The 62,085-nt window shown below is 39.9% G+C and overlaps 3 protein-coding genes and 1 pseudogene across 3 annotated transcripts; 2 read left to right on the top strand and 2 right to left on the bottom strand.

Moving 5' to 3' along the window:
- The first annotated feature begins 27,365 nt into the window (after positions 1-27,365).
- LOC149398332 (receptor-like protein 6) lies at positions 27,366-30,277 on the top strand. The gene has a single exon (XM_089615415.1). It carries the CDS (start codon positions 27,381-27,383, stop codon positions 30,072-30,074), a length of 2,694 nt encoding a protein of 897 aa, XP_089471541.1. The 5' UTR covers positions 27,366-27,380; the 3' UTR covers positions 30,075-30,277.
- Positions 30,278-37,971: 7,694 nt separating this feature from the next.
- Positions 37,972-40,575, bottom strand: LOC149398331 (receptor-like protein 7). Its single transcript, XM_089614557.1, has one exon. It carries the CDS (start codon positions 40,573-40,575, stop codon positions 38,071-38,073), a length of 2,505 nt encoding a protein of 834 aa, XP_089470683.1. The 3' UTR covers positions 37,972-38,070.
- Positions 40,576-44,799: 4,224 nt separating this feature from the next.
- LOC149398330 (uncharacterized) lies at positions 44,800-45,773 on the top strand (annotated as a pseudogene).
- Positions 45,774-54,514: 8,741 nt separating this feature from the next.
- On the bottom strand, positions 54,515-58,252 carry LOC149398329 (disease resistance protein RPM1-like). Its single transcript, XM_089614556.1, has 2 exons — positions 55,271-58,252; positions 54,515-54,563 (listed from the first exon to the last, which is right to left on the bottom strand). Exon 1 carries the CDS (start codon positions 58,250-58,252, stop codon positions 55,286-55,288), a length of 2,967 nt encoding a protein of 988 aa, XP_089470682.1. The 3' UTR covers positions 54,515-54,563; positions 55,271-55,285.
- Between the last annotated feature and the right edge of the window lie 3,833 nt (positions 58,253-62,085).

The raw sequence follows: 62,085 nt of genomic DNA, 5'->3' as shown, positions 1-62,085 counted from the left end.
GTATATAACTACAAATTAAACTATATGATAATTCTGTTTGAAGAAAAATACTATATGATGATTTTTGATAATTTGAGATATAAAAATATAACAAGTTTTTATTTTTTGAAGAAATAAATATAACAAGTTAATTAGTACACGGTAATCGTAAGATCTGAAGCTGTGGAGTAATTTATCCGTAGGAGAGAATTGTTCCCTGTTTACATTGGTAATATTACCATTATTATGAAAGTTTATACAAAAGAGTCATTTAAAATAGGGGCGGCTAGGTATCTAGCCCAAATTGACCCCCTCTATTAAAATTATAGCCTAACTATCACAAAATTTAAGTAAGTAGCCCAATCCACTACCAAACAATTTAATATTCCTATATTACCATTAGTTCAAATAATATAGCGCAAAACACAATTCCCTCATTCGAAACAAACCTCTCCGCCAAACGAATTTCTTTTACCCTCATTCGCGAACACGAAACCGACGATCTCTCCACTTCCGAAGCCGACGAAGAAAAAATGGTGAGTATCTCAACCTTCAATCTCTGGTAATTTCAAATCCTTCAATCTCTCCACTTCCGGCGCCGACGAAGTAAATTGGTTAGTTAATATTATTAACAATTCTTTGCGATCTCATAAAACACCCAAACTGAAACCCTAGACCTCATCCCCGCTCAATTTTGTGTTAGATTAACCATTAAATTGTAAGTAAATATTATTAACTGAACCCTAGACGTCATCTACGAACGATTTTGGGTTAGATTATTCATAAAAATGATAAGTAAATATTATTTACAAATCGCCGTTCGATAGTAAATAATATTTACAAATCGCCGTTCGATAGTAAATAATATTTACAAATCGCCGTTCGATAGTAAATAATATTTACCATTTGAAAAAACCAACATCTTGAAGCGAGAAAGTCAATGTCGTTTATAGTGTGAAAGTCAAGCGAGAAAGTCAATGTATAACTAAATCTATGAGACCTTAGGTAGTAGCTGAGCCGGTACGGACGGCGTGACGGAATGCAAGAACCGCTGGAGATTGCTCATCGGTGCCGCCGATTCCAGCGAGCCGGCGAGGTCAGAGACTAGCTTAGCGGCGGAGGAAGAGGATTGCTGTTGCCGCTGCTGGTGGCTCGAAGACGCGACGCTCTGAGCCCGCCGGAGTTGGTCGGCGGCGCAGCGAGCTTTGGCCGGACTGTAGAACCGATCTTCGCTGCGTCCCAGCTGCAATCCCGTTCCCAACATATCATCTGGAAAAAAAATTGCACCACAAACCCTAACTTGTTACTTAAAAAATCCTAAATCAGCATAGTTTGAAGATTCTCTCGCCGTCCTTTTCCATGGACGCTGCGGCGATCGTCACCGTCATGGCCGGCGTTCGAGTGCCGTAAATGCCACCTCTTCTGCAAAATCGGAGAAGAGTCTTGGAGAAGCTGGTTCGATGGTCAAATGAGAGGGTATGAGCTTAAAGAACGAAGCCTGGTGATGCGAATCTTGAAGCTCACGGCGAGGATGGAGAAATCGATCCTCCACTAGGCTCAACCCAAACTAAAACCCACAAAATTGATCGTCACTTCCGAACTCTATTCCAAGAAATGGGACAAGGTTCTCTGGACGCAATCAACATTGCAGATTTAAGGGTATTTTAGGCATATTAATTTTTTTTGGCTAATTGCTTAATATAACTCAAACCTTGGCTATTATTTTTATATCCCTTCTATTAAGCGGCTAGAAACCGACGAATCTCTTTAAAATAACTAAAATCGTAAGTTTTCACCAAAATAGCAAAATTCATGTGGTCAAATTTGTTTTTGACAATGTCATTAGAAAAATTAAAAATTTTGACGCTGAACAAAAATAATTTATTGTTTTTAAAAATTTTAATTATTGCATAAAAATTTATTGAAACCTAATACTTACAAATTTTTATAAGGGCTTTCTAGATATATAATTGTATGAAAACTCAAATTTTGTCATATAATCAATATTTGGTAAATTTTAAATAAATAGTAATGAGATTTTATTAACAAAACAAAAAAACGTTAATAGTTGTAAATAATCGTTAATAATTACAAATAAATCATCAGACTCTTAAGGGCATAAATAAAATGCTAAAAATGTCCAAACAATGTCAGATAATCATAATGACTATTTATTTAAAATTTATAAAAAGTTGGCTATTTAGTAGATCTCCAAAATTTGGTGGTTTAATTACTTATAATTTTTTATATATAAATATTAGTTCTTTTACTAATTAAAAACATCTTGAAGATTTAGCAAATTTATTAATTTTAATTGATTACACCCTAACTTTTATATAATGTTTGAGAACAAACCACAATAAGCGTCCAAGTCAGCAACATCTCAGCGTGTACTCGCATGCACATTGACTGAGCTGGACAAGTCAGATTTTACGCTTTCATTTGTTTATGTTTATTCATAAGATCAGATTACAAAGTAGTTTGACTATTTCTAGGGCTTGTTCGTAAAGGAATCAGTGGGACCAATAAAATTAAATGTCTGGCTTATTCATTTGTCTTGCCTTGTGAAATTAGTCGGATTAAGTCCATTTCCAATAAGTGAGAGATGCATTAAAGAGAGGATAGTATCTATTTAATTATTCAATTTGACTTAATTTGATTTTCTTGGTTATTTTTAGAACAGTTTTAATTAAAGACTCTTAGAGATTGTACAATTTTCGTGATTTTAGATCGCGATATTTTGCCTGATCCAATTTCATTGGCATATTTTCAATTTTGTTCAAGATTGTACACGCAAAATCTTATGAGAATATTTTTTTTACGCATTTATGATTATGAATACGATAATTCGGCTTTTAAACTTGGGAACTAGTGAATTTTTCAAGCATTCATACAGAATGTATTATTGGAAGTGTTCGACTAGTGTGCCTAAAAACAGTGTGTGTGCGCGCGCATGCTTCGAGCCAATATTCGAGTACCAAGACGTTACGACGCTGAAGTAACTGATGTCATACTTAGGGGTGGCAATTTGGTCCGGACACGAAACACGAAACGGTTACGACACGATTTAAAGCGGATTTGGATCTCAATAAATGGATCGGTTCTTAATTGGATCGAACACGCTAACACGATTAAATAATGGTTTAAAACGACACGATTACGATAACACGATAAAAAGCCGAATAACACGATTATTAAATGGTCGACACGAAACACGATTACGACCCGCACGAATATGATCCAATTAACACGATTACGAGTAATAGCACGATTACGATCCATTTAAACACGATTAATATTATATATGTAAAATTATAAATTTATAATTATAAATATAAAATTATAATTATAAACATAAAATTGATATCAGAAAATATGATGTAATAAAATAAAGTATATTCGTATAAATATCAATTCACGTATGATAACATATAGTCAATAGTATACCAATTGACTTAACCGGAGCAATAAGAATCACAATTCATATCGAACAATCACAATTACATAGTATCATAATAAAGTATTAAATTCAATTTTATTTTATTTCAATTTTCTTTCAATTCATATCAAACAATCACGATTCGGAATCAAAATAACAATAGTTTCATAATAATGTATCATATTCAATTTTATTGAATATCAATTCAATTCATATTGAAAAATCATAATTAAAATTGACAATCACAATAACTATTATATCATAATAACGTATCATATTCAATTTTATTTTATTTCAATTCAATTCATATCGAATAATTTCAATTCACAATCACTATCATCTTATAATAACGTATCATATTCAGTTTTATTGGATTTCAATTCAATTCATATTGAAAAATCATAATTTAAAATTGACAATCACAATAACTATAGTCTCATAATAACGTATCATATTTAATTTTGTTTTATTTCAATTCATATCGAACAATTACAATTCACAATCACAATAACTATCATCTCATTATAACGTATCATATTCAATTTATTTTAATTCAATTCAATTCACAATCACAATAACTATTGTATCATAATAACGTATCATATTCAATTTTATTTGATTTTAATTCAATTCAATAACTATCATCTCATAATAACTTATCATATTCAATTTTTTTTATTTCAATTCATATTGAAAAATTACAATTTAAAATTGACAGTCACAATAACTATAGTCTCATAATAACGTATCATATTCAAATTTTATTTTATTTCCATTCATATTGAACCATCACGATTCACAATTAACAATGACAATAACTATCATCTCAAAATAACGTACTATATTCAATTTTATTTTATTTTAATTCAATTCAATTCACAATCACAATAACTATCATCTCACAATAACGTATCATATTCAATTGATTTCAATTTAACTAAACACACAATCACAATAAATATAGTCTCAGAATAACGTATCATATTCAATATTATTTGATTTCAATTTAATTCAATTCATATCGAACAATCACAATTTCAATTTGACTATTATAATAATTATACTATCATAATAACGTATCGTATTCAATTTTATTTGTATCGTATTCAATTTTATTTGTATCGTATTGAATTTTATTTGATTTTAATTATAGTAAAATGACTTATTTCCTCCATTTGTTTTCAAATTCAATATCTAATTTTTATCCAAATAAAACATTCATATAATTATAACTTTCTATTATTATTTCATGAAACTATAAATAATTAGACTAATATTTAGATTTGATATCTCTTCATAACATTCCATCCATGTTCTCCAAAAAATATTATTTCATGAAACTATAAATAATTAGACTAATATTTAGATTTGATATCCCTCCATAACATTTCATCCATATTCTCCATAAAAATTTCAGTTTAATATTTTGTTTACTACCCTTCATTATTTTCCCTTTTTTTTGATATTTTGCAAATTTTTTTGGGTGAAAAAATAAAGAAAATAATAAAGGAAAAACAAAAGTATTAGTTAGCCGCGTGACTCAGTGTCGATGTATCGGAAGTTAGTGCAAAAAGAAAGATGACAATTATGATCTTATGACTATTATGTTTTTCATAATTATATCGTAATTAATTGAGTCCGAATGTCTAAACACGGTTAATAAACGATTAAATACCCATTTAACACGACTATTAAATGGTTTAATTTAAACGGTTATGGATCTGTAAAAAAAATAAACGTTCGGATTTGGATCTAGATTTCAAACACGATTAATAAATGGTCGGATTTGGTTCTAACAATTATTTATGTAAACACGATTAACACGACACGATTACGACACGAACACGAAATTGCCATCCCTAGTCATACTCCCAGGAAAAGCACGGTGTGTGTGCGCACGTGCGCCAACTTATTTGTAAGTGATCGATCGAGATTGAGTTTGTAATTCCTGATTATTGCTCAAGTTCATTGAAATTGTAAGAAACAAGCACTTGAGTGAGTGTTTGAGTGGAAGTGAATGTCAAATTCAAGAAGAGAATGAGTTAGAATTCACAAGTAGTAGTAAAAAATAATTTTGAACTGGTGTTTATTTATATAAGACTATTGTGTACTATGGACTACTTATTGATTATTGAATTTTCTTTTCACTGGGCAATAACCCTCCAATCGTATGTGACATAACACCAAATTGAGTTAACAATGGCTTGTGTTATTTATCATTACACTTTGTTTAATTGTCTATCTATTACATCAAAACTCTATTACATCAAAAACTTCGTGTCACACTCATTGTTCCAACAGGTTACATATTCTCTATATGTGGAGTGAGATTAGTCATGCACCAATCTTAGTGTTGTAACGTCGGTGTTTTCTTTATTTTATATCGCTAGTACGAAAAACGGCTTGCACGACAGTTTTAATATGTCGTACAAGTTGTATGACAAAATTTTTTTCCTGTCATGCAAGCTAGTTTGGACGACTATGAACTGTCGTACAAGACTCTTGCTTAAAAATAAAAAAAAAAAAAAAAAAAAATTGGCAACAGCGACTACGTTAGAGTCCCTGTTGCCCTTTAGTAGAATATAATATTTTATTTTTATTATTATCCAAAAATAACTAAACAAATGACAGAACAGAATAACATACTAAACAAAAACCGAATTTGGCTTCAAATCACTTTGCACTATCGATAAAGAAATGAGACTAACTAAAGTTTGACAAATCAATACCAATTACTCAAATGAAAAAAAAAAACCAATTCAAATCAACAAATTAAAATCAATCAAATTCTCTGCGACCTGCTGTAGTCCACAAACTCAAATTCTCTGCGGCCGTGATCAGCGCTTTCTTCGGCGATCGATACTGGAAAATGTTAGCAATATTATATTAATATTGACGTAAATAAAAGACAGTTTAAATGGAAGAAAAATTACACGTAAAATCAAATACAAATAAACCGGTTAAACCTTAGAAACCGGAAAAACAAATCGGGGAAAATAGTCGAGGCCCGTTGGACGGTCTCTTTGAAGCTTTTTATCGCCCTCCCACGAATGCTGGACTATTTGAGCGAAAGCCTCCCAGGATACAACGACTACAGAGGCAAGCTTAGCACCAATAGGCTTGACTCTCGGTGAATTAGAACCTGTGCGAAAACTATCACCACGACAAAGAGAAGAAAAATATTTTTATGGGAAAGAGGGAGCTCGGGAACAGTGGGGAAAATGGATTTTGTTTCTTCTGAATGAGAGCTGAAGCCTCTTTATATAGGCCAAGGCTATGGTTTGAACTTCACAAACATCCAGCCATTTAACACACCCCGTTTTGAATTCAAAATCATGCGAACAGTCCAACGTTTTCAGCCTTAATGACATTATTACACAGCCATAATGCGCACATATTCAAATGCGCGGTTACAAGTTTTAAATCCAAAATAAAACTTTCAGAAGTGAAATTCGTAGTAAAAAGAAAGCCCGAGACCGAGACAATTCCCGAAACCCGAAACCGGCCCGGCTCGGCGGCGCGTGTGTGCGCGCGCGCGAGGGGTTAAGAGATAACCCACCCACACTCTCCTCTCTTGCACTTGCTTGACCACTAAAGAAAGAGGATAGTATTTAAACACTACCACAACAAACATCCCCAATCAATGTGGGACTCTTGGTTTTCACTTCCACAACACAACAACAATTGTGTTTCTTTAGCCTACTTTGAGCATCAATTTCTCATTCATCTTAGGTCCGATTTTGGCAAACAAATATTCAATTTTATAGCCCTCGTTACGAGGAATCCGTATCACTTGGAATTATTCAATTCCGATGAGTGGAACCCACTCAAATTGTTGCCACAAAATCAGCCATACACATGTAAATAAATACTCTTTATTTATTTAATTTCCAACAATCCCCCACATGAATGAAATTGAGACGACAATTATAAAGACACGACTCGATGTGGTGATAGATTCTACAGTCAATACCAGTATAGGATAGGTAGGCAGAGCCTTTGGACCTTCCCTCGGAAAGATATGCCATCTTTACTGACTACTTAGTAGACACGTTGTCCTTGAACTGTTAGTCGTTTTGTATAAACGATAAACATATCCCCCACTGATATCTCCCTGACACAGGTTCAGTTATCATGGTTATGTTCATTTTGGCCCTGAACATTCGCCTGGTTCTGTAAGAGTTTCTAAAGAATTAAGCTCAATTAATTCTCCTTCGAAGCGGCCCCACTTCTCTCTCACATAGGTGATTCTTTTATCAAGAATAATCCCGCATTACTCATTCGGAATCTCAACAATTCGATTTCACAGAATCATTAAAAGCTCTAAGCTTAACCTCGTACGGGAGCTGTCACTGTTTTAATATAGGAACAGGACTAGGGGTTTTCCCCCACAGTGACCTCACATAGCCATTGACAATTAGGTTGTCCCTTTGAACCAAGATCTTGGGATCTCCAGTCATCATGGTTGGGTTTCCTTTGTCTTGGCTTTATTTTCCATGGGCTTTAGCCCCATTCCTTTGGATGTCTTCTCTACTTGGTCCCTATTTAACCATTTGGTTAGCGGATCCGCAATATTCTCTTTGGACCTAACATAGTCAATAATAATGACTTCAGATGATAGAAGTTGTCTAATGGTATTATGTCGTCGACGGATATGTCTAGACTTACCATTATACATCACATTATGTGCCCTACCAATAGCAGATTGGTTATCACAATATACACATATTGCAGGCATAAGTTTTGTCCAATTAGGAATATCCTCCACAAAGTTCCTTAGCCATTCAGCTTCTTCTCCACATTTATCCAATGCAACAAACTCAGATTCCATCGTGGATCTCGTTATCACAGTTTGTTTGGAGGATTTCCAAGATATGGCTGCACCTCTCAGAGTGAATACATATCCACTCGTGGCTTTCGAATCTTGAATATCAGATATCCAACTCGCATCAGTGTACCCTTCAATAACTTCAGGATATCTCGTGTAGTGTAGACCATAATCACGAGTGAATCGTAGATACCTCATTACTCTTACGATTGCTTTCCAGTGTTCAGCACTTGGATTACTCGTATATCGAGCTAGTCTACTCACGGTGTAGGCTAAATCCGGTCTCGTGCAACTCATCAAGTACATGAGACTACCTATCACTCTAGCATATTCAATTTGAGAGATGGTTTCACCTTTATTCTTAGAAAAGTGTTGACTAATGTCTATGGGAGTTCTCGAGACTCCAAAATCGTCCTTTCCAAACTTGTCTAGAATTTTATCAACGTAGTGTGTTTGATCCAGTACAATCCCATTGGGTGTTCGGGTAATCTTGATCCCCAGAATTACATCAGCAATTCCCAGATCTTTCATATCGAACCTTGAGTTCAATATATCTTTGGTGGATTGGACCATACGATCATTACTCCCCACTATGAGCATGTCATCTACATATAAACACAGAATCACATATCCATGTTCAGTGGTTTTAATGTACACACATTTGTCACACTCGTTGATCTTAAATCCATTTGACATCATAACATTGTCGAATTTCTCATGCCATTGCTTTGGGGCTTGTTTAAGGCCATAAAGCGACTTGACTAGTTTACAGAATTTCTTTTCTTGTCCAGGTGCAATACAACCCTCAGGCTGATTCATATAGATCTCTTCTTCGAGATCTCCATTAAGAAAGGCTGTTTTTACATCCATTTGATGAATTTCAAGATTGCGTAATGCAGCAACTGCAATTATCAATCTAATAGAAATTATTCTCGTCACGGGAGAATAAGTATCAAAGTAATCAACACCCTCTTGTTGTTTATACCCTTTGATTACCAGTCGTGCCTTATATTTATCAATTGAGCCATCGACTTTCATCTTCGTCGTAAAGATCCACTTAGATCCAAGTGTTTTACTTCCAGGAGGAAGATCAACCAACTCCCATGTGTGGTTTTGCATGATAGAGTCTATTTCACTTCTTATGGCTTCTTTCCATAAGTGACCCTCAACAGAGTTCACCGTCTCTTTATAATTTAGAGGTAGAGCCTCCAACATATAGGTGAAAAAAACAGAACCAAAAGATTTTTCTACCCTTGCTCGCTTGCTTCGTCTAAGTCCCTCAGACTCTATCTCTTCTTCGGACTCTTCATCATTATCTTGAGTTATTTCCTCAATATCCTCAAGAAATTGGTTTGATGAACTCGGTTCAACTTCCTTAGACTTAAAAGGAAATACATGTTCAAAGAACGAAATATTTTTAGATTCCATAATCGAATCATTGTGTATATCGGGGTTTTTCGAGTCATACACAAGGAATCTATATGCATTACTATGGTGTGAGTACCCAATGAAGATACAATCTATAGTTTTTGGTCCTATCTTCATTTTCTTTGGAGCGGGAGCCATTACTTTGGCCAAGCACCCCCACATTCGCAAGTATTTATAGGAAGGTCTCTTTCCTATAAATAGCTCAGACGGAGACTTATCCTCCTTTTTCCGGGGTATCTTGTTCAGAAGGTAATTTGCAGACAAGATCGCTTCCCCCCACATTTCTTGGGGTAACCCAGAACTTAACAACATCGCATTCATCATCTCCTTGAGAGTGCGATTCTTACGTTCGGCCACGCCGTTTGATTGAGGAGAATAAGGTGGAGTTACTTCGTGAATAATTCCATGTAGTGCACAAAAAGCACCAAATGGTTCAACATATTCACCTCCTTGATCACTTCGTACTTTCTTAATCTTCATATTAAGTTGATTCTCAACTTCCAATTTGTATATGGCAAATTTCTCAATTGCTTCATCTTTGCTTTTAAGCAAATATACGTAACAATATTTTGTACAATCGTCAATAAAAGTCACAAAATATTTATTACCACCTCTCGTGGGCATGAACTTTAAATCACATAAATCGGTATGGATTAAGTCGAGAGATTCATTACTTCTTTCAACACTATGAAAGGATGTTCTTGTCAATTTTGCTTCAACACAAATTTCACATTTATGATTTGAGTCAATATTAAACTTTGGAATACACTCCAAATTAATCAATTTTCTCAGTGTGTCATAATTTACATGACCTAGTCTACCATGCCATAAATTAGACGACTCAATCATATAAGCGGAAGAAGAAGTTTTATTCATTTCTTTTGCCTTGATGGCCATTACATTCATTTTGACCATGCCATTCTTGACATAGCCCTTGCCCACATACATACCATTTTTAGACAATACAAGTTTTTGAGACTCTAAAACCATCCTAAATCCATGGTTATCCAGCACAGTCCCAGAGATAAGATTCTTCCGCATATCGGGCACGTAGAGAACTTTGGTGAGCTTCATCTCCTTCCCAGAGATCATCTTCAAGAAGACTTCACCTTCCCCCTTGACTTCAGAGGTAGCAGAGTTGCCCATGAACAACTTTTCTCCTTTTCCTAGCAGCTCAAGGGTGGAGAAGGAGTTCTTGTCAGCGCAGATGTGGCGGGTTGCTCCAGTGTCCAGCCACCACTCCTTCGGGTTCAAGTCAATCATGTTGACCTCGGAGACCACAGCGACAAGGAGGTCATTATCATCCTCCACGACATTGGCCTCCTTCTTCTTCTTTGGCTTTCTATAATCGGCAGCTCGGTGACCAACTTTGTCGCAATTGTAGCATTTACCAACAATCTTTTGTTGGTACTTCTTCTTGAACGTCCCTCCCTTGACTCCAAGCTTGTGGGCGTGCTTCTTCCCCTTCGAGTTCTCGCCATGTTCGACGACATTGGCTCGCTCGGAGACGGTTCTCAGTCTTTTATCGGAGCCACAGTTGTCTTCCTCGATTCGGAGGCGAACAACCAAGTCTTCAAGACTCATCTCCTTTCGCTTGTGCGTGAGGTAGTTCTTGAACTCCTTCCACCCCGGTGGTAATTTCTCTATCACGGAGGCAACTTGGAAAGACTCGCTAATGGTCATTCCCTCGGCTTGAACCTCATGGAAAATGAGTTGAAGCTCTTGGACTTGACTCACAACGGTCTTCGTGTCCACCATTTTGTACTGAGGAAGCGACCCACAATGTACTTCTTAGAGCCCGCATCCTCGGTTTTGTACTTTCGATCCAACGAATCCCAAAACTCTTTAGACGAGGCTTTTGAGCTATACACGTTGTATAAAGAGTCGGCGAGACAATTTAACACGTGGTTTCGACATAGGTAGTCGGATTCGTTCCACCCCACATAGGCCCGAAGCACTTGTGGGTCGGCTTCACCCTCTCGAGGAGTGGCCGGAGGATCTTCGGTCAAAAACCGAGCAAGTCCTATGGTCGTCAAGAAAAAGACCATCTTTTGTTGCCATCGTTTGAAGTTGAGCCCGTCAAACTTCCCCGGTCTCTCGGCCGGCATCACCGTGGGAGGTCCTCGAGCCACACCCATGTTTGGAGCATCTAGGCCCAAACCCGTCATCGGTTGAACGAGACCCGCGGGTCCGTTCCCGGTCGTAGCCTCCATCGAGCCTTGTCCCAGAGCCATGGAGATTTGGCCAACGTTGATCACGTTCGTCGGGGAGTTCATGTTAGTCATATTACTACAAAAGAAATCCACAAATTAGTAATCTTTAAAACAAATCCAGGAACAAAATTAATGGAAAAATAAAATATTTTTCCTTCCTTGCCACCTGTCTTAAAACAATAAAAAAGCTTCAAGATTGTTAGCAATATTATATTAATATTGACGTAAATAAAAGACAGTTTGCATGGAAGAAAAAATTACACGTAAAACCAAATACAAATAAACCGGCTAAACCTTAGAAACCGGAAAAACAAATCGGAGAAAATAGTCGAGGCCCGTTGGACGGTCTCCTTGAAGCTTTTTATCGCCCTCTCACGGATGCTGGACTATTTGAACTAAAGCCTCCCAGGATACAACGACTACAGAGGCAAGCTTAGCACCAATAGGCTTGACTCTCGACGAACTAGAACCTGTGCGAAAACTATCACCACGACAAACAGAAGAAAAATATTTTTCTGGGAAAGAGGGAGCTCGGGAATAGTGGGGAAAATGGATTTTGTTTCTTCTGAATGAGAGCTGAAGCCTCTTTATATAGGCCAAGGCTATGGTTTGAAACCATGCGAACAGTCCAACATTTTCAGCCTTAATGACATTATTACACAGCCATAATGCGCACATATTCAAATGCGCGGAATCCGTATTGGCAAACAAATATTCAATTTTATAGCCCTCGTTACGAGGAATCCGTATCACTTGAAATTATTCAATTCCGATGAGTGGAACCCACTCAAATTGTTGCCACAAAATCAGCCATACACATGTAAATAAATACTTTTTATTTATTTAATTTCCAACAGAAAACAACCTCAAGTACAGTAGTAGAAAAAAATGTGGATAGTACTCACCATTAGTTGCAGCAACATCTTAGAGATGTTTTTCGGATTTCAAGACAATATCTTAGTAGCAACGAAGTATGAAAGCTAATTTTGGTGGCGGCCAAAAGCTAATTCTGCATCATGATAAATCAAAATATGAATTTTAACTCAAAAGTGATGTTAAAACATGTACAACTAATGACATCGCAAGGTTATTATTAAAATATAGATGTTAAAGAGGCACTTTACAATTAATGAAAATCTAGATCTTGTCATGCAATGCCGTGTGACCAAACGTAAATAAGGACTGATAAAAACAATAAAAGACACTCAAAATTTGAGAAAGAAAGCCATACAAGAGGCGCAATTGAAACAGCCTGGGCAAGATATGACGTAGCACAGATGTTGTCCTTACACTTAAGAGGATACAAAAAATAACAAACACTGAGAAGGGAAAACAAGATTATGTGTAAATTAAAATACCTTTAAGTTTGTTTGAGGCAATCTAGATCGAGCACTATCAGAAGTTTATTATCCTCCAAAGCACACGCAACATCCTAGGAACTCTCTCATCAATTGCTTGCAATTCAACACTCTGCATCACAACATTTTATTACTCATTAAGCTCATAAAAAAATATCTGTTAGATGAAACGAGAACAATTTTGAACTCTAAACAGTTTCCCAACTACATTACAAAGTCTGCAGCTCAAAACTCTTTCTACCAATTTCATATCTTCAAGAGATACATTATCGAGCCCACAACACCATATCCAGATTAATTTATTGGCTATCTTTGTAGTCACAACCTAGACATGATGAAACAAAGAACCTGAAAAGACATGAAATCCGAAACACAGCTATATTAGACATGTTGACACAGCTACTTGCTCTCTAATTGTACCACCAGCCTTAGCTAAGACATTCTTTTATGGCTTTGTCGCCGTCCTTATGAAAATTCAGGAGTTCTTCCTCTGTCCCGCTAAATAGCATCGGTCTGAAGCGTGCAAGAATCTGATAAATGTTATGACAAAGTTTGAAACATATTAAACTAAGGCTAAAAAAAATAATAACACGTATATGTAGTAATACTGTACTTATAAGCACCAGTGACAATCTCACTTCAGAGTAATCTCAAAAGAGTATAAGCTTTCACTCCAACATTGAAGTAACAAGCACAATAGATCATAAAAAAAATGTACTGATGATAAGTTAATCATAACATAATAACATTATAGATTAATAAATAAAGGGGAATTTCAAGAGATAATGCACTAGACAACTACAAGAAACTTATAGTAAGGAATATAAAGCAAATAATATAAATATGATATAAGCGAGAAATGCATACTGAGAATTTCTAGTAGATTTTGGGTGGCTACTTCTGAAAGAAGTTCCTTCGCATGTTCCTTCTTGAAAAGTAGATGAGAAATTGTCCCATTTGCCACCTGTTGTTACAAGAAGTTGGCCCTTTGATTCAGGCTTGCTAATTGTCTCTCGTGGTGGTTCTAACATCTCAAAGAACATCTCTTGGTTAAAGTTATCAGCTCGCGGTGAGGTCTCGCTGACAGCTTTATTTTTGCGCTCGCTGGATGCGTGCCATCTGTCTCTGTCTTGGATCAGAGGACATTCGTTTTGATTGTCTCGTATATAAGACAATGCGAAACCCTAGGTAGGGTTACACACTTTCACGCCGAAAAACCTGAGTGTGCCAAAAAGGTTTTTGTGTATTCTCCATTGTGTGAGTTTTGTTTTTCTGGGCGAAGAATAACACACTAATACACTGAGTGATTGTAAGGGTGAAAAGCGAGGGGAGCTCAAGTCTAGGGGGAGCCTAGACTAGCATCAAGCTACGGTTCACTGGGAGTTAGGAATAGTGAAAGGTTATCATTCATTGTATTCCGATTAAACTCTTTTTCCGTTAGTGAAGTTGAACTTTTCACCGGGATACTCATCCCTCCAGATTAGGCTTTTAAGGCCGAACTGGGTTACCATTCTATGTGTTCGTTTACTATTATCGTGTGGTGTCTTTACAGGTGTTACTACTTTCTGATACAACACCTTAGAAATAGTTCATACAGTAGATCTGGACTTTCAAGTGGTATCAGAGCAGGCACCCAAAGTTACTGGGTGAGATTCGTTAGATCTAGCTGTTGTTGACCGAGATGGACACGTTCAGAGAATGAGGTTCTATCTCACGAGCACCACTTCTTGATGGGCAGAATTATGCGTACTGGAAAGCCAAGATGGGTGCGTTCATTAGGTCTATTGATCACAAAACATGGAAGTCTGTTGTCACAGGTTGGGAAGCACCAAAAAAGCTGCTGAGTGATGGTATCACCAGTGTGAAAAAGTCAGAAGTCGAGTGAAGTCCCACAGAAGATGAAGCAGCCATGTACAACTCAAAAGCTCTCAATGTCATTTACAATGGTGTTGACAGGAATGTCTTCAGACTGATCAACACATGTGAAAGCGCTAAAGAGGCTTGGGACATCCTGGAAACTACTTATGAGGGCACTGACAAGGTCAAGAGCTCTCGTCTCCAGCTTGTTACTACCAAGTTTGAGAACATGAAGATGTATGAGGAAGAGACAATCAGTGAGTTCTATGTAAGAATTAGAGACTTGTCCAATGAGTCTCATGCTCTCGGAGAACCCATGTCAGACGCTAAGCTGGTGAAGAAAATCTTGAGGTCTCTTCCAGAGAGATTCAAGATCAAGGTGACTATGATTGATGAAGTGCATGATACATCGGAAATGAAAGTTGATGAACTCATTGGGTCTCTTCTCACTTATGAAATGTCTTTCGCTGACTCATCAGAGAAGAAGCACAGGGGTTTAGCTCTCAAGACCACGTCAGCTGAGCCTGAATCTCCAAAAATGGAAGGATCCTCAGAATCCTACGATGAATCCCTTGCCCTGATGGTCAAAAACTATGGGAAGCTGATGAAGAGGTTTGAGAGGAGATCTCCAAACACACCAAGTCAGTCTAATCCCTCTCACAACCGAGAAAAGACTCCTCAGAACTACAAGCCAGGGAGTTTCAACAAGAAAGGGAGAGAGGATAGAAGCAACCCGTTTGGATCTAAAGCCAAAGGAATTCAGTGCAGAGAGTGTGAGGGTTTTGGTCATATCCAAGCTGAATGCCCAAATTACTTGAGACGCCAACAGAAGAACTTCAATACTACTCTCAGTGATGATGAGAGTGTTTCCGGGAGTGATGGTGGAGAAGAAGGAGGAAACAATTTCTTGGCGTTCATGACGAGGAACACTGAATCTAGTGAGGTCACCTCGGAGGAGAATAAAGGGAATGCCCTGGCTCCTTCTGAGGGTTCTAATGAGTTCAAGTCTGCTAGCAGTGAAGAACTAAGCGATGAATTTCTACTCCATGCGTACGAAGTTATCATGTCTCAGACTGAGGTATCGAACTGCTCTTGGAGTCTTAGAGAAGAGGCAGAAGAGGAACTCAGTGATGAAGTACTCTTAGAGGCTTACAAGACTCTCTTTGTAAAATGGGCAGATGAGTCTAATGCCTTCCTCAATCAAAAGGCTAAAATAGAAGAACTTGAGTTGATGCAATCTAGTCTTCTGGAAGAAATCGCTGAGATGAAAAAGGACTCTCCTGAGGAGATGAAGATCAGGATTGAATCTCTTCTAGAAGAGAAATCTCATCTGCTTGAGATCATTGGAAGTCTAAAGAAGGAAATCGCAAGACTGAATGGCGAGCTTGCTAGCATGACCAAATCTGTTCAAATGTTGAACTCAGGGACCTCAAGTCTGAATGAGATACTCAAGATTGGTCAATCCTCCTCCAACCACAGAGGACTTGGGTATTGTTCTGGGTCTCTTCCCTCTAAGAAGACTGTGTTTATCCCTGCTTCCCAGCAAAAACCTCGTTCAACAGAAAAGGTGTCACACACACCTCCTGCAACATCTGATCAAATTTTTCCAAAGCATCACACAAGACCAGACTGGAAATGTCACTTCTGTGGAAAAAGGGGACATATTCGTCCATTATGCTTCTCTCTGTATGGAAGATTTCTTGAGAGGAATAATACTGGTCAAAAGGTTCTGGGTGCTCAAAGAAGATTTCCCAAGAAAAAGGTTGATCTGAGAGAAAGGTCTCATCATGTGTGGAGAATCAAGCAGGATCTAAGGGCACAGGTCGCCTATACTTCCTTGAAAGCAACAGCGAGAGAGGACTGGTATTTCGATAGTGGCTGCTCAAGACACATGACTGGAGAAGGCTCTTTCCTCAACAATGTTAAGGGATGTTCCAAGGGACATGTCACATTTGGAGGAGGGTCTACTGGTACTGTTGTAGGGAAAGGGAAGTTGAATGTATCTGGTTTGCCGGTTCTGGATAATATTCTTCTTGTCGATGGGCTCAAAGCCAATCTTATAAGCATCAGTCAACTATGTGATCAGGATCTCACTGTCACCTTCACTAAAAATGACTGCAAGGTAACACGTGAAGACAACTCAGTATTTATGAAGGGGTTGAGGTCTCCAGACGATTTCTATCTGTGGTCTGGACCTTCTATGACTTCTGCTTCATGTCTCCTGAGCCAAACAGATGCGACTGATTTATGGCACAAGAGGCTTGGTCACTTGAATCTGAGAAGCCTGGGTAATTTGGTCTCCAAGGAGGCTGTTCGAGGTCTACCTTATCTCAAGATCAAAGAAGGCAAGATCTGTGGGCAATGTCAAGTTGGGAAACAAGTCCGTGCCTCTCACAAAAAGGTTGATTATCTCACCACTTCTCGGGTGTTGGAACTCCTCCACATGGATCTTATGGGACCGATGCAAGTAGAAAGTCTTGGTGGTCGACGATATATCCTTGTGGTTGTTGATGACTACTCCAGGTACACCTGGGTTGATTTCCTATGGGAAAAGTCTGATTCTTTTGAAGCTTTTCAATCCTTGAGCTTGAGACTTCAACGTGAGAAAGAAAACTCTACAGGAAAAATTATGAAACTTCGGAGTGATCATGGTAAGGAGTTCGAGAATGGGAAGTTCCTTGATTTTTGCAGCTCCCAAGGGATCAATCATGAATTTTTTGCTCCAATCACCCCTCAGCAAAATGGGATTGTAGAACGCAAGAACAGGACTATTCAAGAAATGGCGCGTGTCATGCTCCATGCTAAGTCTCTCCCATATCGCTTTTGGGCAGAATGTCTTCATTCACCCCGGTATGTCCTGCACCAGCTATGAAATTTGGAGGGGGAGAAAGCCTAGTGTCAAATATTTCCATATCTTCGGCAGTACATGCTTTGTGCTTGCTGATAGGGAGCCTAGAAAGAAGTTGGATGCCAAGAGTGATGAAGCCATTTTCCTAGGGTATTCCTCTAGTGGTGCTGCGTTCAGAGTATTCAACAAGTGGACAAAATGTATCATGGAATCGAGGAATGTCATTGTGGATGATGAAGACAAGCCTTCAGAGGAAGATGAGACGAGAGTCTCATCTGAAATTCTCTCCAGTGTTCCTGAAGATGTCTCAAACACTGAAGAAGCTTCCGCTGTCAATGAAGAGAATTTTGCACTTGATTCAACGGCTATTGTCAAGAAAGTCTCTAGTAGGATAAAAAAGAATCATCCCTCCGATGCCATTATTGGAGAACTAAATGAAGGAGTCGTCACCAGGAGGAAAGAGCCAGTGAACTACAGAGAAATGATTAGTAATGCGTGCTTCACTTCCAGAATCGAGCCCAAAAATGTCACAGAAGCTGTTAGTGACGAGTTCTGGATGAATGCTATGCAAGAAGAATTGGTGCAGTTTGAAAGAAATGAAGTCTGGAAACTTGTTCCTCGACCTGAAGATGTCAATGTTATTGGCACCAAGTGGATCTTCAAGAATAAGTCAGATGCCCTTGGAAATGTCACCAGAAACAAAGCTAGACTGGTTGCTCAGGGCTACTCTCAGATTGAAGGTCTGGATTTTGAAGAAACGTTTGCCCATGTTGCTAGGCATGAAGCCATTCGACTACTTCTAGGGATCTCCTGTCTGAAGAAGTTCAAACTCTATCAAATGGATGTCAAAAGTGCCTTCTTGAATGGATTCCTAAACGAGGAAGTCTATGTGGAGCAATCAAAGGGTTTTGTCGATCCTAAATTTCCAAACCATGTGTACAAGCTGCATAAGGCCTTGTATGGATTGAAGCAGGCGCCTCGAGCCTGGCATGAGTGGCTGGCTGAATATCTGTCCAAAAAAGGGATACGTCAGGGGTGTTAAGGATCAAACTCTGTTCATTAGAAAGAGTGGATCGGAGATGATGTTTGCTCAGATCTATGTGGATGATATTGTCTTTGGAGGAATGTCCCAGAAGATGGTGGATCACTTTGTGGAACAGATGCAATCAGTGTTTGAGATGAATATGGTTGGAGAACTCTCCTTTTTCCTTGGTTTCCAGATTAAGCAATTTGAAGGAGGAATATTCCTGTCACAGAGCAAATATACTAAAGAGTTGGTCAAGAAATTCGGGCTAGAGTCAGGAAAACCAAAGAGAACCCCTGCTTCTACTACAGTCAAACTATCTAAAGATGATGATGGTGAGGCAGTTGACACCAAGCTGTATAGAAGCATGATCGGGAGTCTGCTATACTTAACTGCTAGCAGACCTGATATCTCGTTTTCAGTGGGAGTTTGTGCTAGATTTCAGTTTCAACCCACCACAACTCATCTTAGTTATGTCAAAAGGATCATCAAGTACATTCACGGTACTGCTGACTATGGTATCTTGTACTCTTTTGACACGAACTCGTGTCTGGTTGGTTTTTCTGATGCAGATTGGGGAGGCAATTCTGATGACCGAAAGAGCACCTCGGGTGGATGTTTCTTTCTCGGGAATAATCTGATTTCCTGGTTCAGCAAGAAACAAAATTGTTTATCCACTGCTGAAGCTGAGTACATTGATGCGGGGGCAGGTAGCACAGAGCTGGTTTATCTCAAATCTATGCTTGAAGAGTATGATGTTCCTCAAGATGTTGTCACCTTGTTCTGTGACAACACCAGTGCCATCAACATTGCAAAGAATTTTGTTCAGCACAGCAAGACTAAGCATATTGAGATTCGGCATCACTATATCAGAGATCTTGTGAATTACAAAATTTCTCTCTAGAGCATGTCAATACGGAGGATCAACTGGCTGATATCTTCACAAAACCTCTGGATATGGTGAAATTTGAGAAGCTCCGTTCTACTTTGGGAGTGTGCATACCTGACTTATAGCAATTATTGGGCTGGCGAAGTCATTTATGGGCTATGACTTTGGCACTCAGAAGGCCCAATTGGGAAAATGTTGTTCATAAGCTCTCTCAAAACGCAGCGTTTAGAGTACTTCGTTTGAATTACAACGTGAAGGTTTATTTCCCAAGAAGAAGCACGATTTTTCCAAGTGATATCATCAATTTCGCAGATATTTGCCTCTTATTGCATCTCTCTTTAATCCCTTCTCTTCAGTTCTTGAAAAACTCTGTTTTCTTCATAATCATGGTGTCCACGAGAAGAGGTACAGTGAAAGCCTCCAAGTCCACGGTGAAAGGAAAGGCCAAGGGTCTCTCTTCGTCCAAGACGGAGAGCATTCAAGTGAACAAGTACGGTGTAAGAATCAGAAAACCTCAACCCGTCAGAGTTGATGGTGAGGCCGGAGACTCTTCGTCTAGGGCTGAGGCTACTGACCTTCGTGGTCTTCTTCCTCATTTTCCTCAGGTATCAGTGACAGTTCTCCCTCACCCTGTTCCTTCCTCAGTTTCTAACCAAGAAAGCATGCATGTGGATGTTTCCTCTGAGCCTATCGGTTCTGAGAGGGAAACCATGAGCCCCACAGTAGAGGCCATGATGACTCTAAGAAATTCAGGAGAAGGAAATGTCGAGAACACCTCCACGTACAACTCTAGTTCTCCCAGATTCGCTGATAAATCTGATCCCCCTAATCCTCAAGCTCAGGAGACTGATAAAGTGGACAATCCCACACTGGCTGAGATGACCAGAGAACTTAAGGGTCAAGGTTCTAGGTCGGATGAGGACGTTGTAGGAGAGAACCGCAGAGAGCTGGTCTCCCGTGAAGACTTTGACCGAATCGTGGATGAGGGTCTTCAACCAGACTCAGATGTGGTTCCCCCAGGAGACATGCCCAGAAAGAAGACTAAGAGGACCTCCAAGAAGGTTGCTGAGAAGTCCTCCATTGCGGAGAAAGTCAATAAATCTGCTAGGAGGAAGAAGAGCAGAGTGGAGACCACTAAAGAGAATGCCATTAATCCTCAGGAAGAGATTGTGGTGGAGGATGTCAGAGACCATGTCACTAACATCGTCGAAGATGAAGAAGCTGCGGAGGAAGCAAGGTCTCGCGACAAGAAGAAGAAGTCGTCTAGACAGGATGTTCCTGATGTTCCAATCACAGGATTATCTTTTCACACCCTTCAGAATGCCAGCCGATGGAAGTACGTCATTCTTCGGAGTATTGCTCCTGAACATGTGCTCTCTGATGAAGCCATGGAATGCGCTGATGTCATTGAACTTCTCAAGAGCACCGGGCTTCTCTCCACAGTGACCTCAGTGGGCTCCTACCACGCTCAGCTTGTGAGGGAGTTCATTGTCAATCTTCCTGATCAAGTCGATGATGCCACTTCCCCTCATTTTCAAAAAGGTGGTGATCAGGAACAAAATCATTGACTTCTCTCCCAAGGTCATCCATGAGTTCATGGGTTCAAATGCTCCCACTTCTGAGGATCAAGTGCCTTCAAGAATTGAGCTGATTTCTGAACTCTCTGGAGGGAAAGACAAGAAAGGGTGGCCTGAGTGTTGTACCGTGCCTCTCTTCTCAGTTCTAAGTACTCTGTTCTTCACAAAATTGGAGTCAAGAACTGGATTCCTACTGCTCACTCCACAGGTGTTTCTCTCGCTCTAGCTCAATTTCTCTTCATGATTGGCACAGGTCGTTCGGTTGACGTTGGGAAACTCTTCTACTCCCAAATCATCAAGCATGCTGGCTCTGAAGCTATAAAGCTTCCCATCCCTTATCCTGCCATGATCACTGGGATCATTTTGCGTCAACAACCGGATATTCTGTCACCAGAAGAGATGAAAGCTTGCAGCTCGACTCCAGGGAAGATCTCCTTCAGCTACAAACTTTTTCAGAAGCATCATGTGGCAGACATCAAGAAGCCTCCCCAGTCCAGCCTACCTTACGCTCGCTTCAATGATGATGATGCTCCTGCTGTTCCTCCCATGTCAGCTGACGTCAGGAAACTGATGGCTCTTTCCCTTGTTGATGAGATCAAGCATCTGGAGACAGTGATTGCTACCTCTACTGAGCGCAAGATGGCCCTTGAAGATGCTCTAGCTTGTATACTCCCCAACTCCGCCTCCTCTACTACACCTCTCCCAAGTACCTAAACTTTTTATATTTTCAAGATTTTTTATGTGGCTTAGATACTTTTTAGTTGTTTGTCTTCCTTTTTGTCTTTGCTTGGCAAAAATGGGGAGTCAAAAAGTCACTTCTAAAACTTGGTTATTTGGTTATGGATATTTTTGTTGTCTCCTCTGTCAGTCACTGTGACAAGAGTGATTTCACAGTTGGATGTTCTGTTGTGCTGTGTGTGTGGCGAGAGTGCTTCTTGAAGGTTGGCATAGTGTTTCGTTTTTGGAGGAAGAGTTTTGCCTGCTAATGCGAAACCCTAGGTAGGGTTACACATTTTCACGCCGAAAAACCTGAGTGTGCCAAAAAGGTTTTTGTGTATTCTCCATTGTGTGAGTTTTGTTTTTCTGGGCGAAGAATAACACACTAATACACTAAGTGATTGTAGGTGAAAAGCGAGGGGAGCTCAAGTCTAGGGGGAGCCTAGACTAGCATCAAGCTACGGTTCACTGGGAGTTAGGAATAGTGAAAGGTTATCATTCATTGTATTCCGATTAAACTCGTTTTCCGTTAGTGAAGTTGCACTTTTCACCGGGATACTCATCCCTCCAGATTAGGCTTTTAAGGCCGAACTGGGTTACCATTCTGTGTGTTCGTTTACTATTATCGTGTGGTGTCTTTACAGATGTTACTACTTTCTGATACAACACCTTAGAAATAGTTCATACAGTAGATCTGGACTTTCACCACCAATTTCATAACATTTTCTCACTTTCCACATAAACACTAATTTAGCCCAAAATGCCACCGAAATTTCAACAATGTTGACATCTATGTCAACAATGTTGACATCTAATAGTGAATGGTAAAAATAGATGTCAACATTGTTGACATAGATGGTGGCATTTTGGGCCAAATTAGTCTTTTGGTGGAAAGTGGAAAAATGTTATGTAATTGGTGATAAATGGGGCAATTTCTCAAAGTAGATATGAAATCTTCATAGAAAAAGACTGCTAAGGAAATTGTATAACCGCTGCTTCTCTCAAAGAATCTTTAGTAAATCCTCCTGTATGTATACAAGCGTGCATAAGCTAAAAGATGAGAATACTAATCTGTTAACGACAACAAACATATGAAAAGCTATGTATGTGAGAATATAACTGGAGCTTGACATCCGAACTCCACTTTGAATTTGAAAAATGTTCGACTTGAGCTTATATTCAAAATATAAATCAGATTTCTGAACATAGCAAAGAAATAAATAAAACAAAAAAATTAAGTAAATAGCCAATTAAAATGTTTGGAATTGATATATAGACAATGTTTCGTAAATCTTAGGTAAATTGTCATAAAGATGATGTGGCATAATAAATGGAACTGATTATTTACGTAGGATTTACGTCTATAAATATATGAAAATTGCTATTTACCTAAGATTTACGTCTATAAATATATAAAAGTGGCTATTTACCTTAGATTTACGAAACGTTGACTATTTAGCAATGTCAAACTGTAAATGTGGCGATTAACCTAATGAACCCTAAATAAAAAGACCCAATTGGTTTAAAATTTGAAATCTAAAACTAATATATATTGTATTGATTTAAAATCAAGAACCTTAAATATCCGAAAAGCCCCAATTTAGAGCTCAAATACGAAACCAATCAACATAGACCGAAATCACCAAATTACAATACAAACTAGGATTCAATACAAGGGATTTCGATATTTCCTTACCTCAAAAAGAACGAAAAACCCTGTGAGGTCGAATCCTCTTCTTCCCTACAAATTTCACACCGAAAACCTCGAACAACAAGTTGAACCGAGAAGAAAGAGGGAAAAAGAATAAATGCTTAAACACTAGAAATTTCTCGTGACAAATTCGAGAAAGAAAGTGAAGAGGAATAATCGAGGCCGGGAAAGAGACACAAGTAGAGAGAAGAGAGGGGCAAACCTAGAAAATCGAGGTCGAAAGTGAAGAAGAAGCCGTGGTGGATTTTAGGGAAAATGAAAATGAAAAAGTCTGAAAAATAAAAGAAAGCTTTTATACTTTATCTTCTGATTGCACGATATTTTATATCGTACAAATCGAATCTAAATGCGGCGTGGCTCATTTATGCCGCGGCCAGGGCAGGACAGCTTGTACGACAGCCGTGTAGCTATCGTGTAATTTAAAGATTGTACGACAAAATTAATGATCTGTCGTGTAATCATCAAAATCTTGCACGACATCTTATTAACTGTCGAACAATGTTAAAATTTTATACTTTGGACGACAGATAGATTTTGAACCGCGCAAACCATAAAAAAATGTGTTCTAGCCGCAGCGAGAATAATTTTCGCCGGGATTCGGGGGGTTGGCACGACATTGTTTTAGAAATTGTCGTCCTCCGAACATAGTCGTGCAAGCCTATAGTTGTGGTTGTATCCGGCAACATTTTGCAAGATGTCTATGAAGATGTTGGAAAATGTTGGTGTGATCAAGTGAGATTCCATTCATTCTAGATTTTATGGTGGGTTTCTAGGTCTAGTAATTATAAGTTGTAATAAGCTATGATCAAATATATTTATAATATAATGTAGTCCAATTAGATGTAGACACATGTAGAACTATTAGGAAGTTTGTTAAAACAATTTGGGTCCGCTTGAAAATCGAAAAATATGAGAGAAAGTGAAATTTCGAAAGAAAAGAAAAATTATATAGAGAATGCACGAGAAAATCAAATTTTTTATTATGTTTGGAATTGGTGAAAACCAAATTTATCTCTTATGTTTTTCAATTCAAATAAAGCTAGAAAAACACAACAGATTTTGATTTTTCCCCCTCACATTATAGGGGTTCCAAACAGACCCTTAGTAGTCTATATACTCTGTAATATCTACTAGTACGGTTAATGAAAAAATTCTTTCAATTATTTTCCTTTCCAAGAGATTCTCTGTATTCGTTATCCAAGAATTGCTTAGATTTGTTCGCAGCGACTAGCAAATATATTTGTGAGCCAGATTATCTATATAGGTATAGATTTGTTTATTTTTGCATCCAAAAATACCCTACGACCGTCCGGTGAAATCGCGAATCTAGTTTTACTATGGTAAATTGGGCATTCAGAAGCGACAAAATTCACTTATAGATCCGCAACATTACATTAAAAATCATGTAGCCCAAAAGACCTTTCTCATACTTGAAGCTCGTTATTTATTCGTGCTTTAGTTTAATTTGTTTCTAGCCTAAATTTTATAACAAAATCATCATCTTAATTATTTTGAGTTCAATTTGTAAAATATGTTTGAGTAGGTCCCTAAGAATTAACTTTGTCTTTGTGGTTCAATAAACGTACATGCGCCTACCAAAAAAATTCCAACAACTATGAAGTTTATTAATCTTTATATTCATGAAATTTATATTCTCAAAATTATCTAGATCATATCTTATAAAATATGCTTGAATTAAACTTGCTATTTGGATAAGATCGCGATCTCCTGTTTTCAAATCCAACAAACTCCAGGCATAAACAATATGTATGCTAAAAATGTGCTTGATTAAGTTTATAAATGGAACAGATAAAGTAAAATACAAGTTTTTCCACATATGGGTTATAATATATTACAAAAGATTCCATTGTTTATAGGTACAAATCCCAAGTTGACGCCTTTCTATAAACAAATTCAAAGTTTCTTTTTGTTGATACAAATCTATACGACAAGATCAAACATTTTGATTGTTTTTGCGCATTAGGCTTCTGAAGTTATCAATTAATTAAGCAAACCGTAGGAGTGACCTTGTCAAGTTCTGTCTACATTAGTTTTCCAAGTCAAATTTAGTTGGATCAAGGCATGTGGGAATTCAATGATAGAGGACCAAGTCTCCGATATATACATACATACAAGACTATATTTGAAGTGTATGGGTGAATTTGGTGACTCGCCAATGAATATCATAGAAAAACGACACTTATATATGAAAATATTTTGGTGCCATTTGGACACCATAAATTAAGTGAGTACTATTATGACGCTTATTTGGAAGGAGGATGCGACTATTTAGTCATTTGTAAATTTGAGTTTGACAAAACAGCTCAATTTTCTAAAATTGAAATAAAATAGCTAAAATTTTAAAATTCCCAAAATTACCCTTGCATGAAATTCGCTCTGCTTCTTCTTCTTCTTCACATGGCAACAATCCATCGATTTTAGCTCCACCGAGACTGCCATGACGACCTCAGCTTCTCCCTCGGTTTTTCCAGCAAGTATCTTTGCCACTGCGACTTTCTTCCGTGCCTCGCCTCGTCGGACTGTGATGTTAAGCTCAAAGCTCTTTGCGATCTCAAAAACCGAATCATCGGTAACTGAACAAAGATGCTCGTGTTCATAAACCTCGGTCTCGTCTCCGCCGTCGCCGGAATCTTCATCATCGTGACTCTTCCGACCTTCTCATCGTTCGATGAAAGCTCCGTGCCTCATCTTCTTCTACGACGCGAAACCCTAATTTTTTCGCCAGAATCGCCGTGAGTGGGCTAGGACTTAGCGGTGTGTGGACTTAACGGTCTCTACATCGTCGTCGTCGATCTTTGTGCCCAATATCATCGTCGATCGTCATCACCATGCCACCATCATTGTCTTCGTTTTTTTTTTGTTCATCGAAGAGTGGATTATAAATTGTGAAAGCATGATTAAATTTTTGACACTTTGTTGTTTGCTCATTGAATATGATTAGACTTCAAACATTTATTGCCGGTTTAGGTGGGGGATTATATATTTTGAAGGCACGATTACAATTTTTGAACTTATTTGATATATATATATATATATATAAAAGTGCAATGTATTAAAATTTTGGACACTTACATTAATTATTTTGAACATAATTAAGAATATATTAATATTTTTATATTATAAGTGATTATAATGAACTAAATTATAAAACTTCGATTATTTTACTAAACATTTAGTTTGAATCGACTACTTTGTAAAAAAAAAAAAAAAAAAAAATCTTCTTTGAAATCCAATTCATAAATATGAGTATGACACAGCAAGACATTTAGTTTCAACTAATCCACTTGAGGTCACACGTGGTCACGTTGATCTTCCAATAGATATTGAATGACTTGGACTTGGTCGTTTACATTAATATTAGAGCGTTGAAACGTGGGACCAACACTTAAATGCCATATCTGTATTCTGTCCCATGGATTATAAGTACAATATATATATATACATATATAATATAGTATATACGACGTATCACTAGAGAAATCAACTGAAGGATGATGTCTCTTCCATTCTCTCGTCTTCTTCTTCTCATACTTCTGATCTTTCATCCAAATATATCTTCTTCTTCATCTTCCTCTAATTCATCCCTCATAATAAATAATAGACCGCGATGCCATCCCGACGAGAGCTCCGCTTTGCTGAATCTCACGGTTTTGAAGATTTTCTGGACCCCACACACGGACTGTTGCACGTGGTTCGGTGTCACGTGCGACAACAGCACAGGGCACGTGATCGACGTGAATTTCTACGGAACTTTTTCGAACCTGTCTACGAACAGCAGTCTATTTTCCCTCAGCCACCTCCGAACCCTCGACCTCTCTACCGAAAGCCTCGCCATCGACGCCCCCACTTTCGAAGCCCTCGCTCGGAGCCTCGTCCACGTCACGCGCCTCGACCTATCGGGAAACGACATGTCAGCCGTCCCGCCCGCCTCGCTGGCAAACCTCACGTCCTCTCTCGCCTCCCTCTCGGTCTCCCGCTGTCTTCTCCAAGGAGAGTTGCCGGAGAATTTCTTTCTCCGGTTTCCGAGGCTCGAGACCGTCGATCTCTCGTTCAACGGCCTCGGCGGCGAGATTCCGGGGTCATTCCTGGCCCTCGATCGTCTCGTTTCCGTGTCTCTCTCACAGAACGGTTTCCGCGGCTCGATTCCTTCTTCGGGCGATCGTTTTCCTTCGAGTCTGAAGTCTCTGGTCTTGTTCAACAACTCAATCAGCGGTCCGTTACCGCCGTGGATATATTCGCTGCCGGATTTGGAGGAGTTGGGACTCGGGATGAATTTATTCTCCGGTGAGATCGGAGAGTTTCGGAGCACGTCATTGATCGACCTTGATCTGAGCAGGAATAGATTCCGGGGGATTATTCCGAGCTCGATTTTCCGACAATCGAAGCTCGAGAAGCTGGATCTTTCATCGAACAATCTCACCGGTACGCTAAGGTTTGGAGAGATTTTGAGGTTGAGAGAGTTGTCTGATCTAGATGTTTCCTCTAATCTTTTTTCGTCTCTGAGTTTCGAAAATTCTTCAAACTATTCCTTAGAGAATTCGAGTTTAGTGTCGTTGGATATTTCCGATAATCTGTTACAGGGAATAGTTCCAAAGTGGTTCTTGGAAGTAGGAAAAGAGTCGTTACAGAATCTGAATCTCTCTTACAACTTTCTCACACATATAGACTCGATTCCTTGGAAAAACCTTGTTGCTCTTGATCTCAACTCAAACCTTTTCTCCGGAAATCTTCCGTTTTTGCCTCCTTCCTTGCGGTCATTTTCCGCGTCTAAAAATCAATTTTCCGAAAATGTCCCGTCCTCTTTTTGTCATCTAAAGTTCCTCTTTGCACTCGATTTATCTTACAACAAAATAAGCGGCGAAATTCCTAAATGTCTGGGAAATTTAAGTCTTCTTCTTTTGGATTTAAAAGGCAACAAAATTCAGGGAATTTTCCCAACGAAAGAAAGGCCTACGCTGCAATATCTCGACCTTCGTTCCAACATGTTCTCGGGTCCTCTCCCAGTCATAGCTTACAACCTCTCGATCTTATTGTCGGTGTCGAAGAATCGATTCTCCGGAGAAATCCCAGCTTCGATCTGCAACTTGAGATCCCTTCTCGTGCTCGATTTATCCTACAACCGCTCCACCGGAGAAATCCCTCGATGCATCGGAAACTTCAGCAAATACCTCACCGTCCTCGATCTCAGGAGGAACAATTTCCGGGGCGCGATTCCCACGGAGTATCTGAAGGGAAACGCGCTGACTAGTTTATATCTGAACGGGAATCAATTCGAAGGAGCGGTCCCGAGGTCTCTGTTGAGCTGTACGAATCTCGAAACCCTAGACCTGGGAAACAACGCATTGAATGACACGTTCCCTCTATGGCTCGAGACTCTTCCGGCGCTGCAAGTCCTCGTCCTAAGATCCAACAGGTTTCACGGCTCCCTTGTCGGAAACCCTAATCTCGGAAAGCTTAGAATCATGGACTTGTCACATAACGAATTCTCCGGTGATCTTCCGGAAGAATACTTCCGGAACTTCGGAGCCATGCAGACAGGCGCGAGGAACGCGAAGATGGGTTACATGGGAAAAGATTACTATCAGGAATCTGTGATGGTCACCATGAAAGGCTCGTACATTCAGCTCGAGAGAATCCAAACCATACTCGCAACCATGGATCTCTCGAACAACAATTTTTCGGGGAATATTCCAGAATCAATTGGAAGTTTAAGATCGCTCAAGGGTCTCAACTTAGCTGCTAATAATCTCACAGGTACTATACCATCCTCCTTGGGAAATCTGACCGACCTTGCATGGTTAGATCTCTCCGCCAACGAGCTCGTCGGTCATATTCCCGCTGAGCTGGCAGATATTCCGTGGCTTTCGTTCTTGAACCTATCTCAGAACCTGCTCGCCGGACCCATACCTCGGGGCAGCCAGTTCAACACGTTCGCCAACGAGTCCTTTGCGGGGAATTTCAACTTGTGTGGATTTCCACTGACTAAAACTTGCCGCGGATCAGACACCGAGCCATCGCCGTTAGATCGCGATTTGAGCACCGAAAATGGGTTTGGTTATTGGAAAATCGCGATGATGGGCTACGCGAGTGGTCTTGTGATCGGGATGTCCATCGGATACGTGTTACTTTACTCGGACGGGAAGCTTAGCTGGCTCTCGGATAAAATCCTCGAGTTGCTACGATAAGAGACCGGAACAAAGAGAAGGGCCAATGAGAGTGAGAAGCTCTCACGGATAACCGAGGCTAGATTAAAATGATAAACACAGACCAATATCTCTGTACTTTGTAGTTTTCTAAATTTCACTTTCTTTCTGTTTTCATTGTGGGTGTTGCTTAAATGTTATATCCTTAAAGCAGAGTATTACTGGAGTGTGATTTTATGTTTTAATTGGCTCTCTCTCTCTCGCTCTCTGTGATCCATTCATACACATTATCATATCTCGCTAATCATATCTCTCTTCACTATGTACAAGTACTAAATGAATAACAAACTAGGTGTATTTATATATCACAACACACTCAGTTACAATCCTGACTTCATAAAAAAAAAAAAATGTTACAATCCTAACCATTTTAACAAACTAGTACGCTCAACCTGGCTTGTTGGAGACGGAAATGCGGAAGCCTTCCTTCCTTCCGCGCGTGGCTCGGCTTATCGGCATAGCGGTTTCCGCTTATACGGAAATTCGGCTTCCGCGGAACCGTTTACACGGAAAAATCGGCTTCCGCGGCTTCCGTCATTTCCGTTGGTGGATTTGACCGATGCTTGGATTTTAATCTCGGACATTGATTTTATTACCGTTTTTTCATCAATGGTCACAAAAAAATGGCCGATATTTTACTGTTTATACACGGATTTCTTAATTTTTTTACACTTTCATCCTTTTCTCTATAAATATAACTCATTTCAATCCAATTTTTCACAACATCATCCATCAAATTCTCTCTACAATTTTCTCTATAATATAGTTTCTAAATTAAATTTTCTATATAGTTTAATATAATATAGTTTCTAAATTAAATTTTCTATATAGTTTAATATAATTGATATAATATAGTTTCTAAATTAAATTTTCTATATAGTTTAATATAATATAGTTTCTAAATTAAATTTTCTATATAGTTTAATATAATATAGTTTCTAAATTAAATTTTCTATATAGTTTAATATAATTGATATAATATAGTTTCTAAATTAAATTTTCTATATAGTTTAATATAATATAGTTTCTAAATTAAATTTTCTATATAGTTTAATATAATATAGTTTCTAAATTAAATTTTCTATATAGTTTAATATAATATAGTTTCTAAATTAAATTTTCTATATAGTTTAATATAATATAGTTTCTAAATTAAATTTTCTATATAGTTTAATATAATTGATATAATATAGTTTCTAAATTAAATTTTCTATATAGTTTAATATAATATAGTTTCTAAATTAAATTTTCTATATAGTGAGGGTTCATTAATAAAATTTTCGTGGTTCCGTCCACGTTTCTTACTTAAAACAAAAACGTCTCGAAAATATTTTCACTATATAGTTTGTATGTAAAGAAAAAATTTAGTTTCCATATTAACCCTTTTTATTAAAAACGTAACATTTTAGTCCTTTTGATTTTACATTTTAATTGAAATCAAAACGGCTTATTGGCTTAACGGAATAATGGCTTCCAATAAGAAACGGAAACGGCTTAATGGCTTAACGGAAGAAAAATTTCCGTTAAGCCATTAAGCCGTTCTTATTGGCTTATTGGAAGGCCGATATTTCCGTTAAGCCAGGTTGATAGTACGCTGATATGGACTTGATGACGAGGGACCAACTTTCACTACAGTAAGAATAAATCTCCAGAGAAAAAAAAAAAAAAAACTAAAGCTCCAAATTCAACTTCATTATGGAGGGATACATAAACAGTAAATATTATACAGCAAACTTTAAAATTTAATGAAAACAGGCATAGTTACTTGGAAATATAGAAAATAATGGGTACATATATATTTTTTTTTTTAAGAACCGTGGGCGGCACCACGGGAAGAATATCATTAAAGCCTCACGTATGGCGGAGGAAAACCGTGGTTACAATCAAGGACTAATACCTCGGCGGTCGTGCTCGGCCTCCAAACAAGCACAAGGGGGGACCGAGCCCATCCACCGGGCGCCCGTCTCAAAATTAAGAGCAAAACTAGCAAGGTTATGTGCCACCTTATTACATTCCCGAGAATGAAAATCAAAGTCTAGATGATCAAAATTAGGTCTAAGAACCAAAATATCATCAATGAAAGTACCAAGCTCCGAAATAGGAGAAATACCATGTCGAATAGTCGATATCACCTCGCGACAATCAGATTGGATCATCACTTTCTTCCATCCTAAGTCCAAAGCAAAAATCATACCTTGAAGAATCGCCGCAGCCTCCGAAAGTTGAGGGGAAAGACCTTGATGCCGGGTGACAATCTCCGACCCTAGAACCACCCCAAACGAATCCCGCGCGACACACCCAATCCCGAATCTCCGAGCGTGAAGACGGACCGCAGCGTCGACTGAGATCGCAACCGTGCCCTCCGGCGGGGGCCTCCACTTTCGGTTTTGGCAAATAGGGCCAGCTCCACGGGTCCCGGTCGTAGCATTCCAGAAGTCTTGTACGAAACCCCCCGTCCACTCCACGAGGTCCCCAGGATTCCACACCTTTTTCCCGCCGCAGACGTTGTTCCTGTGATTCCAAAGTTCCCAAATTAAAGAAATAAAGAGTTCGAGTTTACGTACCTTAAGAACTTTCGAGACCTCCAGGAGCAGCCCTATCGAATCGCCGTCACGGAACAAAGGGAGGAGATCTTTAAAACCGCTAATTTTCCACACTTTGCGGGCCCAAGGGCAGCCCCAAAAGGCATGGAAAATAGTCTCCACATTAGACGAACAGATGGGACAGAGAATATCGGTCGCAATCTTCCTCTTAGCAAGATTAGCCCGAACCGGAATCCACCCACGACACACCCTCCAAACGAAACTTTTAATCTTGGGGGGAAGCTTGAGACTCCACATAATTTTCCACCACTCAATATTCCCAGAAGGGCCCGACGTGCTGGCCAGCGGGGAGAAGGTGTCCATCGCAACCCGATAGCCGCTCTTGACCGAGAACTCGCCGTCCTTCGTATAATGCCACCGAAGCACATCCGGGCCGCCGCTACGGCTCAGCGGGATATTAGTAATGACGTCAGCGTCCTCGGGAGAAAACATGGCTTCGATCAAAGGACCATTCCAAACCCCCGTACTCAACATAAGCTCCGAGACCCTCATATCTTCCGGGATAACGGGAGTATCCTCAAAACCAAAAGAAGGGGGACAAGGAATCCATCTATCACCCATCACCGAAACAGACTCTCCGTCCCCGATTCTCCACCTCGAACCACGCCGGATCACCTCTCTGCCCCAACAAAGGCTCTTCCAAAGGAAGGACCCCGAAGAGCTACAGGACGCCTCAAGGATTCCACCCATCGGAAAATAGCTCTCACGGAAAACGCGTCCAACAAGGCTATCTGGCCGCCTAAGGAGACGCCAAACATTCTTAGCGAGGAGAGCCTGATTAAATCTCCCAATATCCCGGAAGCCAAGACCACCATTATCCTTATGGACCGTGAGCTCCGTCCATTTACACCAATGTATTTTCTTCTTACTCACTTGATCCCCCCACCAAAAGCTAGCTATGGCCCTATGGATATCGTCAACGAGCCCCTGCGGGATGCGGAAACAACTAGCGACATAGGAAGGAATCGCTTGAAGAACCGCCTTAATGAGAACTTCTTTCCCGGCATTCGAGAAAAAAAGCCCCCGCCACGAGTTGATCTTCTCCCAGACACGCTCACGAACATAGGCGAAGATATCCTTTTTCACTCTACCAACTGCCGTAGGAAGTCCCAGGTACCGCTGGTGGCATGCCGTGACCGAGACCTGGAGGATATTCGCAAGCTCCACCCCGACCGCCTCGTCAACATCCGAGCCAAAACAAACGTCGGATTTAGAAAAATTGACCACCTGACCCGAGGCCCTCGAATATTCCGCGAGGCAGCGGGCAACCTCTTCACAATCCTCCTTCGTGGCTTGGCAAAACACGAGACTATCGTCCGCAAAGAAAAGGTGGGTGATGAAGAGGTCATGTCGGCCGAACCGAACTCCCCTAATAAGCTGTTGCTCTTCCCGCGCCCGAAGGAGACTCGACAGGCCCTCAGAGCAAAAGAGGAAGAGGAAGGGCGAGAGAGGGTCCCCCTGACGCAGCCCCCTACCTGGGATCACATTACCACGAACTTCGCCGTTAATATTAAAAGAAAAACTTACCGAAGTCACGCAACGCATAATCTTTTCCACCCAACGAGCATCGTAGCCGAGCTTAAGCATCATCGACTCCAGAAAGGCCCACTCCACCCTATCGTAGGCCTTGGCCATGTCGATCTTCAGAGCCGCACACGCCCCGTTTCCGAATCTGCCCCGAGACATGGTGTGGATCGCCTCGTAACAAATCATCACATTGTCGTAGATCTGGCGTCCGCCAATAAAAGCACTCTGATTCTCTGAAATAGCAAAGGGCATGGTAAGTTTAAGACGCTCTACAATACACTTCGAAATTACCTTGTAGATAACGTTGCAGAGGCTAATGGGCCGGAAGTCGCGAACTCTTTCAGGTTTGTCCGTCTTGGGAATGAGAGTGATGATCGTGTTGTTGATATCCCCCACCGGCTTGCCCTCGTTCAACACACCCAAACAAAGACCCACCACCTCCTCGCCGACAATATCCCAAAAGCGCTGATAAAACAAGGCCGGAAAACCGTCCGCTCCGGGGGCCTTCACCGCCTCCATAGAGAACACAGCGTGCTTCACATCATCACCTGTAAAAGGGGTAAGCAAAGCTAAATTCATATCGTCAGTAATAGTTCGGGATACCCCATTGCACACCACGTCAATAGCCTCCCGAGTCGGCAAGTCAGAAAAGAAGATGTCCGAAAAGTAAGACGCCACCACCGACTCGATCCCGCGGGCTCCCACAACCCACTCTCCACTCTCCGCGAAAAGACTCTGGATCTCGTTTTTCTTTCTCCTCGAGGAAGCCTTGCGGTGAAAGAACTTAGAGTTCCTATCCCCGCATTTAAGCCAGGTGGCGCGACTGCGTTGTCGCCAAAACATCTCCTCTTTCTCCTCAAGCGCATCCAGCTGGCGCTCTTCCCGCCGAATAGCCTCCACGTCTCTCCTAGGCCCTTCCTCTCTAACACGCCGGAGAACGTCTTTTTGTCTCGCGATCCGGTCTTTAAAACCCCTCCGGCTAGCCGAGCCCCACCTCAAGAGCGACTCACGGCAACGATCCAGAGAGGGGGCCAAACCGCCGATACCCCCCTCCCCAGCCTCCGCCTTCCAAGCCTCCTTAACGACCTCCGCGCAGCCCTCGTCGCTGCACCAAGACTCCTCAAAAAAGAACCGTTTAGGCCTCCTCCTCGGCCCCCTAACCGATGACCCCGAAGTAGACAAAAGGAGGGGCCTATGATCAGAACCCCGAAACTCCAAGTGCCTTACCGAGGCAGAGGGAAAGGCTCCGGACCAGATCGGGTTGGCCAGACATCTGTCCAATCTCCCCGCACTACTGAGAAGGTCCTCGCTGCGGCGCCACGTAAATATATCACCTTCGAACCCCAGATCCCCCAAATCACAATCCTCCATCATCCTTCTGAAATCCTCGAGAAGCCTTGGCCCCCTTGATCTATCACCGCTGAGCTCAGAATTCCACGCCACCTCGTTAAGATCACCCCCGACAAGCCACGGGAACTCAGGAACCGGTTTCAATCTTCTAACAAGCTCCCAGGAGTATTTCCTCGAGGCCGCAACCGGGTCCCCGTAGAGCCCCAAAAAGATCCACTTCCGACCATCAACTTCAGACACCAAACCCTCAACATGAAAACGAGAAAACGACCGAACCTCAAAACCAACAGAGTTCTTCCAGAAGACAATAAGACCCCCACTGCGGCCCACACAATCCACCGAGAAGCAACTATCAAACCCAAGAAACACTCTCATTCTCTCGGCCGCCCCACTACGAACCTTCGTCTCAGATAAGAAGACTAAGTCCGGTTTATGGAGCAGCGTGTGAGAACGAAGAGCTCTCCTCGTCCGGGGGCTACCAAGCCCCTGGACGTTCCAGATAACACCAATCATCGCTCTCGGCGGCCCTCCACATCGAGGGGCGCCGCTACTGGAAGAAGAGAATCTCCGCCCAAATCCAAAACCGGGGAAACAGACGGAGACGAGATCGAGAATGAAGCACTGGTAGAACTCTCCTGCGGGGGCTTCACATCGTCCACAGGAGCCGGGGCCCGGCTATCGAGGCTAGATTAAAATGATAAACACAGACCAATATCTCTGTACTTTGTAGTTTTCTAAATTTCACTTTCTTTCTGTTTTCATTGTGGGTGTTGCTTAAATGTTATATCCTTAAAGCAGAGTATTACTGGAGTGTGATTTTATGTTTTAATTGGCTCTCTCTCTCTCGCTCTCTGTGATCCATTCATACACATTATCATATCTCGCTAATCATATCTCTCTTCACTATGTACAAGTACTAAATGAATAACAAACTAGGTGTATTTATATATCACAACACACTCAGTTACAATCCTGACTTCATAAAAAAAAAAAATGTTACAATCCTAACCATTTTAACAAACTAGTACGCTCAACCTGGCTTGTTGGAGACGGAAATGCGGAAGCCTTCCTTCCTTCCGCGCGTGGCTCGGCTTATCGGCATAGCGGTTTCCGCTTATACGGAAATTCGGCTTCCGCGGAACCGTTTACACGGAAAAATCGGCTTCCGCGGCTTCCGTCATTTCCGTTGGTGGATTTGACCGATGCTTGGATTTTAATCTCGGACATTGATTTTATTACCGTTTTTTCATCAATGGTCACAAAAAAATGGCCGATATTTTACTGTTTATACACGGATTTCTTAATTTTTTTACACTTTCATCCTTTTCTCTATAAATATAACTCATTTCAATCCAATTTTTCACAACATCATCCATCAAATTCTCTCTACAATTTTCTCTATAATATAGTTTCTAAATTAAATTTTCTATATAGTTTAATATAATATAGTTTCTAAATTAAATTTTCTATATAGTTTAATATAATTGATATAATATAGTTTCTAAATTAAATTTTCTATATAGTTTAATATAATATAGTTTCTAAATTAAATTTTCTATATAGTTTAATATAATATAGTTTCTAAATTAAATTTTCTATATAGTTTAATATAATTGATATAATATAGTTTCTAAATTAAATTTTCTATATAGTTTAATATAATATAGTTTCTAAATTAAATTTTCTATATAGTTTAATATAATATAGTTTCTAAATTAAATTTTCTATATAGTTTAATATAATATAGTTTCTAAATTAAATTTTCTATATAGTTTAATATAATATAGTTTCTAAATTAAATTTTCTATATAGTTTAATATAATTGATATAATATAGTTTCTAAATTAAATTTTCTATATAGTTTAATATAATATAGTTTCTAAATTAAATTTTCTATATAGTGAGGGTTCATTAATAAAATTTTCGTGGTTCCGTCCACGTTTCTTACTTAAAACAAAAACGTCTCGAAAATATTTTCACTATATAGTTTGTATGTAAAGAAAAAATTTAGTTTCCATATTAACCCTTTTTATTAAAAACGTAACATTTTAGTCCTTTTGATTTTACATTTTAATTGAAATCAAAACGGCTTATTGGCTTAACGGAATAATGGCTTCCAATAAGAAACGGAAACGGCTTAATGGCTTAACGGAAGAAAAATTTCCGTTAAGCCATTAAGCCGTTCTTATTGGCTTATTGGAAGGCCGATATTTCCGTTAAGCCAGGTTGATAGTACGCTGATATGGACTTGATGACGAGGGACCAACTTTCACTACAGTAAGAATAAATCTCCAGAGAAAAAAAAAAAAAACTAAAGCTCCAAATTCAACTTCATTATGGAGGGATACATAAACAGTAAATATTATACAGCAAACTTTAAAATTTAATGAAAACAGGCATAGTTACTTGGAAATATAGAAAATAATGGGTACATATTTAGAGAAGTGAAACACACAAATTAATAATACATATTTAGTGATGAGCGAGCGCGAGAATCTTCAGATTGGCCTTCTTCTCCTATGTCGTCGCTCTCGCATAATCCTTTCAGAAATCCAGCTAAGTTTGCCCTCAGAGAACAACAACATGTATCCGAGCGAGATCCCGATCACAAAGCCGCTAGCAAAACCCATCACCACTAGTTTCCAAATACTGAACCCACTTGAATCATTTTCATCATCATCACTGTTTGGCTCGAGATCAGTTTGCGCCGATTTGCTGCCGCAAGTTTCAGACATCGGAAACCCACACAAAGCGAGGTTTCCGACATAGGAATCGTTGTTGAAGGTGTTGAACTGCTTTCCGTTGGGGATTGGTCCCATGAGACAGTTGTGTGAGAGATTCAAGAATGAAAGCCAAGGTATGTTTACTAACTCAGAGGGAATGTGGCCAACAAGCTGATTGGATGAGAGATCTAGCCACTCGAGGCTGCTTAGGTTTCTCATGGACGACGGGATCGAACCTCCGAGAGAATTGTGAGATATGTTGAGACCTATCAGTGAATCAAGCCTTCCAACCACCGAAGGAATCTCTCCCGTGAAGTTATTTTCAGAGAAATCAATGACCGTGAACATGATCTGAATTTTCACAAGCTTAACATATGAGCCTTTCAGAGACACCACCACAGAATCTTGATAATAACGGTTCTGTTGAATGTAGCTCGCTGTTGATCTTCTCTGTCCTTTCTGCATAGCTTGGAAGTTCTCGAAGTATTTCATCGGAAGTTCTCCAGTGAACTTGTTCCTAGAAATGTCCATGATAATCAACTTGGGGAACGGAGACTTGGTCGCGGTATTCCCTATCGGTCCGTGAAACCTATTGGCCCTTAAGACCAAGACTTGTAAATCAGGTAAAGATTCTAGCCAATAGGGAAACACGCCGCTCAGGACATTGTCTCCGAGATCGAGAACCTCGAGTTTCGTACAGTTTGCTAGAGATCTCGGCAATGCACCTTCGAACTGATTACCGTTCAGATGGAGACTGGTCAACTCGCTTTCCCTTGAAAACGCTGATGGGATGGTTCCGTGGAAATTGTTCCTTTGGAGATCGATTACGCTGAGATAACTACTGATATTTCCCATGCACCGAGGGACTGTTCCACTCAGCTTGTTGTCAGACAAACCGAGAAAATTTAGGATTTTCATTGAACAAACTGAATCTGAGATTTTGCCTCTTATGTTGTTGTAGGACAAATCAAGAGACTGAAGTGATGTCATGTTCCAAACGGAAAGCGGGATTTCTCCTGAGAAATTATTTTTTGTTGCTGAAAGGAGTTTCAAGCGAGGAGCGGATGAAACCGGAAAAGCTACGCAGAACGAGTTGGAACCTAATTCAAGATTTACGAGGTTGTTCCAGGGAAGTGCGTCTATGTATGTAAGAGAGTTGTGAGAAAGATCTAAACGCTCCAAAGAATCCTTTCCCATCTCCCACAACACCTTGGGGACAACTCCTGAGATCTGGTTATTGGAAAGATATAAAATGGCTAGGCTCATGTTCTGCGAAGAACGGTTTGTGGATTCTACGAAACTAAAAGACGATAGGTTGTTGTAAGAAATATCTAGAGCATGTAACTTTTTCAGCATTGAAATGCCTCCTAGATCAAGAGCACCTGTGAGACCGTTTGAATAAAATCCCACTGAAGTGAGATTCGGTTGCCAAAATATTGATTTTGGGATGGAACCTCGCAGTTGATTCTCTGTCAAGAAAAGGCAGGTCAACGAAGTGGTCTTAAACTCACCGATCTCACCGGAGAATCGGTTTGTGGAAAGATCCAACACCTCCAAATACGGAAGTTCGTATATCCACGAAGGTATCGGACCCTCGATTGAGTTATCATCTAATTCCAGAATCATCAGATTCATAGGAAAGCCGATCATTGTGGATAAATCACCGCCGAATTCGGGAAGTGGGCCACGCAAATTGTTGCCCGACAGAGACAAGGAAGTGAGACTCTCGGAGTTTAAAGAATTGAGTGAAATTTGGCCGGTGATATTATTGAGGGACAGGTCAAGAGTCTTGAGGACCGGAAAAGAACGGAAGAAGTTACCGGGAAGCTCACCTTGCAAGTGACAGTCGCGGAGCCGGAGCGATGTCAGCGAAGAAGCCAGCCTCGTCAGCATGGCCAGTGGCACAGAAAACAAGTCGTTTCCTTCCAAGTCGAGAATAGTGAGGGCAGTCAGGTTCAGAGCGAGCGCCTCGAAGGTCGCTTCATCGTTTTGGATTTGGTACGACCCGAAAATTTTGAGTCTCTTGAGTCGGCGGAGCGAGAAGAGCGTGCTGTTAGAGGTGATGTTAACTGGATTGCCAATCCCATGCAAAGCCAGACTGATGACGTGGCCAGTGGCTGGGTCACATTCCACATTTTCCCAATCCACACCGGTAGAGGAAGGTCTATAGATGCTGACGAGAGCGGAGGTCTCGTCGGGACGGCATAGCGGCCGAGCGGACGTGGCTTGGAACGTCGGAGATTGAAGAGATAGTGATAATAATAATAGTAGTAGCAACATTTGAGAATATATATATTTTTTATTTCTTTCTATTGGCCTAATTATAAATTAAACTTCAAGTGAGCTCTTGCATTTATAGTAGTTGTCTCGATTTCTTTTTTCTTTTTTTAATATCACGCGTCTCCTAATTATTTTCAGCATTTTATTTTTCTATCCATTCTTCAAGAAATATCTAAATTTCCAGTTGAGAGACACTTTTAAGTGTGCCTTGCGATAGACGTTACACTTTCAATATATTGTTGGACCGTGGAATTTCCTGGCGCGTGATATGTGTGATGTGACATCCACTAACCATGTCAGCCTTCAGCACCAATGACGGGTATGAACTTCAATGCCGTTCATCATTACTCCAACTAAAATAGCTGATCGGTATTTAACTATATCCGGTTTAGATGTTGGTACAAATTCTAAACTTGAAACCACGGTTTAGACCCAAATCGAACCGTCTTAACGTTTTTTTTATTATATTTTATTTTTTATTATAAGAACATTTGAACTTATAATTCTTGGTTGAACATATTAACTAATACAATGTTTAATTTTATAATTTCTTAAAATAATAGAAACTGCTCTGTAAGTTTAGGCTGGCGTTGACTGAGCTGGACAGGTCTCAAACAGGGATTCGGTCAGAAGAGTTAGTTAGAGATATTAGCGAAAAATTAACTTTCGTTAATGAAACTGAGAGACAATTCATCAGAGGAGGATTTTGTTAGCCATAAGCTCGACTTGGTCAAGCAAGTGGATGAGCAAATAAAGCACATATTAGTGTGCATGATTTTAGGAACGTGAGTGGTCAAAAGTGCAACTGATGCACCGAAAAAATAGGATCACGTAGTTAGTGGTTTTAGGGTTAGTTAGTTAGTGGAAATGGTCTCACGTGTTGTGAAGATCATGGAGCAAATATAGGGTTTTCAAGTTATGTTTTATTTTCTTATAAATAGCTTATCATTTGTACGTTTTTATTCAGAGAAAATAGATAAGAAAATTGTCCCAAATACCATCTTTTGATATATTTATTTCTCTCCTCACCATTTCATTTTGTGAGTAAAACACAGTGTGTTTATTTATATTACTGTGCGTATGTGTGTATACTTTGTTTTCCAGGTTCTGCAACAACAGATTTCTCTCTCTTTCTATGTGATTCAATCTAAGAAGATTTCATGATTTGCTGTGGTTTGTTTATGCTTATTCCTATAAGTTCAGATTACACAGTAGTTTGACTATTTGTAGGGCTTATTGGAATAGGAAACGGAGGGACCAATAGAATCACATGTTTAATTTAGTTGGTGGTCTTTCCGTGTGATATCAGTCCAACCAAGTCCATTTCCAAGTGAGAAATTCATTAAAAATCCCACAAGATGCAAAGTTTGGTGGTTTTGATGACGTAATTCCAATATGCGTACAACCACTTCGGAAAATACCATTATATTTTTCGCAAAATCTTCTTTCAACGCCTTCTCCTTCATGCCAAATAATTTGCAAGATGGGGTAAACGCATCTCGTTAAGGCAACTCCAACTCATTTTCTATATTTGATGTTAATTCAACACAACTTTTGTGTTTATTTAGCACCAAATTTTTTTTCCAACTCCAATCATAACACCAAATTTCACACTAAAAATACTGTTCACCGTAATTATATTATTAAAATAAAACAATCTCTTTATTAATAAATATTTCAATAAATAATTATAATGGTGATATTTTTTAATTAAGTGATTAAAATAATTTAGTACTTACCAATATTTAACAAAAATTAAGATAAATAAAAAAAAGATAAATAAAAATATTACTAAAAACATTACATTTAAATAATTCAACATAAACACATACATTTGAAAGATAGATTACATCGTACTAATTATCAGAATTAGTATATTCATTCCACAAGTGCTCAATTAATGCATTTTGAAGTTCAATATGAGCGTCTCTGTTCTTGATTTGTCGGTGTCGACCTAAGAATTATTGAAATCGAGCATCTTCATCGCCTGTCACCTCAACTTCAGCATTTGGAACTTCGGCTCGTTCTTCAATGGTTGGATTAACATCGCGTTCATCTTCTATTATCATATTATGTAAAATAATACAAGCTGTCATGATATCATGTAACACTTTCTTATTCCAAAAGCGGGATGGTCCGGCCACAATTGCAAATCTTGACTTCAACACTCCAAATGCACGCTCCACATCCTTTCTACATGCTTCTTGCTTCATTGCAAATAACTTGTTTTTTACCACGTGGATCGTGAATAGTTTGAACAAGGGTCGACCATTTTGGGTATATGCCATCAGCTAGATAATAACCCATGCTATATTATTTTCCATTAATGACATAATTGGCCGGTGGAACAGTACCCTCAACAAGATTAGCAAAAAGATGAGATGCCTCGAGCACATTAATATCGTTATTAGATCCCGGTAGACCGAAGTATGCATGTCATATCTAAAGATCATAATCAGCTACAGCTTCTAGAATAATCGTAGGAGATCCACTACGTCCAGCATATTGACCTCCCCAAGCTGTTGGGCAGTTTTTCCACTTCCAATGCATACAATCTAAACTACCCAACATACCTGGAAATCCTCGACGCTCATTAATGTGGAGAAGTCTTGCAACGTCATTAGCATTAGGTGCTCGAAGATAATGGCCTCTAAACACCTCGACAATAGCACGGCAAAATCTCTTCAAGCATTCCAAAGTTGTGGACTCGCCTATTTTGATATACTCATCGGTGGAGTCTGTCGGTGATCCATATGCCAACATTCGTAAAGCGGCTGTTAGTTTTTAAAAACTAGATAACCCGAGTTTACCGAGTCCATCTCTTCGTTGGACAAAGTAATTGTCATGCCTTTGCACAGCATCATGAATTTGAAGAAATAAAGCTCGGCTCATTCGAAATCTTCGTCGGAACATTGTCTCTGGGAATCAAAATAGTCGTTGAAGAGATTGCGAGCGGCTTGTTCCCGATCACGGTTGATAACGATATGACCAGGAATAGATCCACGATGAGAGCCTTCGGTATTTAGCATACGATTTAGCATGAAATTGTTATTTTCAGTAATTTGAGATATGACTTTGTTTTCTAGATCTTCATAAAATTCATTATCTGAATAAGAAGAGGAAGAAGATGGTATGTAAGATGAACTACCATATTGAAAATTCATCGTTTTTTATGAGAAGAAGTATACGGTAAAGAAGGAGGTGATATTTTTCCAAGTATGAAACTCATCATTTATAGAAAGAAATAAATAGATCCGGACCATTGAATTTTATATCTAAAATTTAGCCGTTCAATTTCTGTCACATCTTGTCTCTGAGCATTATCAGAAATATACAAATAGATCCGGACCATTGAATTTTAGATCTAAAATCTAGCCGTTCAATTTCTGTCACATCTTGTCTCTGAGCATTATCAGAAACAAACAAATAGATCCGGACTATTGAATTTTAGATCTAAAATCTAGCCGTTCAATTTCTGTCACATCTTGTCTCTGAGCATTATCATAAACAAACAAATAAATCCGGACCATTGAATTTTAGATCTAAAATCTAGCCGTTCAATTTCTGCCACATCTTGTCTCTGAGCATTATCAGAAACAAACAAATAGATTCGGACCATTGAATTTTAGATCTAAAATCTAGCCGTTCAATTTCTGTCACATCTTGTCTCTTAGCATTATCAGAAACAAACAAATAGATCCACACCATTGAATTTTAGATCTAAAATCTAGCCGTTCCATTTATGTCACATCTTGTCTCTGAGCATTATCAGAAACAAACAAATAGATCCAGACCATTGAATTTTAGATCTTAAATCTAGCCGTTCAATTTCTGTCACATCTTGTCTCTGAGCATTATCATAAACAAACAAATAGATCTGGACCATTGAATTTTAGATCTAAAATCTAGCCGTTCAATTTCTGTCACATCTTGTCTCTTAGCATTATCAGAAACAAACATCTAGCCGTTGCATTTCTAAAATCTAGCCGTTCAATTTCTATAAATAAGACTTACTCCTCAACCTATTTCCTCACAAATTCATTCTTCACCTCATTTCTTCAAACATGACTTCAAGCCGCAGTTCTTCATACTCTGTTCAAGAAGATATACTCTTGTGTCAAACCTATATTGATATTTCTCAAAACCCAATCATAGGGATTTCCCAAAAAAAGATCAATTTTGGGCAAGAATTGAAACAGAGTATCACTCAAATGGAATCCAAAAGTTAGACCAAGAAGATCTTTAGAAACTAGAATGGCAACCATTATTTCTGTTGTTTCGAAACTAAGGGGATGTATTAACCAAATTGAAAATAAGAATATCAGCGGTGCTTCGGAACAAGACATTGTAAGTATTTATTTTGTCGATAAATGTATACATTATATTTATTTTTTATTTGTACTAACTAACTTTTTATCATCATTCTTTTATCAATATGTAATAGTTAACTCAAGCGAAGATGGTATTGGTAGAGGATGCCAAATACAAGAGGGGCTTCAAATTCGACCATGTGTGGCCTATTCTTAAGGGAATTTAGAAATTTGCTGGTAACAGCTCAAATACCGAGTCCTTGGGTCTTAACCATCCGTCATCGTCATCATTTTCTACCGAGTCACCTGTAACCCCCGGTATGAATTCATTTGATCTTAACATGAACGATCAAGAAGGCACTTGCAATTTATCTGGAAGACCAATGGGTGGAAAAAAAAAAAGCAAAGAAACAACAAAAAGATGCTGAAGAATTTAAAAAAATGATGGACAAAAATGAGAGTCTTGTCCGAACTATTAAAGATTCTAATATTGATAGAATTGAAGTCCAGAGACAAAAAAATGAACTTCGAAAGAAAAAGATTGAGCTAGCTCAAATGAAAGAAGAGAATAAAATTTTATTCATGAATTTGGATACTATATCCGACCCAAATATGCGTGAATTTCTAGTAAAAGAAAAAGAAAAAATTATGCAAAAAAGAGCCCAGACGAACCAATATGAAGAACAAGGAGAAGGTTTTGAATATTATGGATCTCAATATCGAGCATCTAATTATCAACAAAATCAAGCTCAGGAAGAACAATCTCAGGGAAATCAAGCTCATGAAGATCAAACTCATGGAGATCAAGCTCAAGGAGATCAAAATCAAGATTACACCCAGTATTATAATTATCTTGACGGAACTGGAAATAATTTTTCCCGTTATTAAATTGTGTTTTAAGTTTTTACTATGTCTTTTAAAATTATGCTATTGTTTTTAGTTTTAATTTTATTTTGTGTGTTTAATTTAAACTTTGTAACCTATATTTAAATTTTTATGTTTTAATTGAACTTTGTTTTGATATTTTTGTAGTCAATTTATGAGTTTTTGTGTTTTATAAACATTTATAGGGTTAATATATGTATATATGAAAAAAAAATCCTTTGAATTTCATATGTTAATTTTTTTTTTAAATACCGTGTTGTACAGTGGCACGGCATACTGTTTAAATCACCAAATTTAGTGTTGGCTATCACGTGTGATTGGAACAGTTTTTACGCCATATTTGGCGTTATGGCGTGGGGTTGGAGACGCCCTAACACATTATTTCCCATGCCAAAAACATTTGAAATAATCTATGCCGATATGTGTGCAACCACTTCGGAAAATACCATTATATTTTTAGCAAAATCTTCATGCTAAATAATTTGCATGATGTCGTATTAGGCGCACCTCGTTGATACATTCCATCACATGCCACAACATTTCAAATGATGTGTGTCAATGTCACTGCAGCAAGTACATACAGGCAACAACCTCAATTTTTATAACCGTGACAAGTCGTGGCTAAATAGCCACGGCATTTGAGGTTACAGCCGCGAATAGTCGCGGCTGTTCCTATTTTTTGCTAAAAGAAAAGTGGCACTTATCTTGGCTCAAATTTTCGCTAAAAAAAAGCAGCATATATCTTTTGCTACAAAAAAATCGCTAAATTTTAGTCTTTTCTCTCAGTGAAATTCATTTCATTCTCTCCCTCTCTCTCTCTCTCTCTAAAATTTCTTCACCCAACCGCCGTAGAGACCTACTTTGCCGCCAGCTGCCTTGTCCCAACTCATTCGCTCTTTGTTATGATAAAATCACACACGCAAGCGTATGTGTCGCTGAACTAATATAGATATGGAAGTATGAGTGTCGAACCCACGAGGACTAGAAATTCAATGATTTACTTTAACTTGAATGCGAATTGATTCCAAGGTGAACGGAAGATGGTTTTAAATGACTAACGGAAATAGTAAAAATAAAAACAAAGAATAATCAGGAATTTTCAATAAAGGTAAGACCCGGGTCACGATTTCACCGGAACTAACTAGGTCGGAGATTTTTAGTTTGAACAACAAAATCTACTCCTATGGATGCTAATCTCCCTCAATCAAAATTATCCACTAGTCTCTGTTGACGGATTGTTATCCCCTAGGCCGCTAATCCTATCAAAACAACTACACGCAATATGCCAAGAGTTCAAACGATTACATAAATTGCCTAAATTTTCTACAAGCCTTGGTCAACTATGAAGACATTAATAAAAGTATGATAAATTTACTCTCTCTCGAGTTGCAAACAATCCTAGATAACAATTCTAATTGTGGTCAAGCACTAGAAAATATTAAACACAAATCATATCAAGCAGTCCATAATTTGAAATAAATAAGCATCATCTAACCTCAACGAACCCCCAGACCATCATCAATCTCGACTACATTGCAATTCCTTAAGAAACCTAGTTTCTAATGGTGTTTATGATCATCACTAAACATAACACATAATTATAAGCATTAAAATAAACAACGAAAGAAAAAAAGAATTCGTATTAATCTAAATTGATGTTCAACAATATTCAAAAGCAATGAATAAAAGAAAGGAAGAAAAAAGAACGATTGAATTTGAGTTCAAGAGACAAGTCAGAGGCGTCAATTCCAACTAAGATAACTTTTTCTCTCTTCAAAAAGCTCTCAAAAGTTAATCAAAAACTCTAACAAAAACAAAAATAAATGAAAATATGTATTTTTGAGGTTACAAGGTCGAATATATAGGTCTATGGGTGTTTTTTTTGGAGCAATATGGGTCTTTGGATTGGATCCAAAGGCTATAAAACATGTAAAATTGGGTAATAAACATTCCTGATCTGGGCTTCAGCACGCCATGCAGGGGATCAGCGCGGCGCACTGAATGACTGGTGCAACACGCCAATGCAAATTTTTGGAAAATCTTTTTCTTTGCGGCGCGCTGGTGGTCGTCTTTCTCGACAATCTGTTGCTGCCTCTTCAACACGCCACGGTGATGTGTAGCGCGGCGTGCCCAGGCATTGACCAGCTCCAATATTCATTGACTTCGCTCAAAAGTTACCGTTTTGTCCCGTTTTCTCTTTCGTTTTCTTCTAAGTGACTCCCAAAGCCCAAAACCTGAAACTCACTATAAAATACCAATAACTTTCAAATACACTTGAGAACTCGCTAGAATCATGCTCGGGAAAGAGAGATTAGTACGTATAAAACATACTTATCACTCTTCCCCAAGTCCATCGACGGGCAAGGTTTGTGACCTAATTTTTGTATATTTTGTTCATATTTTAGAAAAAATTTGATTTATTTTTTGGTTTATTCTTTGGAGTTTTAAGCCTTCCTTGTCGATATTAAAAATGTCATAAAAGGGTTTTCAAGAATCGACATCAGTGATGCATCATCGAGAATTGCAGAAGAAGAAAGATAGATCTTGTCTTAAAAAACTCTAAACACACCGAAGTTCGTCTATCTTGGAAGGTAAAATTCTAATTTATCTTCTTCTAGACGAATTTCAATAAAACAATTTAGGGATTTTTTAATTGAGTTTATGAAATTGAAGGTTATTTGATGATAGTTTGTGTTTATTGTTGGATGTCCATGTCAATTCATTTCTCAATTCTTGATGTCATACTCTATCTATTTTGTGTGTCTATGTGTGATTTTCTATGTATGTATGTGTGTATTTTCTTGTGTCTATTTATGTATGTGTGTACGTGTATGTATGTGTGAGTCCATGAGCGAGTGAGTGTTTGTGTGTGTTATATGTGGTTGTGTGTGTGTTCTATTTTTGCGTGTGTCTTTGTGTATGTGTATGTGCATGTGTATGTAGTTCAACATGTGTATTGTGTGTTCTAATAATTTGTTCAGGTTCTCAGTCCCGCCCACAGATTTGGGTGTGTTTGAGTGTGTAGTATGTATGTTATGTAACTGAGTGAGTGTATGTTTTCTGTGTGCGCGCGCTTAAGTTTATGTGAATGTGTGTCTGTTTTCTATGTATTGTGTGCTCTAATGATTTGTTTTATGTTTCATATTCTCAGCCCTGCCCAAAGATCCGGGTGTGTGTTTGAGCGAATGTGTATGTGATTTTGTGTGCGTGGTCTGTGTGTGTTTATGTATGTAAGTGTGTGAGTGTGTGTGTGTGTGTGTGTGTGTGTGTGTGTGTGTGTGTGTGTGTGTGTGTGTGTGTGTGTGTGTGTGTGTGTGTGATTGAGTGTGGTTGCGAAATAATTCACACACGCAAGCGTACTTGTCGCCCAATATATTAGGGGTTACAATTTCTTTGGAAAACACTGGATTATAGGTTTCGGGTACGAACAACAAGAATTGCTTTCATGCAAACTAATCTCACTCTACGATATTCACTAGCCTCTCTTGAGTTATCTAGCAAACCTATGTAATTGTCAGATTGTTATCCTCTCGGCCTCTAATCCTATTAAAGCAATCACACGCAATAAGCACAAGAATTCTAACGATTACATGAACTGCCTAAGTTTTCTACTAACCTAGGATCAATTATGGAGACTAAAATAAAAGCACGAGTCTTTAATCTCTCTCGAGTAGCTAAATACTCTTAGCAGGCAATTCTAATGGTGATCAAGCAAAAGAAAGCATTAAGAATAATTTCAATCAAGCAAGCATATTATTGAATCAATTAAAGCATAATCTAACACTAATGAAACCCCCTAACCATTAATAATTTCGACTATATCGCAACCCTATTAAAGACCTAGCCTCTAATGGAATTCATGATTATCGATAAAAAAAAGGAATTATAGAAAGCAAGAGAATGAATATGAAGAGCAATAATTCAGAGTTTGCAAAAATAAAAGTAAAGACAAGGAAAGAAGGGAAACTATTAATGGAGTTCAAGTGCACAGTCGGAGTTGTCAATTCAAACGAAGAACGCTATCTCTCCTCTCAAAAGCTCTCAAAAGATGCAAAGTAGAATAATAAACTAGAATGAAAGATAGATTGTGTTTTTAGGTTACAAAAGGTGTTTTATTAGGTCAAAGATGTATTTTCGGAGTCAATCCGAGCCTTTAGATGAGATCTAATGGCCCAGATTTGCTCAAGATTAAGAGAAATCTCTTTAAATCTGTCGTCAGTGTGCCGTGCCAATGTCCACCGCGCTGCACTCAGATTCCATCGCGTCGCGATCTTGGCCGTCTCCCAGCGCGCAAATCCACTGGAGTTTCACCGCGGCGCTCCCACTTTCTCCGCGCCGCGGTGAGTCTTCTTTTTGCAATTCTCAACTTTGACTTTTTCCGTTTTTGCTCGTTTTGACTCCCGGGAGCTCCAAAATAGGTCCAAAGTCGCCCTAGCACCTAATTATACATCTAAAGTATGAAATTCACCTGAAACACTCATAATAACCGTCAAATTTACTCAAGAATGCGTTAGATTCAAGCTAAATGAGGGTGGATTCATACGTAAGAAATGTACTCACCAAGTGTGTGTGTGTGTGTGTGTGTGAGTGAGTGAGAGAGAGAGAGAGAGAGAGAGAGAGAGAGAGAGAGAGAGTATTCTCTGTGTGTGCGCTTAAGTTTGTGTGCATGTGTGTGTGTGTGTAAGTTTGTCTGAAAGTGTGTCTTTTCTATGTGTGTGCGTGCGCTTAAGTTTGTGTGTGTGCCTAAGTTTGTGTGAAAGTGTGTCTTTTCTCTGTGTGTGTGTGTGTGTATGTGTTTGTTTTAGTGATTGAATGTGCTAAGTGATTTGTAGAATTATGCAATATTGGTGAATTTTGCAAAATTGATGCAATATTGGACTTGCCTATGCATCTAACAAAGTTTAGGCCGTTCGTTCAAGAGAGCAATCGTAATGGTACAAATACTTTATACAAGTGTAGGCATTTTACTTGTGCAAGCAGGCACTTGTGAGGTAAACTTTTGAGTCCCTATAATCTCATCAATGTCTGATTTTTAATGAAAAACTGACAAACAATAAGCTTCACCTTTGGTCACATTTATAACCATAATTTATATGTTAGAATTAACCTTTGCTTAACCTTTGCTATATTTATGTTTCTGATTTCTATTTTTTATGACATTACCTTCATAAGATGAGTTTTTTTGTTCGTAGCAGAAGATCTTTAGAACATATATGAAGAAATGTCATCAATGGAAACCAAGAAAATTAGAGACGGCTAACAAAGGTGGGAAGACTTTGCGCGAAAATATATGGCGGACATTAGCGCGACATGTTGTGGCTATTTGCGACTATTATGTCGCGGCTATTATCTAGCCGCGACTGGTCGTGACTGTTTCTAAACAGCAACGGAGCAACGGCCACAACTTTTGTCGCGGCTATTAGAAAAACAACCACGACTTTTATAGCTGTTATAAATTTTTAGTGTAGCGTGCGTACAACCGCTTAGAAAAATATCCGCATAATCTTCTTGTTGACTCCATCTACTTTCGCAGGGAAAAAGTCTACTTTTTTCTATATATTTTCAGGATAAGACGTTATCATTTGGGAAAACATGGATCATCTTATAGCCAATATCGAAGCATTTTATAACTTTGCATTGCCTCAAGTATTCTTTTGGAATTCAATTTTTGGCCGGATGGGACTTCCTCAACAGCTGCAAAAGTTGACTGAAAGACTAGTTTTTCCACTATTCTGTGACTTGATTTGAATCAAGGACATCACTTGAAAAGAAGAGCCATCGAAAATGAATCTTTATCGTGATATGAGCATATAAAATAAGTTCAATTATTGGAAAATCGGAACGATAGGATACGCAAGTGGTCTTGTAATCATGATATCCATTGGATACATGTTGCTTTACTCGAACGGGAATATTGCATACAATCCAGAGAAATCAATCAAGGAAACTTTAGCAAATATCTCACCGTCTCCAATCGAAGGTGGAACGATTTCCGGGGAGCGATTTCCACGACGTTTCTGTACGAAAATACGCTGATGAGTCTAAATCTGAATGGGATAAACTCAAAGAACGCGTTGAACGACAAGTTCCCTCTCTGGCTCGAATCTCTTCCGGCGCTTCAAGTCATCGTTTGAGATCAGCGGGTTTCATGGCCATATTGCTAGAAAACCTAATCTTGGAAAGCTCAAAATCATGCACTTGTTACATAATGAATTCTACGGGGCTCTTCTAGAAGAATACTTCAGGAACTTCCGAGCCATGGAGATGACGGGCGCGAGGAACGCGAAGATATGTTACATGTGAAAAGAATACTATCATGAATCCGTGATGGTCACCAAGAAAGGCTCGTACACTCAGCTCTTGAGAATCCAAACCATACTCTCGATCGACTGTTGATCTCTAAAACAATGATTTCTCTGGTACTATACTATCTTCCTTGGGAAACTTGACCGACCTCGAATGGTTAGATCTCTCTGCGAACGAGCTCATCGGTTGTATTCTCGCTGAGCTGTCAGATATTATGTGGCTTTCATTCTTGAACCTATCTCAGAACCGACTCGAGGGACCGATACTTTGGGCCAGCCATTTCAAAATGTTCACCAACGAGTCCTTTGCCGGAAATTTTGACTTGTGTGGATTTTTGTTGATTAAGACTTGTCGCGGTTCAGACGTCGAGCCATCGCCGTTGAATCTTTATCATGATTCAAATACCAAAACTGAGCTCTATTATAAGGAAATCGCGATGATGGGCTGCGCTAGTGATTTGGTGATCATAGTTTTCATCGAATACGTGTTGCTTTAATTGAACGGGAAGTTTCGCTGGCTCTCATATAAAATCCTCGAGATGCTATGACACAAGCCCGAAACGAGAAGGCCAATGAGAGTGAGAAGCTCTCGCGGATCACCGAGGAGGCGAGGTTGAAATGAGAAATATAGAACAACATGTCTGCACTTAGTATTTTATTTTTACAGAAAATTAGGAAAATAACCAACTTAAACGTTTGGCATTGTTAAATAGCCAACGTTTGGTAAATGTTAGGTAAATAAACACTATTAGACGTAAACTTTAAGTAAATAGTCAATGTTTGTTATATGAAAGTGACTATTTACCTAAGATTTACATCTGAAAGTGGCTATTTATATAAGATTCACTAAACATTGACTATTTAGCAATGCCAAACATTCAAGTTGGCTATTTTCCTAATGCACTCTTATTTTTATTTTTATTGTGGGTGTTGATTTAATTTTATATCGTCAACGCAGGGAATTAGTGGAGCGGGCTTCTCTGTTTTAATTGGCTCTCTCTCACTTTGTGTTCCATTCATACAAATTGTTTCGGTCTATGTATAGTAGTTAGACTATTTATCAGGCTTGTTGGTAAAGGCAACCGGTATGACCAATGAGAATCAGTCCGACCAAGTCCATTTACAAATGAGAAATTTATTAAAAATAGTATTTTTTAGAAATAAAGTTTTTAGCCTTCATTATATACTGTTTAAAGGATAAATGACATAAATGTCCATCCACTTTTACTCTTATTACAATACGGCCTTGACTGAATTTTGTTGGCGAACAATTACAGTAAATTAATGACTGCTTACATATACTTCTGTTAGTTTAGTCTAAAACTCGTCTAGATAATTCTGTTGCAACACTTTAATAAGCAAAGATTGGTTGCTGCACAATGGACGCCGCGTTTAGACAAAACTAAAAAAATTATTATATATGTAGTTATGATTCAAGGTAAATGTTTGTCGACAAAATTTAGTTAAGAGATATATTATTAAACGTGTAAAAGTCCCTGGAACATTTATGTTATTTATCCTTGTTTAATTTAGTTGTCAAAATGGAAATATTTGTCACATGATATTTTTTTTTAGTCTTATGAACTTTCAGTGATGGTGGTTTATAAAATAATTTAAAAAATAAAAAACCTGGAACCATCCAGGGAAACTTTAAAATTGCTCCTCAATTACAATACTTAACTTTTTTACTGTAAAAGATTTACTTTTCTTTATTGGTTTCATTTAAGATAACATAAAATCATCTGAAATTATAAGACAATATATTCATGGAAGTTTGGGCTATCTTCAAATGATAGATATTTATTGGTTTCTTTATTGGTTGTGCAAATGATAGATATTTAAGGAATCGCTATCTTCAAAGGAGATATATGTGGAATTGTTTCTTAGATTGAAGGCTCCCTTCTTCTCGAGTTTGGGCTTTGGCTCTGGCCCAATCTCTAAACAAATTCTTGACTTGAAAAGCTTTAGGTTTCGGAAACAACATCCCGGGACGTTTTTCTCTTAATTCCCAGCAATGCATTGTAACGCAAGTAATAAAACAGAGCGCTTGGAGATGAAATGAAACCCCAACATTTCTCCATTATCAAACACGAATTGTATTAACTAGCAGTTCCGGATCGTACCAGTCAGCCGGAGCTGGATCTACTCAATGGAAGAGCTTGTTGGTAGGGATTGGAAAAAACTTTTCCGAGCAAGAGGATATACGACAGCAAACGCGGTGGTGGTTTACTTTAAGATCCACGCTTGGACCATTGTCACAGCAGAGGAGATTCTGAGGAATTTCTGCAGGACTGCTTTCGACGTCACCGAAGCTGCCAGAGGAGTGGTCGAGGCTCTTTGAGAATCTCGTCTTCGACGATCTGCTTTCACACCCGAAGAACTGTTTCATGTATTTCAGCGTCTTCGCAGAAGAGCCGCTGATCCACGACGATGGAAGAAGTTTGGATTTGCTCGGTTTTTATTTGGAATACTGACCCTCCGAGCGTCCCTGATTTGGTTAAGTATTGTTCAAGAAGTTTTTTCAGATGACAATATTTGACATGGAAAATTCTCCGCTGGAAATTCTTTCTAAAGAAGTGGGAGATCTACCGTGTCTAAAGTACCTGAGTTTAAAGAATACGAGAGTGAAAAAGTAGGTGCACTAAGCAAACTAGAGAAGTGGCAGCCTATTTGTTGATCAAATTTTCTGTCAGTTTTTACACAAGTGATGACATTGATGATTGACCAAAAACAATCAGGTTCGTGTGGATATATACATGAACATACATACTCTCTAGGAATTCCCAAGCTAACGTCTAGATATTTTCATTTTCTAATTCTTTTGCGTGTTCGATCCGACAAAGCACATCAAGGGAGCAAATACGAACTGTAGGAACATTTCTCAACTCAGTTTCTTGTGTTGTACTAATAACGTGAACATTTTTTATTGATTGATTGATTATAAAGATTAAATGAGTATGGAGATGGACATTAGTTACAATATTAAACCAGTTTGAGTAAATGCACCAGATCGTACTACAAAAGAGACTGAACATGTAGGCAGAATTTAGAAAGAACCAAAACAGGGAAAGAAAAATAAAAGTTGTGTAAATGATGGCATTTACGTGAGATCGTCGTCATTCAGAGACATGATTAAGCAGCGAACTATCAGCTAGTTGAAATCAGAACTACAACTTTCCAAAGTATACAAATTACCCGATTGCTTTTCGGTCACTCCAAAACGTCGTCGCTGTAAACACTCTGCACATCACTCGTGAGACTCGTCCGACGGAGTTTCTTGAACATGGTCGGCTTGTCCTCGACATCGCTCCAAGAGAAGCGACGTCGAATCTTCTTCAATGGGACACTTGAGGGCGAAGCCGTATCTGCTAGGCTCTCGCTGTCGGACAAACTCCCGACCGAGTCCGTGTCTCCTTCGTCCTCTCCATGAGAGAAACTCGGCCAGATATCATCCCGGCAGACACCAGCTGCGTCTGCGTCAGAACCGCCATGGCTCAGGCGGCGCCGCAGATCCAGCTCTCCTGGCCGGTGCGAAACGTACCCGCTTCCGGTGGCGTTTTTGTACCAAAACAGAAGGGTAGGTTCGAGCTGGACTTTCGAAACGCGGAGCACGAATTCGTTGGGCATATCATAGAACGACAAGACTTTCAGGCAGCTCAACCGAGAGATGCCAGCTGGCAATTCCGTTAGAAGCGGGCTCGGCCCGATCTTCAACTCCTCTAGAAGAGGCATGGCACCGTCTGCAATCTCGACTGCCTCTAGTCCCGGCATCTCTCTCAACACGAGGAGTTTGAGTTTTCTGAAGCCGTCCTTGAAGCTGAGCCGGGAACCCAGGTACGCACCGTAGAGCAAGAGAGACTCGAGTTCAAGCAAATGGTTGAAACGATTTAACGGGTCGTATTCCAGGCTCGAGAGGCTCAGACATATTATGCGAATGCTTCCGAGGCGGGAGATCCAATCGGGGAGCCTCCGCAGCTTACCTTTCAAGACCAAACTCTCCAAGCGAGTGGGTGGGATCAGTACCGTTTGCAAGTCGAGTGTCTCGTTCTTCAGCGCTTCTAGATGCAGAGACTCGAGATGTTTCATCTCGCCGATGCATGGGCAGAGAGCGTACGCGATGTAGGAGGTCAGTCTCGAGACCCTCAAGCTTCTCAGCTGCTTCAACTTCTTCATTTCTTGTATGACATCCACGCCGCTGAGGCTCGCATCGACTGTCGCGAGCGTTTGTAGGTTTGTAAGAGCCCCGATCCCTTCCTTGATCTTCACGCCTTTTGCAAAGCCAAGTGCGGCTCCGTCATTGTCCCCGCGGCTTGCCAATAAGTGTCGGAGACTGCCGAGTTTTGCGATCTCCATTGGTAGCTCAGCCAAGAGGCTTCCACTTAGATCCAACACCTCTAGTTTGCTCAGCTTCCGTATCGTCCTTGGGAGTTTCCTCACTCTCGTGTTCTTCACGCTCAGGTAGTTTAGACACAACAAATATCCCACCTCTTTGGGGAGGACTTCGAGCCCGGAATTCTCAATGTCCAACATTGTCAGAAGGTAATACCTCTTGAACAACTTCACCAGAATTGAATCGGTCAGAGGGCCGGTGTTCCAAAGAAACACAGAGCGAATCTGATATCCTTCTGCGGCATTTGAAGCACTTGCAACGCCTTCGGCGGAGGAGATGACCATGCGCCGGGATTTTCCTCTTGAGCTAGAGCTTTCTCCATCGCCGAACATACAGAAGTCGCGGTCGCTAGCCTTTTTGCGGGCGATCTCATGCATCAAGTTATGGACACGGCAAAACCTATCAATGCCGTGGAAACCCTCACACACTTCGACGAGGTTTCTTTCGACGAGCTCCTTCAAGTACTCCTCGGCCACTTCTTCAATCGTCTCCCCTTCCCTCCGCTGCACAAACCCCTCGGCGACCCAAAACTTGACCAGGTTCTCGACGCGGATCAGCGACTCCTTCGGGAAGACGCTGAAGTACATGAAGCACTTTCTCAGGCGCTGAGGCAGATCGTCGAAGCTTCGGGCCATGACCTTCGACGGCCTAGCGAGGCTCGGGTTCTCGAGGCTGAAACTCTGAAGCAGCTTCTTCAACTCCCGCAGCTGGCCCGATTTTCTCAGCACGAGGCCCGCCACGGCCCTGATCACGAGCGGAATCCCTTCGCACATCTCGACGATCTCCGCCGAGCGTTCCCGTAGCTCTTCGGGGCAGCCCATCTCGCCGCCGAAGCTTCTTCGGAAAGCGATGCCGCAGAAGAGATCCCACGCGCTCCGCTCCGAGAGACGCTTCGCTCTGTATACGAAGTCGGACGCGGTCTTCACGAAAGAAGCTGCGACGACCTCGTGCCGCGTCGTGATCATCACCCTGCTTCCGACCACACCGTTGGGCAAGAAGTCTCTGGCGACGCGCCAGAGCTGTTCCGTCCACACGTCGTCGAACACGATCAAGTACCGTTTCCCTCTCAGCGCCCCGACGAGCTCCTCCTTCGATGTAGTCCCGTCCTTCAAAGTCTGGCCGAGCACCTGCGAAGCCGTCCTCGAGAGAATCTCCTCGACCACGATTCGTCCTTGTGGCACCTCGACCCAGGCACGGATCTGAAACCGCTCCTTTGCCGCGTCGCTCGCGAATACCCTTCTCGCCAAAGTGCTTTTTCCGATCCCTCCGCCGCCCAAGACCGCGAGGGCCGACCTCTTTTGCTCTCCGCCCTCCAACAGAGCAGCGGTGAGATCTCTGACAGCCGTGTCTGCGCCGACGAGAGGCTCTTCTTCGCTCATCGGGGTGACGAAGAGCCGGTAGTCGACTGTCTCCTTCTCGATGGACGACACACGGTCCCTGATGTTGTATTGCACGCGTGTGTCCCGGACTTTGGCTAGCAAATCTTTGATTCTCTTTACGTCGCCGCTCAGATTGTCGCGACTTCTCAGCTTTCTGATTATGGCGCCGGTTTGGTCGCCGCTGCGCAGATCGTACTCGTCGAGAACATCTTCAATGAGGTTCGCTACTTCCCTCATCTGGCTCGCGTACGCCTTCACGTGCTCGTCCTTTAAGCTTCCGTCGACCTCTTCCATCAACCGGTTTAGTGTTTCCGGCTCCGTCCTCAGAAGTTCGATATCGGAATTCCTGACTGGTTGGTTACGTCTCCCCAGAATATCCAAAACGGAAGAGAAAGCAATCTCTGGCATTTCTATTATTTTTATTTGTTGGCTTTGCATGTAAACGGAAAATGATGTACTCAGGAAAAGGGTTGTATATATATATAGCTAGATCTCTTACTAGATAGCTAATAATAAAGTTTAAAAAAGAAAAATAGAGATATGAAACTTCACTGGATGTTTCCTAAACCTAAGCCTTACTGATCTGTTGATTTTATTTCTTTATTGGGACGGTGGTACATTTGCACGTTATCGGTACATTTGCACGTTATCGCATACATGTGCATGAAAAATTTGTAGCTATATTATAATTTATATGGCTAAAATAAATATATGCGTATACTATGTATACCAGTCAGCAGCTTCTTCTTTTGTTATCTTTTATTGAGACAAACCAGGCGTAACATTATTGACTTTCATCAATTCTTTTAACGGGATCGATCTACAGCTTATATTATACACACACAAAAGGTTTTGTAACTAAGTATATGATAAGATGACTGATCTGTTGGAATATTAGAGAGGAAAATGGACATTATTGAGTATTTATTGTCTATTAAGCTGCTGATGTTAGGCAAAATTTTGAGTGGGGTCCACTCAATTTGATAATTCTTTCGTATTATTCTTCCTTGCGGAATGGGGGTAATATCGATTATAATTTTGCCAAAAACGGAGCTAGAATGAATGAGAAATTGATGTAGTGTAAAGTATGCTTTCTGTCACATTGAGAAAGTGGACGAATGGACTAAGTCAGTCCAGCTCGACTGGACGAGGCGAGCTCAACTGGACGAGCTCGACTGGACGAGGCGAGCTCAATTGGACGAGCTCGACTGGTCCAGCTCGACTGGACGAGGCGAGCTTAATTGGACGAGCTCGACTAGTCCAGCTCGACCGGGCGAGGCGAGCTCAACTGGGCGAGGCGAGCTCTACTAGACGAGTTCGACTGGACAAGCTCGACAGGACGAGCTCGACTGGACTTAGTGACGAAGTCAGTTCGACTGGACAAGCTAGACTGGAAGAGCTCGACTGGACTGAGTGTCGAAGTCTCTCCAGCTCGACTGGACGAGCTCGACTAGACGAGCTCGACCAGACGAAGAGACAGAGCGTACGTTTGAGACTTAAAACCAACAGTTTGGATTCTTCAATCCAATGGTTCTTTGAGCTTTAAGTACTCTTTATGGCTGTGTAATAATGCCATTAAGGCTGAAAACGTTTGACTGTTCACTTGGCCATGAGTTCAAGACCGTGTATTAAATGGTTGCAATAACCTGTTTTAAATGCCTTTAAGGCTGGACAGTTTTGGAACTTCAAACAACTCAGTCTTGGCCTTTTTATATAGAGGTTTGCTCTTCTCATTCGAACACACGCAGAAAATTCACAAGTGTTTTACTGCTTCTCTCAGTTCCTTATCTCTCCCAGAAATTGTTTTCCTTTTTGTAGTCGGTGATCAGTTCTGTTACAGGTTTAGTTCGCCGGAGAAGTCAGTTTGGTGCAATCTCTTCTCATTCCGCCGTTGTATCCTGGGAGGTAAATTGCTCGTCGTTTCCGGCACCCACGGGGAGGGCAATATTACTTTAAGGAGACCGTCGAACGGTCCTCGTCGTTGCTTCTCTTTTTGTTTATTTTTCTCTGTTCATAATATTGTTGTGTTGTAATTTTTTTTTCCTTTCCTCAAGCTGTTGGTTTTAATTTTCCAGAAAATTAAATATTTTTTCTAGTAATATATCTAGCAATCTTAAAGTAATAGCTGCTCTTAGACAGCTTGCTCGTGGAAGGAGTTTTCGTATTTATTATTATTTGTGTTGATCGTTTCAACAATTTGACTTGGGTGTTTTCTTTTGTAGTAGTGGAAAATAACAACAACAACAACTTTGTGAACGGAGTGGATGCGTCGGGGAATCCGATCATCCCGCTGCCTTCCAACGTGGAGGTTTTGACGACCAACGCCTCAAACCCGAGCATTGTCGTACAAAACTTGGCGGAGGCTTCGGCCGGGAACGGACCCGAGGGTCTTGTTCAATCGATGGCGGCTATGGCCGTGAACGGACCCGCGGGTCATGTTCAAAATGCGGGCGCGGTCCGAGGGCCTCCCGTAATGATGCCGGCCGAGAAACCGGGGAAGTTCGATGGCTTGAACTTCAAAAGATGGCAACAAAAGATGCTCTTCTATTTGACCACCATTGGTCTTGTACGGTTTTTAACCGACGATCCTCCGACTCTCCAAGAGGACGAGACCGATCCGAAAGTGAGAATGGCGTTTCTCGCTTGGAAAGATTCCGACTATTTGTGTCGGAATTATGTGATGAATTGTCTAGCGGACTCCCTATACAACGTGTATAGTTCCAAGGCGTCTTCCAAAGAGCTTTGGGAATCACTCGATCGGAAATACAAGACCGAGGACGCGGGCTCAAAGAAGTACATCGTGGGCCGCTTCCTCGAGTTCAAAATGGTGGACAATAAGACGGTCGTGAGTCAAGTGCAAGATTTACAACTTATCTTTCACGAGATTCAAGCCGAGGGAATGACCATTAGCGAGTCTTTCCAAGTTGCCTCCGTCATCGAGAAGCTACCTTCGGGTTGGAAGGAATTCAAGAACTACCTTAAGCACAAGCGAAAGGAAATGAGTCTTGAAGATTTGGTGGTTCGCCTTCGCATAGAGGAAGACAACCGTGGCTCCGACAAGAGGTTCAAAACCACGTCCGAGAGAGCCAACATGGTCGAGCATGGTGAAGGCTCGAGAGGCAAGAATCCCGCCAACAAGCTTGGGGCTAAGGGGGCTGCTTTCAAGAAGAAAAACCAACAAAAGTTTGTTGGAAAATGCTTCAACTACGACAAAGAAGGTCACCGCGCCGCGGATTGCCGAAAGCCACAAAAGAAGAAGAAGAGTGAGGCCAATGCCGTCGAGACCGAGAGAGATGACCAATTTCTCGTCGCCGTGGTCTCCGAAGTTAACTTGGTCGATTCAAACCCCAAGGAGTGGTGGCTAGACACTGGAGCTACCCGCCATGTTTGCTCCGACAAAACCGCGTTTTGCTCGCTCGACATGCGCCCGACTGGGGAGAAGCTGTTCATGGGAAATTTGGCCACCTCCGACGTCATGGGGATTGGCCACGTCATCCTCAAAATGACCTCAGGAAAGGAAATGAAGCTCACCAACGTTCTCTACGTACCCGACATTAGGAAGAATCTTATTTCTGGAACTCTCCTTTGTAACCATGGGTTTAAGATGGTTTTTGAGTCTCAAAGGATTGTTCTTAGTAAAAATGGGATGTATGTGGGTAAATGCTATATCAAAGATAATATGTGGAAGATGAATGTAATCGCCATTACTGGCAAGAATGATAATGAGAATGCTTCCTCTTCTGCGTATATGCTTGAGTCATCTAATTTGTGGCATGGTAGACTTGGTCATGTGAATTATGATACTTTGCGCAAATTAATTAATTTGGATTGTATACCAAAATTTAATATTGATTCTAAACACAAATGTGAGATATGTGTTGAAGCCAAATTAACGAGAACATTTTTTCATAGTGTTGAAAGGAAAAGTGGGTCACTTGAATTAATCCATACCGATCTATGCGATTTGAAATTCATGCCTACGATAGGTGGTAACAAATACTTTGTGACTTTTATTGACGATAGTACGAAGTATTGTTATGTGTATTTGCTTAAAAGCAAAGATGAGGCAATTGAGAAATTTACCATGTACAAATTGGAAGTTGAGAATCAACTTGGTAAAAAGATTAAAACGGTGCGTAGTGATCGTGGAGATGAATATGTGGAACCATTTGGTACATTTTGTGCTCAACATGGAATTATTCATGAAGTCACTCCACCATTGATAGGTGCGTTAATCACGC

Source organism: Urtica dioica, chromosome 5, assembly GCF_054948205.1.
Source record: "Urtica dioica subsp. dioica isolate 48M chromosome 5, U.dioica_male_clone48M_v1_H2, whole genome shotgun sequence".
In the NCBI taxonomy this organism is placed as follows: Eukaryota; Viridiplantae; Streptophyta; class Magnoliopsida; order Rosales; family Urticaceae; genus Urtica; species Urtica dioica.
This window is presented reverse-complemented; position numbering and strand designations above follow the sequence as displayed.

Excerpts from the sequence above, each read along its gene's own strand:
- LOC149398332 (XM_089615415.1), top strand. The coding sequence starts at position 27,381 with ATGATGTCTCTTCCATTCTCTCGTCTTCTTCTTCTCATACTTCTGATC.
- LOC149398331 (XM_089614557.1), bottom strand. The coding sequence starts at position 40,575 with ATGTTGCTACTACTATTATTATTATCACTATCTCTTCAATCTCCGACG.
- LOC149398329 (XM_089614556.1), bottom strand. The coding sequence starts at position 58,252 with ATGCCAGAGATTGCTTTCTCTTCCGTTTTGGATATTCTGGGGAGACGT.